This window comes from Sapajus apella, unplaced genomic scaffold (assembly GCF_009761245.1).
Source record: "Sapajus apella isolate SASKATOON/1434 unplaced genomic scaffold, GSC_monkey_1.0 scaffold107, whole genome shotgun sequence".
Taxonomy (NCBI): domain Eukaryota; kingdom Metazoa; phylum Chordata; class Mammalia; order Primates; family Cebidae; genus Sapajus; species Sapajus apella.
Window position 1 is genome coordinate 6,461,741 of NW_022437047.1, and position 67,742 is coordinate 6,529,482.

General features: G+C 40.6%; 1 protein-coding gene and 1 pseudogene across 2 annotated transcripts; both read left to right on the forward strand.

Moving 5' to 3' along the window:
• The first annotated feature begins 28,703 nt into the window (after positions 1–28,703).
• On the forward strand, positions 28,704–31,520 carry LOC116537219 (annotated as a pseudogene).
• Positions 31,521–50,974: 19,454 nt separating this feature from the next.
• GHITM (growth hormone inducible transmembrane protein) lies at positions 50,975–66,185 on the forward strand. Of its 2 annotated transcripts, none has more exons than XM_032259259.1 (9): positions 50,975–51,191; positions 53,373–53,552; positions 54,546–54,645; positions 55,889–56,000; positions 56,428–56,569; positions 61,569–61,677; positions 62,925–63,113; positions 63,585–63,756; positions 65,119–66,185. In XM_032259259.1, the coding sequence occupies exons 2-9, from the start codon at positions 53,409–53,411 to the stop codon at positions 65,201–65,203; spliced, it is 1,053 nt and encodes a 350-aa protein (XP_032115150.1). In that variant the 5' UTR covers positions 50,975–51,191; positions 53,373–53,408; the 3' UTR covers positions 65,204–66,185. The 2 variants fall into 2 exon arrangements, with proteins under 2 accessions (XP_032115150.1, XP_032115151.1); XM_032259260.1 differs by lacking the exon at positions 50,975–51,191 and adding an exon at positions 52,389–52,412 and having other exon boundaries at positions 65,119–65,428.
• Positions 66,186–67,742: the final 1,557 nt, after the last annotated feature.

Below are 67,742 nucleotides of genomic sequence, written 5' to 3' on the forward strand. Positions count from 1 at the left end.
GAGACTAGGCAATTTACAAAAAAAAAAAAAAATGGACTCACAGTTCCACATGGCTAGGGAGGCCTCACAATCATGGTGGTAGGTGAAAGGCACATCTCACATGGCAGCAGACAAGAGAAGAGAGCTTGTGCAGGGAAACTCCCCTTTATAAAACCATTCGATCTGGTGAGACTTATTCACTATCATGAGGAACAGCATGGGAAAGACCCGTCCCTGTGATTTCGATTACCTCACACTGGTCCCACCCACAACACGTGGGAATTGTGGGACTTACAATTCAAAATGAGATTTGGGTGGCAACACAGCCAAACCATATCACATAGGCACATTTAATTTACCCCAAAGTCCTCTTCTAGGCTTGCCTTAAAACCAGAAGATGGACCCAGTTTCCTGCAGCAACTGGAAAGGAGCTAATTTTACTCTTATTCTCCTCAAAATGATTTTGGGTCCAGAAATAAAGACGCTCATCCAGGCCAAACTTGGGTATTCCACCAAGTAGGGTTCTGGTTTCAGACTCCCAGCCCAGCACTCAAGGCCATGCACAAATCAGCCCTAGTGCCCCATCCCCACCCAAGCTCCCTCCACAGGCCCCCGGTGGAGCAGTAAGAGCTAAAGTTAAGTAGGGAGCATTCTAAGCACTGTATACCTATTGGCTAACTTCACACACAGGACAACCCTGTGAGAAAACAGTATGGTCACCACCATTTTACAGATAGAGAAACATTGAAACAGAGAATAAGCAACTTGCCTAAAATCACAGGGATTCTCAGCAGTGGAGCTGATATGTAAACCTAGGCAGCCTGCCTCCCGTACCAGCCTGCTCACTCTCAGCCTGCCTCCCGTACCACCTGCTGAGCTCTTGACCTGCTTTAACTAATTGTAGCACAAAACATGAGCAAGATCCAACGGCAAAGAACTGTGACTCGGTTCTGGTAAAATCCCTCCTCCCACCCAGGAAAGGCAGACCAGAGAGTCACAGCCAGGAAGAGGATTTATGTAAGACCAAGAGAAACACAGTTAAGTGTGTGGGATAGCCTGTGAGCACTGGCCTCAATGGGATTCCTCAGGCAGGAGGGACACCTTCCTGCACCTGCTTATGGCCCACTGAGGCTGCCTGTCTGGTGGAACTGAGACCAACTTGAAGTGTCCATCTCTACTAGAGTATTTCAAATAGAAAGATCCCGTGTGACAATGACTGTTTCCCTGTATAGTATGTATTACTAACTCTGAATCTTTTTTTCTCATAGGATTTGCCAATAAAATCTGAAATGTCTTATTTTCTGATGGAGACAGTTTTCTCTCTCTCTCTGTCTCCCTCTCACACACACCAGTTAAACTGGGTAATTCCTAGTGCCTACCCACACCTTCCTGCAAGTGCTTCCTCCACCTAGAACTGCACTTAAACTACTGTAGCTGTGTTTTAGGGTCCTCTCTAGTGTTGAAAGTCCTGCTCAAATGCTACCTACCCAGCCAGACACAGTGGCTCACGCCTGAAATCTCAGTACTTTGGGAGGCCAAGGCAGGACCAGTACTTGAGGCCAGGAGTTGGAGACCAGCCTAGCCAACATGGCGAAAGTCCATCTCTACTAAAAACACAAAAAATTAGCCGGGAGTGGTGGCACATGCCTGTAATCCCAGACACTTGGGAGGCTGAGACGTGAGAATTGCTTGAACCAGGAGGCGGAGGCTGCAGTGAGCTGAGATCGTGCCACTGCGCTCCAGCCTGGCAAACAGAGTGAGACTGTCTCAAAAAAAAAAAAAAAAAAGTGTCACCTACCCTAGAAAGCTTTCTTAACCTCTCCAGCAAAAGTAATCATAATCTTTCCTTTCTGTAAACTAAGAGCTTCCTACTTTATCTCCTTTCTGATTCCTTTATCTTGCATCTCACCTTCTATTCCCCTTGAAGATGGAGTACCTTTCATTACCTTCCACTTCCATAGTGGATAGAGCAATAATCAATACTAATCAAAAAATATTTGTTAAATTTACGCTGACACATGTCATCCCCAGTGATGGCTGATGTGATTATCATTCATGATGTCTGCTGACCGGAGGAAGATTAAAAAGAATCAAGACAATAGAAAGTGCAAATGGTGATGAATATTTGATTCAAAACAAGAAAGCAAAAAAATTATGCATACCACTTCTTATATAAGGAAACACTGTAAGTTTACATTAAACATGGATTGTACCAGATAGAACCAAGATCCTGAGGTTATCATCTTCTTACTGCTGGGAATTCTGTAGTCCACAACATTTTCTTCTGGTATAATATACAGACATTCATTGCTCAAATTTTAGAAGTATCTCAGCAGGGCAAATTATTATTTTAATAGTCTTTCTCTAACCCTACCACCCTCAAGTGATATTGGTGAATGCTTTAAAATATGTAAAGATATTCAATGTCTCGAATATCCTCTGGGAATTTTAACTGTTGTTTTCATGTACATTAATAATTTTTCAGTGTAATTTTTCCCAAGAGAATATATCAAAAGAGGCCGGGCGCGGTGGCTCACGCCTGTAATCCCAGCACTTTGGGAGGCCGAGGCGGGTGGATCACAAGGTCAAGAGATCAAGACCATCCTGGTTAACATGGTGAAACCCCGTCTCTACTAAAAATACAAAAAATTAGCTGGGCTTGGTGGCGCGTGCCTGTAATCCCAGCTACTCAGGAGGCTGAGGCAGGAGAATTGCCTGAACCCAGGAGGTGGAGGTTGCGGTGAGCCGAGATGGCGCCATTGCACTCCAGCCTGGGTAACAAGAGCGAAACTCCGCCTCAAAAAAAAAAAAAGAGAGAATATATCAAAAGAAAGTATGCATAGATTTACATATGCCATTGCTAATAAACCTCCCAAGAAGAAAACAGACTTCCATCCAGGTGGAAACAGCATCATTTTAAATCAAAGCTTAACAATTATCAAAGTATTTTGCAAAGTTATAGAAGAATGCTAGGCTATAAATCCAAAGCAATCAGAAAATATCCATGGCAATTTTGACAAGTGGCTACTCATTTGACAGTTAGGTGAGCACACTGAAATCTCTATTATGCCTCATATGTCATTTTGTGTGCCCAGAATGTGTACACCCTTCTTATTTGAAAGTAATCCCAGGAGAGTTGGGTGATATAGCCCTGTGTCCCATCGTGAATGCCAAAGGAGTAGACATGTCCTCTCCCTGTTCCCTGGGTACTCGGGTGTAGGTATATGATGATGAAACTTGGGGAAGTAATAAAGAGGCCTGGAGACAGACAAAAATTATTAGGATTCACTAATGTCTAGAGTCTCACAAAAATGTATAGGAAAGACAGCATCTCAATTGAGGTAACAGTACCATGTGTATGTTTTTTCAAGTCCCTATCTGATAGAAAAAATACAGGCTGTGTGCAGTGGCTCACAACACTTTGGGAGGCCAAGGTAGAAGGATCATTGAGGTTAGGAATTCGAGACCAGCTTACACAACACAGGGAGACCCTGTCTCCATTTTTAAAAATAAATGTAAAAAATAATAATAAATGTATATATATATATATATATAAAATATCTATAAGCAACCTAATGTGATGTCTGGGATTGCTTCAAAATAACTCTAACAAGAAAAAAAAGTTTCAGTGGGGGATAAATGAAATAAGATTGGCAGAATTCTAACAGGGAATCTGGAAATAAATACGATCTGGCTTAGATGTTTGTCCCTCCAAATCTCATGTTGAAATGTGAGCCCCATTGTTGCAGGAGGGGGCTTAACAGGAGGGGGTTTGGGTTATGTGGATGGATCCCTCATGAATAGTTTGCTGCTCTCCCTTTAATAGTTAGTGAGTTCTCACTCTATTGGTTACCTCGAGACCTGATTGTTAAAAAGAGCCTGGTATTCCTCCTCACTCTTTTGCTCCCTTTCTTGCCATGTGACACTCCAGCTTCACTTCCCCTCCACCAAGACTAAAAGCTTCCTGAGGCCTCACCAGAAGCTGAGCTGATGTGGGTGCCATGCTTGTACAGCCTGTAGAACCATTAGTCAAACAAACATCTTTTCTTTATAAATTAACCAGTCTTGGGTATTCTTTTATAGCAATGCAAAATGGACTAACATGGGATACATGGAGTTTCATTTTATTCTGCTCTTGTAAATGTTTAAACATTTTCAGAAGAAGCTGAAACTCTTAGAAGACCAAGAGGGCCGAGGCGCAGTGGCTCATGCCTGTAATATCCGCACTTTGTGAGGCCGAGGTGCACGGATCACTTGAAGTCAGAAGTTCGAGACCAGCCTGGGTAATATGGCGAAACCCTGTCTCTACTAAAAACACAAAAATTAGTGGGGGCGTAGTGGTGCACACCTGTAATTCCCATTACTCGGGAGGCTGAGGCAGGAGGATGGCTTGAGCCCAGGAGGCGGAGGTTGTAGTGAGCCAATAGTGTGCTACTGCACTACAGCCTGGGTGATAGAAGTGAAACCCTGTCTCCAAAAAAGAAACCCAAGAGCAAAGCAGCAGGGAGCATCCCAGGGCAGTGGCATGCTGGAGGCAGCGGTGCTCCTGGAAAAGGAAGCAACTTCTGCCTGCATCTGCCTATGGCTGTACCCAGCTTCCCCTAAGTTGCTGCCCATTTTCTGAGCTGGATTTTCTAGTCTTCGTAGAGATTTAGTGAAGTACCCACTATCCTTACATTTTTGTTTTCTGACTAAGTTTCTATAGTTTGCAACCAAGAATCTGAACGGCAAAACCTAAGCAAAATTAAATCTCTGGAAGACTTTCAGGTTGTCTCCTCTGGCGAGTATAACTAGTTAACATAAAACTAGGCCAAATACTACCAAAAGCAATCTACAGATTCAAAGCAATCCCTATCAAAATACCAATGTCATTGTTCACAGAAAATGTTTTTTATATTCTAAAATTTGTACGGAACCAAAAAGAGCCCAAATAGCCAAGGTAATCCTAGGCAAAAGGAACAAAACCAGGGGCATCACACTACCTGACTTCAAAATACATTATAAGAGTAGAGTAACTAGAACAACATGGTATTGGCATAAAAATAGACACATAGACCAATGGAACAGAATAGAGAACTCTGAAATACATCCATATATTTACAGCCAAATGATCTTCAACAAAGCTGTCAAAAGCATCTGTCAAGAGTGTGTCAGTGAGGAAATGACACACTCTTCAATAAATGGTGCTAGGGAAACTGAATAACCATAAGCAGCATAAAACTGGGCCTGTATCTCTCACCATATACAAAAATTAACTCAGGACAGATTAAAGACTTCAACATTTGACCGAAACTGCTAGAAGAAAGCACAGGGAAACTCTTCAGGGCATTGGTCTATGTAACTATTTTATGGCTAAGAACTCAAAAGCATGGCAACAAAGACAAAAGTCAACAAATGCGACTATATTAAACTAAAAGCTCCTGCTCAGCAAATGAAACAGAGTGAAAAGACAACTTATTGAACAGGGAAAAAATATTTGCAAACAACTCATCTGAGAGGAAACTAATAGCCAAAATACACAAGAAACTCAGACAACAGTAATTTTTTTAAATCCCAACAAAAATGGGAGGAGGACATAAATAGACATTTCTCAAAAGAAGACATACAAATGGCCAAGAGGTATATGAAAAAATGCTCAACCTAACTAATCATCAGGGAACTGCAAATCAGAACCACATTGATATCATCTTATCCCAGTGAGAATGACCAGTATTAAAAGTAATAGATGTTGACAAAGATGCGGGGAAAGGGAGGGAGAATGTAGATTAGTGCGACCTCCATAGAAAACAATAAGGAGATTTCTCAGAAAACTAAAAATAGAACTATCATATAATCCTGCCATCCTACGACTGGTATTTATCCAAAGGAAAAGAATATACCAAAAAGATACCTGCAGCCCCATGTCTACCGCAGCACTATTCACAATAGCAAAGGTAGGGAAGCAACCTAAGTGTCCATCAACAGATGAATGGATAAAGAAAATGTGGTATATATACACAATGGAATGCTATTCATCCATAAAAAAGAATGAAATAACATCATTTGGCTGGCAGTCATTATGTTAAGTGAAATAAAACAGGCACAGAAAGACAAATACCCCATGTTCTCACTCATATGTGAAAGCTAAAAACGTTGATCTCACAGAGGTAGATAGTGGAACTACAGATACCAAAGGCTGGGAAGGGTGCACGGATGGGAGGAGGGGATGACGAGAGGTTGGTTAATGGTGTAAGAATACAGTTAGATAGATGGAATGCGTTCTAATGTTTGACAATAGAGTTAGGTGACCACAGTCAACAACAATGTATTGTATGTTTCAAAACAGCTAGAGAAAAGGTTTTGAAATGTGCCCAGCACAGAAATGATATTCAAGTCATGTATATCACCTGAATATCCTGACTTGATCATTACACATTCTATGCATGTAACAAAATATCACATGTGCCTCATAAATATGTTCAAATAAAATGTATCAAAGAATAAAAATAAAAAATACTTTTAAATTTAAAATACTGGGACAGGCTTGGCAAATAAGTTTTAGAAGTACAGCTGTTCTCCCCTCCTAAACCACTGACTGACTTTGGTAATTAATCTCATACTAATTACCTTCTTGTTATTCCTGTGTATGGAATAAGAATTTCTCAACACAGCTCTCCAGGCAGTGACTGCCTAACATAGCTGACCAGAAAATTAAAAGATATTTGCTATTTGCCATTCCCAGCCTAGACAAAGCAAAACAAATGGAAAAATCCACTATCACCTCTAAAAGATAATTTTTTTTTTTTTTTTTTGAGACAGAGTATCATTCTGTCACCTAGGCTGGAGTGCAATGGCACAATCTCAGCTCACTACAATCTCTGCCTCCCAGGTTCAAGCAATTCCCCTGCCTCAGCCTCCTGCTACCACACCCAGCTAATTTTTGTATTTTCAGTAGAGATGAGGTTTCACCATGTTGGTCAGGCTGGTCTCAAATTTCTGACCTCAAGTGATCCGCCTGTCTTAGCCTCCCAGAAGCGCTGGGATTACAGATGTGAGCCACCACGCCCAGCCTATGTAATGTAATTTTTAAGCTGATTATTAACAAGTTCATAATTACCATGTCTGCTCTCTCCTCTCTATGTTCTCTTTCCCCGTTGTAAAGGTATAAATGACATATACATTGTATTTGGTATGAGTTAATATCAGGAACTCCACTGTAAAAGAATATCCCTTTACAGGGAAAACTTCACTGTAAGGGAATATCCCTGGATCTGAAGGCTTTAGAACCCCTTTTTTTCCACTCTTATCTCTATCAGCTAAGTTGTCTGCCACAACCACAAACCACCACACACACACACATGCACACACACACACTCATTTCATAGTGGGGTTTTTTTTAAGTGCTCCCAGGAAATGAAGGGCACATAAACTGCCATTTCCCAGCACTAGAGGAGCTGCTAAACCCTATGCTACAAAGAATCACTTCTAAAACTTCCTCATTGTAGGTGCAGAGGAAGGTAAATAGGATCAAGGCCTACTTCCCCCACCAGATCACCTACACAGATGGTAGAGTTCAGAGAAGCTGCCACAGCAGAAAATTCCTCATGATTTCTTTCAAATTGATCAAAATGTTACATCCTATCTTATAAAACTCATATTTGTATACATGCAAAAACAATTACATTTCCTCAAGAATTGATATTTCAAGAAGGAACATTAGCTTCACCTCCGCCCCACTTGGCCCTGGGATCTCCATACCCGGGTTGGAGAACAAAGGGGAGAGAAACCAGGCTCACGGTTCAGGTGTGCTAGTAGAGCCATTGACCTTGACAGTAACCTTGGATCTGTCAGTCGTGCTTGCTCCGCCTCACCAGGATGTAACAGGATGGAATGAGGGGCTTTGGGGGACGTTGTTTTCCTGGGACTGGCAACCAAAGCCCACAGCTAAGATCCAAAGAGAACAAGAGCCCTTGTTCAAAACTTGCCCACAGTAACCAATTCAGGGTTTGCTGAGAGGAGTCATTTCGGTTAGAACTTACTTCCACAGTCACCAACACTCCTCTCACATGCCTAGGAGAAGGAGGGAGAACAAGGTCGCAGAGTGGGGAAAGGAGCAAAAGAATGCTTATGGTGAGAGGCATACTTTTCCTTAGCCAACCTGGAAGACAGTCCCCCATAAAGCCCACGAGGTGAAGGAGGCCGCAAGGAGGAGATTTACGTCACTGACCTTGGTATTTTCCTGAACACTGGGACTGCTGGTAGGATAACAAGGCAGAAGGTGGTGCTGGGAATGGCCTCTACAGTTTCTGAGCCCCAAGAGATACAGAGAATAGGCTTGGCTGTGTCCACAGACCCCAGGTTTAGGCCATGGAGAGTGGTTGAGCTTGGAGCTCTCAGGGATGTTGGATAAAACTGGAAGCCACAGACTTGAGGTCAGCTCAAGGGGCAGGAAAGTCAGACAAGCGCCCTCCCAGAGGCACTGAGAGACATCAGTGCCCTGCTGGACACTGCCCATCCCCTCTGAGTCAGAGAACAACAGGCAAAACCAATGGCGGTGACCAGTGTCAAGAAGAGAAGCAAGCTCCGGTTGTTAGGGAAACAAGCAGAGGAACGGGGTGGGAGAAAGACAAGTGAAAGCTGTCTCTTCCCCATTTGATCCTCCAGACCCCCTGAGCAGGGTTCTCAATCTTGGATCACATTAGAATCACCTGGAGGCTTAAACCCCAGAATCTCTGGTAGGCAAGCCCAAGTGTCAGGACTTGTAGAGCTCTGCAGATGTTACCGATATGCAGCCAAGACGAAGAGGAGGAAACTGGAACTGATCAGGAGGCTGGAGTTTTAAAATGTGTGAGAGTGAGTCACAAAACTGCAATGAGATTGTTTCATCACTAAAAGTGGCTGGAAACGTAACATTGGGAAGAAATCTGAAGACACTCTTATCCACAGAGAAAATGTAGCAGTGTTTGGAAAAATAAAACTTTTATGTTTATAATCCCAAAGAGACAGAAATCTTCAATCGCATTAGTTATACATGAAATGGGGGTAAAAACATCTAACTCCTATGGTTATTTTGAGATATAAGAGGTATGTGGAAGGTTCATTAGGGCAGGGATTCTGTCTGTTTTGTTCAGTCCTAAAGTTCTTGCCTAGCACATGGAGCTCTCAAAGGTACTGCTTGAATAATAAATAGTCATGGGCAAGTACTAACAAAAGGTAAGTTTATGTTAGAGATGCCTGTATAGCCCTGCAAATTAATCAGCTCTTCTCATTTAAGTTCTCCAATAGTGGAACCTGAGTCGAGGACATGATGTTATGACAGACTCCTGTTAACTCCACTAGGGACAGCATCAGGTTCGAGAGGCTGAGGAGATGATCCGAAGCCCGCAAAGGAGACACAGGATTTACGGAGGGGAACATACAAACAGGGCCGCCCAGTGGCTGCAGGCTGGACAGGAGAATGGCTACTGCCTGTGCCAAGTGAGAAGTTTATATAAAATCTTCACCTAACACTCTTCCTCTAACAACCTCCACCTGGCAACATTCATTTAACCCAAAACAAAGGGCCTCAATCCCCTGTATGGCCCCCATTCCTCAGGCTGGGATGGGCTAGCAGCTCAGATGTTCCTCATAGATAATGAATGAATGGCTGGGTTGGCCGCACTTGGAACTCCCAACACACGTTCTGGTGTGTCTGCCATTCTCAGGGCATACTTCAGTTATCCCTCTCAGGTGCATCTACCACACACATGTGTCTCCCATACATGTGGGTCCAGTGGCTTATTTGAGATGTGATCCAGGAAGCCAGACAGAGAAAAGAGAGAGGAGGGAGATAGGGAAGGAGGGAGAACCGATGGAAGGTGCTTGATTGAGCCGGTGACTGTTGTGAGAGATTAGGCTCAGTCCTGCTAGGGGAGCCAGGCAGAAATGCAGCTTAGAATCACTGGTCCAGGGGCCGGGTGTGGTGGCTGACTTCTATATTCCCAGTGCTTTTAGAGGCTGAGGCGGACAGATTGCTTGAGCCCGGGAATTGAAGACCAGCCTGGGCAACATGAACATGAAGAAATCCTGTCTCTACAGAAATTAGCCAGGTGCGGTGGCACACACCCATAGTCCCAGCTACTCAGGAGGTTGAGGTGGGAGGATCAGTTGAGCTTGCGAGGCGGAGACTGCAGTGAGCTGAAGTTACACCACAGCACTCCAGCCTGGGTGACACTACAAGACCCTATTTCAAAAAAATAAAAATAAAAATCATTGGTCCAAGACTGAGAGGGTGAGGGGTGGGGTAGGGCCTTTATCCATGGACACCTGTCCCAGTGGGTGTTGGTTATGACGGACGCCTCAGCTCCTTGACACTTCCAGGCTACAGCATGTGGGCTGAATGAGCTCCTTGCACACTGGATAAATACATAAGGCAGAAAGAGCTGAGATCCACGAGTGCTTGTGGTGGGAGGTGGTCTGCCTGAAAGCTGCCACACACTTCAGCCAAAAGCAGAGGAGGACTGAGGGTGAGTAGCAGGGGACACCAACAGCATCTGCTCTCTGAATACTCAGGCATTAACAGGTGTTAACTATTTATGAAGTTCCGTACATGCCTCAAGAGACAGACGTGATATCTAATCACAGAACAATTTTATAATTTAAAAAGGGATTTGATTCTCTTCTCTGTCTAGACAGACAATAAGCTGGGAAAATGACTCAAACCCTGGATGTTTAAACAGAACATTTTGTGTGCACCTCAAGATATGTAGTCTCTAGTGTGGAAAGTCAGATTAATGCACATTACTTTGCTTGGAAACTAATTAAATTTTTCTATCTGCCTCCTTGGCCTCTATCAATTAACTGTAATTTAAACTTTACCTGGGTCTTTCCATAGAGGAAATAAAGTACACAACCAAAGTTCTGGAAAGCAAACACAGCGTTCTTCTGGGGAAACTTGTAAAGTATGAGATAAAAGCTGAGAATCTAGTAGTTTGGATTTCAACTGATTTCAGACTATATTATTCAAGGAGGATAAGGCCTGGAAGGCACAAAGAGCAACAAATATGCTGTCCCACATTATCTACTTCAAGGGGATGTTAAGGCCACTCATTTCCCAAAATATGGAACGTCAAGCAGAGAAACAAATCACGGGGCAAAGGAAGCTCCCCTACATAACATTGCTCCCTAGGCTTTTTCTTGTGTGGGTTCTAAATGCTTCTGCAGGCTAAATAAAGAGCTAGTAGAAGGAATGATACGAATGAGAGAGGCACAAAACTACCTTTGAAAGTGATTAGGGCTTTGTCCAGCCCATCATAGTCTACGGGAGCTCATGTGGTGAGATTAGCAGAAATGACTCATTTTTCATTGGTTCATGCCCCTACAGGGCCCTTTAAGTGTTTTTTGGAGTCCCCAGGTATATCTCAGGTATATTTATGAACATGTCAGTTTCATCTGAGTGCTGCTATTGTCTTTCTGTTCCCTGCCAGACGTGTCCAGGATGTGGCCCTCCAACTACAACTGAAACCTGGAACCCCCAAGATATCAGCACTGCACAGCTGTCTCCCTCACTTCATCTTATGTTCTGTTGCAGAAGTGTCAAAACAGTATGATTGATGCCTTCATGTCTTAGAGAAACAGCCTTGCCAGGTTTCATCTACTGCACACCTCTTCTCCAAAGGACGCTCAGTTATTGTATGAAATCCAAGAAGTAAAGAACTGGGCACAGTCAAGGCTCATGCCTGTGTCCCAACACTTTGGGAGGCCAAGGAAGAAGGATTGCTTGAGGCCGAGAGTTCAAGATTAGCCTAGGCAACATAGTGAGACCCTGTTTCTACAGAAAAATTACCCAAGTGTGGTGGCACACACCCGTAGTCCCAGCTACTCAGGAGGCTGAGGCAGGGGGCTCACTTGAACCCATGAATTTGAGGCTGCAGTAAGCTATGATCACACCATTGCACTCCAGCCTAGGTGACAGAGTGAGACTCTGCTCTAAAATAATAATAATAATAAAATTTTTAGAAATAAAATAATTTTTTACAAGACTCATACACAATGGAGTAATAAACACTTCAAAGCCTCCCAATCCCTCTTGGCTCTGGCTGGTTGAAGATTTCTTCGTTGTCATCTTTTAGAAGGAAATTTCCTTTGGCTATCTTTTTCAGGAGGCATCTTAAACCCTCCAGCTACGCCCCAGTGGTCCTAAACCCCAGTCCAGAGCCTCCTTTATGACAATAAAAGTTGTTGTTTTATTTTCTTTACTCAATTTTCAATGCTTTTTCTTCTTAATGAGCATTTTCACTACCTGATTGCTTAATTAGATTACAGTAAACTTACTCAGAGGATCATGTTAAAATGAAGATTCTGCATAAGTAGATCTGGGATGGGCCCACCATTCTGCCTTCTTTCTAAGCCCACAGGAGATACAGATGCTTCTCATCTTGAGCCGACCCTTGGGAAGCAAAGTTTAAGGTATTTTTCAGATAAATATGACATGATTCCAGTTTGACTAGGAAAATAAATGCATCCCTGCATAATGAGCAGTAGCAGGGAGCATATGTTTGAGAATGAATACCTATTCTTGAAAATGCCCAGAATGTCGTCCATGACCACACTCACATAAGCACACTCTGCAGCAGAGGTCCTCACACCTGAGGGTGCATCAGAATCACCGAGAAGGCTTATTAAACACAGATTGTGGGCCCCACCCCCAGAGCTTCCACTTTAGTAGGCCTGGGTTGGAGCCCAAGAATCTGCATTTCTAAGTTCCCAGGTGATGCAAATGCTGCTGGCCCTTGGACCATCTTGAAAGCCACTACTGTAGCAACACTGAAACCAGTAAAATCCCCACTATAAGAAATGACAGTGTCCAGTCATCCGTGTAAGAAAAAATTACCCTCTGGATTCCTCCCCTGCTTCACAAAAATGTGAAATCCTCTAAGCTGGACTTACCTGCCTTCTGACATATGTCCCCACAGCTTTTGCAAAGGTTCACAAAGACCTTTCAATATTAATCTCCATATGTTTACTTTGACTTGTAACCTGGGTCTTTGTATTTAAAATAGATTATCTGTAGACAACATACACTTGGGTCTTATTTTTTCAATTCACTCTCTACTCTGAAAATTGGTCCCATATAGGCCAAGCGTGGTGGCTCACGCCTGTAATCCCAGCACTTTGGGAGGCCGAGGTGGGTGGATCACTTGAGGTCAGGAGTTCGAAACCAGCCAGCCTGTCCAACATGATGAAACCCCTGTCTCTACTAAAAATACAAAATTAGCTGGGCATGGTGGTGCATGACTGTAATCCCAGCTACTAGGGAAGCTGAGGCAGGAAAATCGCTTGACCCTGGGAGGCGGAGGTTGTAGTGAGCCAAGATCGTGCCACTGCATTCCAGCCTGGGCAACAAGAGTAAAACTCCATCTCAGAGAAAAAAAAAAAAAAGAAACTACCTATATTTAAAATGATTATTGATACAGTTAGATTAATATCTACCTTGTTTATCACTGTTATCTATTGGTTGCATTTGTTCTTTCTTTTTCTTAAAAAAAAAAAAAAAGTGATGGTGTCTCACTGTGTTACCCAGGCTAGTCTCAAACTCCTGGGCTGCAATGATCCTCCCACCTCAGCCACTCAAGTAGCTGGAACTACAAGGTCATGCCACCACACCCAGCTGTTCTTTTCTTTTTTGCCCTCTTTCTTTTCCTTCCTTTCTTCTCTGGTTTTAACTGAGTATTTAATATGATTAAATTTTATCTTCCTAGTGTATCCATTATACTTCTTTAAAAATTTTCTAGTGGTTGCACTAAAATATATCATATATACATTCTTAACTAATCTACATCTATTCTCAAAAAACATTATAACTCTTCAAATGTAGGACAAGCACCTGATAACAAGCTCCTGGTCCCAATTTCTTTTTTTTTTTTTAAGATATATATATATATATATATAATTGCACTTTAGGTTCAGGGGTTCATGTGCAGAACATGCAGGATTGTTGCATAGGTACCTACATGACAATGTGGTTTGCTGCCTCCATCCCCCCATCACCTATATCTGGCATTTCTCCCCATGTTATCCCTCCCAACCTCCCTACCCCCACTGTCCCTCCCCATTCCCCCCAACAGACACCAGTGTGTGATGCTCCCCTCCCTGTGTCCATGTGTTCTCATTGTTCAACACCCACTTATGAGTCAGAACATGCGGTGTTTTATTTTCTGTTCTTGTGTCAGTTTGCTGAGAATGATGGTTTCCAGATTCATCCATATCCCTACAAAGAACACAAACTCATGGTTTTTTATGGCTGCATAGTATTCCATGGTGTATATGTGCCATATTTTCTTTGTCCAGTCTATCATTGATGGGCATTTGGGTTGGTTCCAGGTCTTTGCTATTGTAAACAGTGTCCCAATGAACATATGTGTGCATGTGTCTTTATAATAGAATGATTTGTATCTTTTTGATGTATACCCAGTAATGGGATTGCTGGGTCAAATGGAATTTCTATTTCTAGGTCCTTGAGGAATCGCCACACCGTCTTCCACAATGGTTGAACTAATTTACATTCCCATCAACAGTGTAAAAGTGTTCCTATTTCTCCACATCCTCTCCAGCATCTGTTGTCTCCAGATTTTTTTAATGATAGTCATTCTAACTGGCGTGAGATGGTATCTCAATGTGGCTTTGATTTGCACTTCTCTAATGACCAGTGATGATGAGCGTTTTTTCATGTTTCTTGGCCTCATAAATGTCTTCTTTTGAAAAATGTCTTTTCATATCCTTTGCCTACTTTTGAAAGGGTTTGTTTGTTTTTTGCTTGTAAATCTGTTTTAGTTCTTTGCAGATTCTGGATATTAGCCCTTTGTCAGACGGGTAGCTTGCAAATTTTTTTCCCATTCTGTTAGTTGCCAGTTCACTCTAATGATTGTTTCTTTTGCTGTACAGGAGCTCTGGAGTTTAATTAGATCCCATTTCTCTATTTTGGCTTTTGTTGCCAATGTTTTTGGTGTTTTAGTCATGAAGTCCTTTCCTATGCCTATGTCCTGGATGGTTTTGCCTAGGTTTTCTTCTAGGGTTTTTATGGTGTTAGGTCTTATGTTTAAGTCTTTAATCCATCTGGAGTTAATTTTAGTGTAAGGTGTCAGGAAGAGTTCCAGTTTCTGCTTTCTGCTCATGGCTAACCAGTTTTCCCAACATCATTTATTAAACAGGGAATTCTTTCCCCATTGCTTGTTTTTGTGAGGTTTGCCAAAGATCAGATGGTTGTAGATTTGTTGTGTTGCCTCCAAGGCCTCTGTCCTGTTCCATTGGTCTATATCTCTGTTTTGGTACTAGTACCATGCTATTTTGATTAGTGTAGCCTTGTAGTATAGTTTGAAGTCAGGTAACATGACGCCTCCAGCTTTGTTCTTTTTGCTTAGAATTGTCTTGGCTATGCGGGGTCTCTTTTGGTTCCATATGAAGTTTAAGGTGGATTTTTCCAGTTCTGTGAAGAGGGTCAAAGGTAGCTTGATGGGGATAGTGTTGAATCTATAAATTACTCTGGGAAGTATGGCCATTTTCACAATATTGATTCTTCCTAACCATGAGCATGGAATGTTTTTCCATCTGTTTGTGTCCTCTCTTATTTCATTGAGCAGTGGTTTGTAGTTTTCCTTGAAGAGGTACTTTACATCCTTTGTTAGTTGTATTCCCAGGTATTTTATTCTCTTTGTAGCAATTGTGAATGGCAGTTCATTTTTGATTTGGCTCTCTTTAAGTCTGTTATTGCTGTATAAGAATGCTTGTGATTTTTGCACATTGATTTTGTATCCTGAGACTTTGCTGAAGTTGCTTATCAGTTTCAGGAGATTTTGGGCTGAGACAATGGGGTCTTCTAAATATACCATCATGTCATCTGCAAATAGAGACAATTTGACTTCCTCCTTTCCTAATCGAATACCCTTTATTTCTTTTTCTTGCCTGATTGCTCTGGCTAGAACTTCCAATGCTGTATTGAATAGGAGTGGTGAGAGAGGGCATCCTTGTCTAGTGTGAGACTTCAAGGGGAATGCTTCCACTTTTTGCCCATTCAGTATGATATTGGCTGTGGGTTTGTTGTAAATAGCTTTTATTATTTTGAGGTACATTCCATCAATACCTAGTTTATGGAGAGTTTTTAGCATAAAGCGCTGTTGAATTTTGTCGAAGGCCTTCTCTGCATCTATTGAGATAATCATGTGGTTTTTGTCTTTGGTTCTGTTTGTGCGGTGAATTACGTTTATAGACTTGCATATGTTGAACAGCCTCGCATCCCCGTGATGAAGCCTACTTGATCGTGATGGATAAGCTTTTTGATGTGCTGTTACAACCGGTTTGCCAGTATTTTACGGAAGATTTTTGCATCTATGTTCATCATGGATATTGGCCTCAAGTTTTCTTTTTTTATTGAATTTCTGCCAGGTTTTGGTATCAGGATGATGTTGGTCTCATAAAATGATTTGGGAAGGATTCCCTCTTTTTGGATTGTTTGGAATAGTTTCAGAAAGAGTGGTACTAGCTCCTCTTTGTATGCCTGGTAGAATTCGGTTGTGAACTCATCTGGACGTGGGCTTTTTTTGGTTGGTAGGCTATTAATTGCTGCCTCAGCTTCAGGCCTTGTTATTGGTCTATTTAGGGTTTCAACTTCTTCCCGGTTTAGGCTTGGGAGGGTGCAAGTGTCCAGGAATTAATCTATTTCTTCAGGTTTACTGGTTTATGTTCATAGAGTTGTTTGTAGTAATCTCTAATAGTAGTTTGTATATCTGTGGAATCGGTAGTGATAACCTCTTTATTGTTTTTTATTACATCTATTTGATTCTTCTCTCTTTTCTTTTTTGTTAATCAGTACTAATAAAGAATATGTTCACTCCCTTGTCCATGGGTACATTTTTCAAATGTGTAAATGATCCTATTATCCATGTCCCAAACTTATGTCAAAAGTGTCTTACTCAAATATTAAACAAGACTAGAAACCAGAGAAATACAAATGAAAAGAAGAATGAAGTATTTTTTACCCACACTACATTCACAAAGTAAGAAACTCCAGCAAAGCAGAGAGCACAGTGGAGCAGAAGTCAGGTGCCAGATGGCCTGGATTTGAATCAGCTCCACAGCTGACCACTGTGTCACCTTAGGAAAGTCACTTGGCTACTCATCTCTAAGCATTGGCGTTCTGATTTGAAAATGGAAATAATAATAGCACCTGTGAATGTTGTAAACATTCAATGAAAGAATCTATGAGAAGCTTAAGACAGCATCCAACAGAGGGTGAAAACTAAATAAGTTTTAATTCTTGCCAACTCCAGTGTTATTGTCCATGTCTGAAATACCCCACTGTGTCAGTTCCATACACGCCCAGTCTATAACCAATTCACACATCAAAACTTTTGGCTGAAATTGCCTAGTATTTCACACCCCTTTTGGCTTCTCCATCCCCATTGTCTCTTTAATCTTTTAAGAGTCGATAAGACTTTTGACCCTTTTTATGACTTTCAATCTCCACTTGTTCCTCCACATGGAATTCTACCCCTGGCTTGGATTTCACTACAGAATTTCATCTTTACTAAGTTTTGTTTTCAGCAATTCCATGGAAAGAACTCAGTGCCCATCCACCTCTTCCCACATGAGTAGACCTGTCACACTTGACCCTATTCTGGCTTCTTGGATTCCCATCTGTCAACAGGGCACACCAAAAAACTGGGGTTCAGCCTAGGAGGCCCCAGGGATTCTTGGCTTCATGCAGGAAGGAATTCATGAATCAGCCAATAGAGCAAAAGCAAGTTTACTAGGAAAGTAAAGAAATATGAGAGAATGAAAGAGTGGCTACTTCACAGGCAGAGCAGCCTAAGGGCTGCTGGTTGGCTATTTTTATTGTTATTTCTTGATCATGTGCTAAATGAGGAGTGGATTATTCATGAGTCTTCTAGGAAAGAGGTTGGGAATTCCCAGAACCGATGCTTCATCTCCATTTCAAACCATATAGGTCACTTCTGGATATTGCCATGGCACTTATAAATCGTCATGGTGCTGGTGAGAATTTCCTTTAGTATGCTAATATATCGTAATTCATGTAAAATGAGCAGTGAGGACAGTAAGAGGTGCTTTTGTTGCCATCTTGGTTATCTTGCTCTTGGCTGGCTTCTTTTTTTTTTTTTTTTTTGAGACAAGGTTTTACTCTGTTTCCCAGGCTGGAGTGCAGTGGTGAGATCTTGGTTCACTTCAACCTCTGCCTCCTGGGTTCAAGCAATTCTCCCACCTCAGCCTCCCAAGTAGCTTGGACTACAGGTGCATGCCACCACACCTGGCTAATTTTTGTATTTTTTGGTAGAGACAGGCTTTCACCATGTTGGCCAGGCTGTCTTGAACTCCTGACCTCAAGCCATCCACCCTCCTTGGCCTCCCAAAGTGCTGGGATTATGGGCATGAGCCACCGCACCCAGTCTTGGCTGGATTCTTCACCACATCCTGTTTTATCAGTGGGCTATTTGTGACCTGTACCTGGTGAAACCATTTCTGCCAAACTCCTATCTCATGTTCACTAAGCAAACTTTAATTGGTGACATAATCAGTAAAGTCTTTAAAAGGCAATGTAAAAAAATATAGAAGGAGCTTAAGTGTTCATCCGCTATGACTCAGTAAACTTGCTTTTGAAATATATCTTAAGAGAATAATGCAAAATACAGGTGAAAAAATACAGCAGACATTTTTCGACATGGCTTTGTTTATGATAGTAATGAATTAGAAGCAAACTAAATGTTCTACAGTGGAGGAGTGCTTAATTAACTGATGACACATCCATTCCATGGAATATTATACAGTCATAAAAAGAATAATTATGAAGACTACATTGCAACTCAGAGTAATGCTCATGAGTCAGTGAAAACCCAAGGATGCAACTGTATATTTTATACAATTGTAATTATGTAAAAATATGAATGCATATAGAAAGAAACAGGGGAATAAAAAGGATACTAACTGTGTTAATGGGATTTGGAGTGCTTTTCTTACCTGCTTTTTAACATTCTATAATATTACATTGTTTTCACGGTAAAAAGATGTCCATTATAAGTGTAAATAAACAGTTACAAGCCCAAATTCAGCCTCCAGAATCTCTTGTACTTTTAGCTCAAATGAATTATACTCCAGCCTTAATTTGCTCAAAGGATGTTCTAGAGGCAAATATTTTTTCTTTCCAGACAGAATAAAAGAAGTAGTTTTGCCGGGTGCGGTGGCTCAAGCCTGTAATCCCAGCACTTTGGGAGGCTGAGGCGGGTGGATCACGAGGTCAAGAGATCGAGACCATCCTGGTCAACATGGTGAAACCCCGTCTCTACTAAAAATACGAAAACATTAGCTGGGCATGGTGGTGCGTGCCTGTAATCCCAGCTACTCAGGAGGCTGAGGCAGGAGAATTGCCTGAACCCAGGAGGCAGAGGTTGCGGTGAGCCGAGATCGCGCCATTGCACTCCAGCCTGGGTAACATGAGTGAAACTCCCTCTCAAAAAAAAAAAAAAAAAAAAAGGAAGTCGTTTTTTTACTAAGGAAAATGTGACCTCCATGTTGAGTAATGTTATACAAAGATAACACTCTTGCTCCCGTATGAGCAGGGCATGTGTTTTGAATTGTTTTCCCCTCATGGAGATAGATTGGAGCTGAGCTATCTTCTCGCCTTTCACCTTGCTCTCTGTTCAGCTGATAATGAGGTATTTGTAAGGCTGAGGTCTAGGGAGCACTTGGGAGCCTGATTAGGCAAAGCAAATTGACCCATCTACTGAGCACTCTGAGACCTTCACCAAATGCTCAATCCAAACAAGCTAAATTGAGATATAACAGTATTGAGATAAAATGCTTGTAGGTGATTCTGTGCCAAGCAGGTGAAGCACATTCTTTGACAATGTAATGACAAATTACCTAGAATACCACCAGATAATATCGTGCTTGTTTTAATATGAAGCACTTGGAGAAATAAGGGGAATTATCTAGGTTAATGATAAAGAATAAATACTATACTTACTGCTATGGTTTGAATGTCCAAAACTCATGTTGAAATTTAATTGCCATTGTGATGGTATAAAGAAGTGGGACCATTAAGAGGTGATTAGGCAACGTGGGTGGAGCCTTCATGAATGGATCACTGGAGTGTGTTTATCTAGAGTGTTGATATAAAAACCAGTTGGGCTCTTTCTTGCTCTCTTGCCCTTTTACCTTCCACCGTGGGATGGCAGCACAAAGACCCTCTCCAGATGCAGCCCTTTGTCCTTGGATTTCCCAACCTCCAGAACTGTAAGAAATAATTTTTTTGATATAAATTACCCTGTCTGTGGTGTTCTGTTATAGCAGCATAAAACACATTAAGACACGTACTTACCAAATAACATACTTACAACCATAGTTTATGAGCATGACGAGGAGAGAGTATGTAACAAGGACCTCCTAACTTGGGCCTTCTTCCCTCCTACCATCTTACCTCTTTCTCGGTTCCTTCAAACCGACTGATAGTATCGTCTATACACACAGTCTCTTCTTTATTTCCCATAGGAATCTATAGGACTTGGCCTCACCAGTACACTGAAATTGCTCTAAGTTCACAGACAAACACACTGTTGCCACAGCATCTGTCTTGTCTTTACTTGACTCATCTGTAACACTGGATGCTGATGAACATTCTCTCTTGATGAGATTGTTTCTTACTTGACTTATTTACATTATCTCAACATGTTAGTTTTCTTTCTACTGTTCTAGGTACATATTATCATTCTATCTGTTTGAGCTCCTTTTCCTCTTCCTGCCTTTGGATCTTGGTGTTTCTTTGCTTGCTATGACTTCTCTGTCTCTACATATTTTTCCTGGACAACTTCATGCATTTCCATGATCCCAACTTCTGCCTACCCACTGATAATTTACATGTCTATGATTCTAAGTCAGACCTTTCTTCCAAGCTCTAGCCCTGTATGACCAGCTTCTTAAACAATCCCCCCTGTTCTGTGGGGGTACCTTGACTCTCCATTGTCCATAGCTGAATTCATCTTAGCTGTCTTCTCCCAAAACCAGTTTTTCCTCTAATATTTCTTATCTCCAAGACAGAAACCTGGGTGCTATCTTTAATGTCTGCTTTCCTTCCTCATATATAATGAATCATTATGTTCTTTTGATTCTACCTCTTAAATATTTCTCATACCAACCACCTATCCCCATTGCCCCTGTCTAAGTTCAAGTGCTTCTTATCTCACTTAAATTATTTCAACAGTCTCCTAATTTGTAGTCTTTCTAATTCCAGTCTTGCTTTCTTCTAATCTACCATCCATGTTACCATTGGAGTAATTCTGTCATTCCTCAAAATAATTCAGTGGCTCTGCCTTACAGGAGAACCCCAATTAATAAACATAGAAGGAATGATGGATATAGAAAATCATCACTGAAACAGGACAGTAATAACGGCTGCAGGCTAGGCCAGGCGCGGTGGCTAACACCTGTAATCCCAGCACTTTGGGAGGCCGAGGCGGGTGGATCACGAGGTCAAGAGATCGAGACTATCCTGGTCAACATGGTGAAACCCCATCTCTACTAAAAATACAAAAAAACATTAGCTGGGCATGGTGGCGTGTGCCTGTAATCCCAGCTACTCAGGAGGCTGAGGCAGGAGAATTGCCTGAACCCAGGAGGTGGAGGTTGCGATGAGCCAAGATCGCGCCATTGCACTCCAGCCTGGGTAGCAAGAGTGAAACTCCATCTCAAAAAAATAAAATAAAAATAAATAAAATAACGGCTGCAGGCAAGATCCATGGGTAAATGCTAAAACTAGTGGGCAAAAAATTAAGAAGAAAAAGAAAATGTATATAGTGTCAAAGGATGTCCCCTCAAAAATATTTAGCAATAACAAAGGGGAAAAAATCATTTCGCAGTGGATACAGCTGACATACACCACGTTAGCCAAGTGATCTAGGTTAATATCACCAATTATAAGCATATCAACTTGGCTGGGAGCAATGGCTCATGTCTGTAATCCCAACTCTTTGGGAATCCAAGGTGGGCGAATGGCTTGAACTCACAAGTTCGAGACCAGCCTGGGCAACATGACGAAACTTCGTCTCTACAAACAATACAAAAATTAGCCAGCCATGGTGGCACATTCCTGTAGTCCCAGCTACTCAGGAGGCTGAGGTGAGAGGATGGTTAGCGTCCAGGAGGCAGAGGTTTGCAGTGAGCCAGGCTTGTATCACTGCACTGCAGCCTAGGAGATAGAGCCAGGTCTCATCTCGAAAATAAAAAGAATAAAATAAAAAATAAGCATATCAATGTTAAGTACCTTGATATGATGCACTGAGTAGGGCAAATCACCTATGTCATATTCTTGCCAAAAAAATCATGACGTAGTTTGGATACATGTCCTTGCCCAAATCTCATGTTGAATTGTAATCCCCAACACTGGAGGTGGGGCCTGATGGAACACAGATCCCTTATGGCTTGGTTCTGTTTGCATGATAGCAAGTTCTCACACAATCTGGCCATTTAAAAGTGTGTCGCACCTCCCCCCTCAGTCTTTCTCTCTTGCTCCTGCTTTGCCATGTGACATGCAAGCTCCCGCTTCACCTTCTGTCATGAGTAAAAGCTTCCTGAGGCCTCACCAAAATACATGCTTCCTGTATAGCCTGCAGAACTGTGTGCCAATTTAACCTCTTTTCATTATAAATTACCCAGTGTCAGGTATTCCTTTATGGTAACACAAGTACAGACTAACATAAATCATAACTTCAATCTAATCATCAGAAAACTTCAGACAAACCCAAATTGAAGGACATGCTACAACACAACTGACCCGTACTTTTCAAACATTTGAAGGTGAAGAAAGCCATGAAAAGGCTGAAAAACTGTCACAGATTAGAGAATAGAAGGAGATCTGACAATTAATTCAATCCGATATCCTGGATTGGATCCTGGAAGAGAAAAAGAACTGCTGAGACTCTGAATAAAGTCTGTAGTTTAGTTATTAGGTATTCAGGTATTATACCAAGGTTAATTTCTTTGTTTTGTTTATTATAATGTGATTATATATAATGTTGAAATTAGAGAAAGCTGGGTAAATAGTATACTAATACAGATTCTACACTATTTTTGAATCTCTTATGTAAGTTAGACTTATATAAGTCTAAGTTAGTCTAAAGTTATTTCAAACTAAGACTTTTTAAAATTAGTGTCCCTAGTACCTATAGAATCAAATCCAATTTCCTCAGCATGACATTTAATATCCTTCATGATCTGACCTACTCGTCCAATGCTATCTTCTATCCCCTGTTCACAACATTTGCAATGTTTCAGCTATGTTAAACTTCTTACCTTGTGTCTTAGTCTGTTCCTGCTGTTGTAACAAAATATATTATACTGGATAATTTATGAACAACAGGAATTTAGTAGTCATGATTCTGGAGGCTGGAAAATCTGAGATCAAAGCACCAGCAGATCCAGTGTCTGGTGAGGGCCAGATCTCTGCCTCAAAAATGGCACCTTGTTGCTGTGTCCTCACGGGGTAAAAGGTTCAAGGCAGCTCCCTTCATCCTCTTTTGTAAGCGCACTAATCCCTTTCATAAAGGCTGAGCCCTCATGACTTAATCACCTCCCAAAATGTGCCAGCTCTCAATACTATCACATTGGGTATTAGGCTCCAACATATGAACCTGGGGGGACACCAACATTCAGACTGTAGAACCTTATACCACTTTTTAAATAAACACGCATGCGTGCACACACACACACACACACACACACACACACACAGCCCAAACACAGTTGCCCAATTTTGTTACTAATAGATATATGATGATATGCTAATTGCCCTGATTTGATCATAACCCTTAGTATCACATATTGGAATATCATGTTGTCCCCCCTAAGTATGTACAATTACTATGTGACAATTAATAATAAAAGCAAAAAAAAAAAAAAAAAGAATAAAGGGGCCAGGTGCGGTGGTTCATACCTGTAATCTCAGCACTTTGGAAGGCTGAGGCTGGTGGATTATCTGAGGTCAGGAGTTTGAGACCAGCCTGGCCAGCATGGTGAAACCTCATCTCTACTAAAAATACAAAAATTAGCTGAGAGTGGTGGCAGGGGCCTGTAATCCCAACTACTCAGGAAGCAGAGGCATGAGGACGCTTGAACACTGGAAGTGGAGGATGCAGTGAGCTGAGATAATGCCACTGCACTCCATCCTGGGGGATAGAGTAAGACTCTGTCTCCAACAAATAAAAAAATAAAGGAAAGATTACCCACCCCCTTAAAAAAAATTTAAAAAATAAACATAGGACTAAAATCCAAGTTTCCTGGTTCCCAAACTACTGGTCTTAATAGAATCAATATAATTCTAATTCACTCATTGGGCTCCCAAGTTATGACATTTGACATGTCATAGCTAAGTCAAGGCTTGAGTCAACTCAATTTTACCATCAACTTAATTGACACTTATAACAGAAAATAACACCCTATAATGGTATGTGTCACAAATGGAATGAAGGACTCTGAACTCATTCATCTCAAATGCAAATACTACAATCAATTCTAATAAAGCCAAAGATGGGCACATTTATGCACACTTACAAAGTACGTACTTCTACTTGCATTGGTCTCGTTACAATCCTGTCTAAATCCTGACGTGAAAATGAATACCACAGTGAAGAAATTACTGGTGCATATGAAAGAGGCTAGTCCAACTCCTTAATCCCCAACAGGGATTTGATTCTTTTGCTAGTAGTTCAGAAAGGTTGCATTAATATTCAGTAGTTAAAATGTGCCATTCTAAATTTTTCATAATTTCCCATGAGAGAATAAATTTTTTCAAAAATATTCCCAGTAGGTGAATAACTTTAATAACATGGTATCTGTGAAGATGGCAAATAAAATGACTCATAGACTTATAATTTGGCAAACAGTTAAAATAGCTTTTCTTTATAGACAAGTGTTAGTCCTGTTCATTTGAGGTTGATTGAGATTGGTTTTTGTACGTAAGTATGTTGACAATTCTTTGAGCTTTATTGACTTTTGGGTTCCCAAGTTCTTTACTGAAACCTGTATAAGCTAATACTTTAGAAGAGACAGCAGAAAGAAAGAGTATGGACAGATGGACCCAGAGGTGACAGAGATTTCTGAAATAAAATGAATGAATGTTAAGGGAAATTCTCTATTTCTCAATCTCCTGAGCTCTCTCTCCTCTATTTCTTGTTTGTAGAAGAGTGACCTCTATTTATTTATATATTTATTTATTTATATTTTTTTAAAGACAATCATGTTGGTCAGGGTGGTCTTGAACTCCCGACCTCAGGTGATCCGCCCACCTTGGCCTCCAAAGTGCTTGGATTACAGACGTGAGCCACCACACCCCGCCTATTTATTTATTTTTTAAAAAAAGTAGCAAGTTGAAGTAGCAAAAGAGGAAACCTCTTACTCCAGAAAGTAAAAGAGCTACTAGAAGCCACAGAAGCAGACAAGCAATCATAGCAGAGCAGAACGAACTGCAATCCCATGGAAGGCTTTTCTTCAAGGGGTGCTGGAGAGCACCATGGCGCACTCTGCAATTTACGGACAGGGCCAGATTAGAAAGCGCCAGGACAGACAGAGACACAGCAAACTACACACAGGCTAGTGATGAACTCTCTTCCAGAAATTGTTATCACTCAGGTAAACAACACTTTTCCTTGAAAGTGCCATGTCTGAGGATTTTAACCTTTTGAAGTAGGAGCTACTTTTCCGTCTCCCAAAGTCTAGAGGAAGATTTGTAGATTTGGATGGGTGCAGCTGGTAGTTCTCAGGCAGGCAAACATTCAGAGAAAAAGAAAATTAAAAAACAGAAATGGTGGGGGATGGATCAGGAGAAGGTTTAGTCCTAAGCCCCTCTCTCAGGAAGAGCACAGAAGAGTACCTTAAAAAGAACCACACTGAAGGTGGTAAAATGACTTTATGGATACCTACGTGTTGGGGGAACATACAGATAGATAAATGAAAGAGAGATAAACAGGAATTAACCTACCTTAGTAGAATAAGTTCTAGAAGTATATATCCATAGTATTAACAATGCTTATCTCTGACCACTGAAATTAAGGGTTGTGTTGTTTTGTTTTTGCTTCTGTAGCACATTTTTAATTCTTATAAGTCTCTAGAATAATCCTGGTCACTCACTGGGAGCCCCAGCTATGGGCAGCATCCTTTCTAGGAAAGTGATTAAACCAAATGGTGAAGTGCTGCTTCTGGCCTTACAATTTTGTAACAAAAAACCGAAGAGGGAACAAAAAAAAAAAAAGCCAACAGGATCTGGGTACTGTCCTAAGTGTTTTTACTAAAAAGAAGAATAAACTTCTAGTGCATACTTTTATAGAAATATCCATTTTATTTGTCAATTATCACCCAAATATTTTCATATCATCTTTCTTTATTATTTTTAATTTTTTAAATGTTTTTTTACTTTTTTTACAGACAGCATCTCACTCTGTTACACAGGTCTCACTCTTGCCCACTACTGTTGCTGCGGTAGTGCGGTCTTTGCTCACTGTAACCTCAAACTCTTGGGCTCAAGAGATCCTCCCGTGTCAGCCCCAAGTGGCTAGGAATACAGGCATGTGCCACCATGCTCAGCTATTTTAAACTCTTTTACGAGACTATAAAAACAGCAAATGAATTGCTTTACCATAAGGACAGCATTATACCTTACATTAATGGAACTCCAAATAAGGATGAAAATATTAACCCATAAATTCTCACCACTATCCCCACACATCTACAAAGGAACACACTGGTTTTTCTCCCAGTTTTTATGTTACACATGTTTGCTATGTTACATCTGAAATTAACTGAAGTCTACCCTTCAGTTGATTAAGTTCAATCCTAAACTGTTATAAAACAATGATTGTATTCACAGTGCTTTACTGACCTCAAACTATATAAAATGTATAATTATATATCATGATCTCCTGCAAAAACGGCAAGATAAAGAATTGATTTCTGGTTAAACCAAGCAGAGATCTGATTCATCTTATATTAGTTCATTCTCACACTGCTATGAAGAAACACGTGAGACTGGGTAATTTATAAAGGAAAGAGGCTTAATTGACTCACAGTTCCATGTGGCTGGGGAGGCCTCCGGAAACTTACAATCATGGCAGAAGGGGAAGCAAACATGTCCTTCTTCACATGGTGCAGGAGCGAGAAGTGCCAAGCAAAGGGGAAAAAGCCCCTTATAAACTATCAGATCAGCAGATCACAAAGTCAGGAGTTCAAGACCAGCCTGGCCAATATGGTTTCTAATAAAAATACAAAAATTAGCCAGGCATGGTGGCAGGCACCTATATTCCCAGCTACTTGGGAGGCTGAGGCAGGAGAATCGCTTGAACCGGGGCAGCAGAGGTTGCATTGAGCCGAGATCGAACCACTGCACTCCAGCCTGGGTGACAGAGAAAGACCTGGTCTCAAAAAAAAAAAAAAAAAAATCAGATCCCATGAGAACTCACTCACTATCAGGAGAACAGCATGGGGGTAACTGCCCCTGTGATTCAATTACCTCCCACTGGGTCCCTCCCATGACATGTGGGGATGGGAACTAAAATTCAAGATGAGATTTGGGTGGCAACACAGCCAAACCATATCACATCCCAAACAGCCTTTGTCATTAGCCCTTCAGAGCAAAAGCCCAGCTCTACTTTTCGGAGGCCCTGGCTCATGAGTACTCACAACCTGGCAGGAGGAAGTAAGTGTTGCTTCCACACTATCTTAGTAATTCAAATGTTGTGGTTCCTGTGTAAGCTGTATGACTCCCATCTACTGTAAGCTTGGTAGATCTGAAATATATGCTGACTTCTTTCCTAGTTATTTCAAGTGGATACTAATTAATCTGTTAACTCTGAACAAACTCCTTCCTTTTTCTGGAAGGGCCACACAAGAGAATGTTAAGATTTCCTTTAGCTCCAACTATCGCTGACCTCAACCTTAGAGCTTTTGCCCAGTATAAATTGTCCAGCTTCAAATTTATATTCATTCCTAAAGCAAGAAACAAGAATAAGCAGTAAATGGATAATGAATGAATGAACATAAGTGCCTCTACATAAAGGGATTTGGATCTAAATATTATTCTAGTTTCTTTCAAGGACAAGGCTCAAGAATCCCAACATGCTAAATATTTAAGTGTTCTCAGAAAATCTGCTGAGCCAAGTTCATGGAGCTATGAATGCTGTCTCCATGTGTTGCTGTTAAAATGCTTATTATAAATGCTGTAACCGAGATATTTTTCTTATTAAATAAGTAAAATAATATAAATAGATGCAATAGATAAGCCCCTCAAATCCTGTACAACACACCAAGAGAGGCATCTAGAATGTATAGCAGGAGGCAAGGCCATAATGGGAGGCTCAGATTTCTTCCCCAGATCTAATTTTAAAAACTTCAGTGCAAGCTCACTCCAAGGAGAACTTGTATTAAGCACAGACTCATTTAGTTTCTGCTGATGAACACAGCCTTGTGAACAGCTGATAAAGTCATCTCTCTTTCTGCAGAAGGGTGCCAAGAATGCAGTTATGAGTTTCGGCTCCAAATTTTAAAACCACTCTATTTACTAATGCAATTATAGGTTTGTTGCCATTGCACTAGGCTAAATATATAGGTGACTTGATTCTATCTTTGCTAATTGTCTTACTTAGCAGGCCTGGTAAGGAAATGCACTCCATCTATCAGAAAATACGTTCTGTGTAACATCCACACAGGAAATGAATGCGATGGGAGGTGATATGAGTATTTCTGGAAAAGTGTCAAAAATCCTTAACAAAAAAGTTGTCAGCATGAGCATGCTGACTGTGCGTTTTGAAATCTGGGTGAGCAAATGCTGGCAGCAGAGTTTTCAGCTGCCTTCCGCTGAGGCTTTACAGGGAAGCTGCCCCATGACCCACTGACAATGCACTGGGGCCACTTCCAAGGAATTTCTTATTGAATCTCTGTTTCACTCAATCTCAAAGCCTTCAAGATAGTCACATAGGATAATTCTATTACAATTCTTTACTCTAGACAATTCTTTACACTAGACAAATTCTTGATATTTTTATAATAATTCTATTATTATAATGGAACATAATTCTTTAGCCCGGCAGCTTGTTTTTAGAGCTGTTAAACCTATAAATAGGACAAATTACATGATTTGAAGGGCTCAGTACAAAATGAAAATGTTTTTAAAAATTATAAATTTCAAGACAGCAAAAACAGAGCATTAAATCAAGCACAGAGTTCTTCTAGGCAGAGGACCTTAGGTGACTGCACAGGTTGCACTCCCAAGAGGACATGCCCCGCCTCGAGAAATGTTATTCACCTTTCCTCACAGTCAGAGCCATGCTGTGTGTATAGCCTGCACTTCTCTCCATGTATCCACTGCAATTTCTCTGATCAACTTCTTACACATAGACAATGTGTGCCTGTTCGTGTGTGTGTGTGTGTGTGTGTGTGTGTGTGTGTGTCAAGAACCCTGGGGAATACATTTTGAAAAAAGAAGCAGAGGCTGGGTGCAGAGGCTCACGCCTGTAATCCTAGTACTTTGGGAGGTCTAGGTGGGCAGATCACTTGAGGTCAGGAGTTTGAGACTAGCCTGGCCAACATAATGAAACGCCATCTCTACCAAAAATACAAAAATTAGCTAGGCATGGTGGCATGTGCCTGTAATCCCAGCTATTCATGAAGCTGAGGCAGGAGAATTGTGTGAACTCGGGAGGCGGAGGTTGCAGTGAGCCAAGATTGTGCCATTTGCACTCCAGCCTGCGGACAAGAGCGAAATTCCATCAAAAAAAAACCCAAAAAACCGTAAAGAGAAACAGAGAACACTGCCTCTGATTTACTCTGTCTCATTGAGCTCACGACCAGGTGTGTTTAGGCCTTGGATTCATGAGCCAAAGCACAAGATCCTCACCTTTTGTCTCCTCTGTAAATTATTTTCCAAACATAAAACATTGCCTTAAACCTAGTAATATTAAATGATCACATTCATAATACAAAAAATAATAATATTGAAAGGAGAAATTGTCAGCATTTTACTTAGAGGTATAATAAGGCTACAGGGAGGTTAAGCATGAAATATAAAGTATGAACGGCTAGAATAGGCATACTTCCATTGATATTAATAATTAGCATCTGGCATTTAATCAGGAATGATCGAGACGTAATTTGTTTAAATTAATCCTACAGCATAACAGATTCAAAATCACTATAAATAATTTAAGGTTTTTCATTATTAATATTTTCTTTTCTTTAAAGCCTGAATTATCCAAAGATATTAAAAATGTTCTCATGTTAATGGACCTGGTTTTAGTGACCTATTCGAGTGCCACATCTGCAGAACATTGCTTAGGGAAATTTTCGAAGAGTTAATAAATACAAAGAAGAAAAAGGCTTAAGAGAAAGAATGAAAAGCAAATGGACATTCAATTATTTCTAGGCAAGGTTCATTTTTAGCCTGATTTGCGACTTTAACATGCACAGCTAGCGCCACCTATAGAAACAATAAAAATTCTGCTGCTAGTGAATAGGCTCTTTTGCAACAATTGAACTCAATCAAATGTCATGAAGCAATGAGTCAACATTATAGTTAAAAAAAAAAAACCCTCTGGTCTTTTTTCAATAAACAAACAAACAAACAAAAACAAAAAACAAACAAACAAAGAAAATGTACTCTAATGAGCCCCAGCACTGAGCCACAAAAGATTTATTGAAAATGGAAAACCTGGTTTATTATTAAGGCCGCTTCTAAGTCTTAACCCAGAATATTGTAAGAGAAAAACAAGAGAAATCAGCATAATAGCAATTTTACCATGGAGAGAAAGACCACTGAGCCTTTTATTTTAACTAAGATACAACATTGCGATTCCCGGTCTGGTCTGACCAGCAGCTTCGGATTGGCAGAGGGTAGGCGGCTCAGACTCTGTGAGGAGGCAAGGTTCTCAGGGGACAGGCCAACCAGGAGGACAGGATTCCCTGGAGGTCCCAGAAGAGCACCAAGGAGAAGATCTGTTTGTGGGTCTCCATTGCCCAGCTCCTGCCCACACTCCCGCCTGCTGCCCTGACCAGAGTCATCGTGTCTCTTGAGCAGAAGAATCAGCACTGCAAGCCTGAGGAAGGTCTTGAGGACCAAGAAGAAGCCCTGGGCCTGGTGGGTGCACAGACTCCCGCTACTGAGGAGCAGGAGGCTACTGCCTCCTCCTCTTCTACTCTGATCCCAGGCACGCTGGAGGAGGTGCTTGCTGCTGGGTCAACAGGTCCTCCCCAGAGTCCTCAGGGAGACTCTGCCTTCCCGACTACTGTGAACTTCACTGAAAAATGACATGGCTAAAATCTACTGACAGATGTATTACAGTTTTCTTTTGAGTTATACTTTATTACAATTACTCCTCATTTTTACTAGAGATATTTATAAGACGAATTTAGTTGTAAAACAAGTTGTAGTCTTATTCTCCTTGGCCCAATTATTTGCATAAAGTGGAGCAAGAGTAGTAAACAGCCATACAGGGTCTTTTGAAATCTGCTTTGCTGAAGCTTATCGTAAGGAATCTGGGATGAGACCTTTAAAAGCCTCTCCAAGCTACAAAGCCAAGCCATGAATTCACCATTTGATTTTACGTATAGTATCTGGTTAATTTTTTTGAGGTCCCCAAAATATTCTGGGGTTCCTTGGCCTGTCAGAAAGTGACATTTTTACTTACCTGAAGGCTAGAAACCTGGAAAGGGAATTGTGGAAACAAGGTATCAGAACAGTTCTTCTAAGGGCTTGAATGGCTCTTTAAAGTTAGCGTTAATTCCTTAAAGCAGTCTGGTTATACTTGAAAATATGGCCTCCCAGTCAAAACCTTGGTAATATAACCTGTGTTTCCAATTGTTCTGCAGCGAAGAAAGCAAATATTTATTGAACTTGTGCTAATAGCTATATTGTCATAAAATAAAAAAATACAGATAGTTTCTAAATTCTGGAGAGATTAGGTAGAGAGAAAGGTAAATATTCTAAGTTTGTTCAAAAAGTACAATTTACCCAGATTTATAGCTTTTTTAAATGACTATAAATAACTTCAAAAAATAAAAATAAGTTTTCTTGACTTTGGAAAACAAACCGTAAAAGAAATCAACAACGATCTAAGCCAAAAAGAAGTCATTAAAAAAATCATTTTGGTCTTTCATTGGTTAAGTCTCATGTAATTAACTTGTTTTGCTCCACGTTGGGTCAGTAATCTTTATGAACACATTAGTTTCTTTGTGAAAGCTTTTACTTACTCTAATGATGTAATTTCTAAGTTTATTGAAAACTATCTATTGAAAACTATCTTCAAGGGTACTTGCCATGATCCTTTCCTATGAATATCCTTGAAGAAGAAGCAAACTTTAGAATACCTTTTCAGGAGAATAGAAGTAAAACAATAATTGCCTGAAGATGAAAAAAGACTTAGAGTAGCTATAAAAATGCAACTGACAAGGAAATTTGGTTAATTCTGTGGCATATAATTTAACTTAATCAGAATTATAGCCAATAACATATACCAAGACATATCAGAATTTTTTTGTCTTAGGAAACTCATGTGTTTTGGAATATATAGTAATAACACATTTATGCAAATATAACTCAAAGAAAGTTAAATATTATTTGTATTTGACAATGTCTCCTGCACAGTTTAACATACTAGGATAATTTAACAAATAATCCTAGTATGTGTCTTTTGACTTCAAAGGGCTCTTTTTTTGAATGTTCAAAAGTTAGTTTGAGGTCAAAAAGACCTAATTTAGAATTGGAAATTTGATTTTAGGAAGCCAGTCAAATATATCAGAAGTTTAAAACACTTGATCAAAATAGGATTACAGGTTGCTGGGAAATAATAACCATTCATTTAACCAAAGTGATAATTAAAATATTTCAGAAAGTGAAAACCTTTACTCTTTGATAGAGAGGAGACTCAATTTTTTTAAATAAAAGATCTAATACAGACAGCATGAGCTAAACACTTCCCTTTTCTGTTTTTGCAGTTTACTCAAAAGGTGAACCTAAGTTTTTTATTATCTTTTATTAATATTATATGCAAATCTTGTTAAAAAGAAAAACCTAAGTTGTTTTTTAGCAGTTACATTATTAATACTAAACCTAATTTTAATAAAACCTTACAAACAAGTTTACCTAGTCTTTTTGTTTTGTTTTTTGGTTTTTGTTTTTTTTGAGACAGGGTCTCACCCTGTCACCCAGGCTGGAATGCAGTGGCACAATAAGGGCTCACTGCAGCCTTAACCTCCTCTCAAGAGATCCTCTCACCTCAGCCTCCCGAGTAGCTGGGACTACAGGCCTGCACCACTATGCCTGGCTTGGTTTTTTATTTTTGATAGAGACAGGGTTTTGCCATGTTGCCCAGGCTGGTCTCAAAATCCTACGCTCAGTCTGCCCATCTTGGCCTCCCAAAGTGCTGGGATTACAGGCATGAGCCACCACACCCAACCTATCCAATTTTAATCAACATTGACCAAAAAATATAAGATGTCTATAAACTTTTTATAACCTCTTATAAATTTTTGATTCTCTTTCTTTCTTTAACTTTTTATATCCATGTAGTTTATCTCATTTATATCTATTTTATTTATTTAACAATTATGTTTGGAAATTATTTTGAAACATTACACAAATCTAGCTGTCATCTCAAGTTAAATTTTTCATTAATCACTTGTATATGACTGTATGTTAGGCAACTATTATAAAAACAAGAACTTTAGAAGTTAAATACTTGTATGTTTTCCTGATAACTCAGAAGACATAATTATTCTTATTAAACCAAGAATACTAATCTAATCTTACTTACCAAATGATTTACCTAAGTCACTTCAACTTAAAAAATATTTGGGTTTTTTTTTTTTTTGTTTTTTTTTTTGTTTTTTTTTTTGTTTTTTTGAGACGGAGTCTCGCTCTTGTTACCCAGGCTGGAGTGCAATGGCGCCATCTCGGCTCACCGCAACCTCCGTCTCCTGGATTCAGGCAATTCTCCTGCCTCAGCCTCCTGAGTAGCTGGGATTACAGGCACGTGCCACCATGCCCAGCTAATTTTTTGTATTTTTAGTAGAGACGGGTTTTCACCATGTTGACCGGGATGGTCTCGATCTCTTGACCTCGTGATCCACACGCCTCAGCCTCCCAAAGTGCTGGGATTACAGGCTTGAGCCACCACGCCCGGCTGGGGTTTTTTTTTTTTAAGAAATGGAGGCTTGCTCTTTAGCCCAGCCTGCCAGGCTGGAGTGCAGTGGCACAATCTCAGCTCACTGCAACCTCTGACTCCCAGGTTCAAGTGATTCTCGTGTCTCAGCCTCCCAAACAGCTGGGACTAGGCACGCACCACCACACCTGGCTAATTTTTGTATTTTTCATAGAGACGGGGTTTTACCATGTTGGCCAGACTGGTCTCAAACTCCTAACCTCGTGATCTGCCCACTTCGGCCTCCCGAAGTGCTGGGATTACAGGTGTGAGCCACTGCACCTGGCCAAACTTAAAAAATATCCAGGTTTATTTATTTAATTTATAATACTCATTGTATTAGTCAAGGTTCTCTAGAGATACAGAACAAACAGGAGACTTCATATACATTATGTATGTATATTTATGTCTACATGTATGTATATGTCTAAACATATATTTGTATATTGTCTATATGGTACCAAATTAAGTTAAAATAAATGAGTGCTTATCAAATAAATAAGCTCAGGTATTTTTTAAGTTTGGCCGGGCATGGTGGCTCACGCCTGTAATCCCAGCACTTTGGGAGGCCAAGGCGGGCAGATCACTTGAGATCAGGAGTTTTATAAAAGGGAGTGTTTATTAAGGAGAATTGACTGACATGATCACAAGGTAGTCCCACGACAGGCTGTCTGCAAGTTGAGGAGCAAGGAATCCAGTATTGGATCAGTCCAAGTTCTAAAACCTCAAAAGTAGGGAAGCTGACAGTACAGCCTTCAATCTCTGGCCAAAGGCCCTAAGCCCCTGGCAAACCACTGGTGTAAGTCCAAGAGTCTAAAAGCTGAAGAACTTGGACTTTGATCTTCGAGGGCAGGAAGCATCCAGCACTGGAGAAAGATGAAGGCTGGAAAACTCAGCAAGTCTAGTCTTTCCACGTTCTTCTGCCTGCTTTATCCTAGTCATGCTGCCAGCTGACTAGATGGTGCCCACTCAGATGGAGAGTGGGTCTGCCTCTCCCAGTCCACTGACTCAAATGTTAATCTCCTTTGGCAACATCCTTACAGACACACCAAGAACAATACTTTGCATCCTTCAATCCAATCCAGTTGACACTCAATATTAACCATCACACATACGTGTATACCTAAAAGCCAACGAGCTGGAGGAGTTCAATGTAAAAGACAGTGGAGCTTTAGACCTGAGAGGAACCTGACCACTCACAAACCCTGGGATTCTATGAGGAAAAACTGAAGTTATCTTCAAAAAGAAAATTCTGTGGAGCTCTTTCTGTTTTCTCAAGGGGTACCAGAGCTTTTAGAAATCTTCTTTAGGTCACCTCATGTGGCATTGAGGGTGGCAAGAGGAAAGAAGGACAGACAGAAGTAAATGGAAGAACAAGTCTTTGAGGCAAAAATTATGTTAGGAAGAAGAGAAACAGACAGAGGAAGCACATATGGTTGGCAAGGATTTAAGAAGACAGGAATTTAGTCTACTGAGAAGCTTTTCCAGAGAGAGAAAGAGGCCTTAAGAATATATATGTATGCATAGATGTCTAAGCGTCAGCTTTTAATTAAGTCAACTTTTGACTATAGAATTCTTTAAAAGGTATTTTTATCAGATTTTAGCTGGAAAAAGAGCAAACATTCCTGTTTCTTGGCTTTTCCTTTCTTAAATTAACTCTTGTTTTAAATCAGATCTCAGAAGGAATGCTGCTTAGCTAATTCCCTGGATGTTAACATTTCAAAGACATGGTAAGATTTACATCTCCAAGGAACTGAGGGGGCTTTCTTCAAAAAAGAAAAAGAAAAATACTTTTAGATACAAAAGCCTAAATTCCCAAAGGTATACCTACTTTAATTGTGACTTAAAACCAGTAGGCTTTTTATGGCTTATAACCAGACACAAGAATTATGTCCCCAAAGAGGGTGGAAAAATGCAATCTCTTTTGAGATCTGAAGTTCTTCCAAAGATGGCCTAAGAAAGTAAAGACCCTCATTATTAGCAAGGCGATGCAGGTTGAGGCAATTAAGACAAATTCCCAAGAGCCAGCACATTTGGACAGACATCTCAGTCCCTCAGCTGGACTCTCAGCTGGCTGCCTGACAGAAGCCCAGGAACGTATGCCCACAGGGTGGCAGAGACTAGAGAATAAATTTGCTGGTTACAAAGCCACAGGTCTCCAGAAACAAAGAAGAATTGTATTATGATGTTCCTCCTTATGACAAACCACACAAAGAGACAGGGCTAGAAAACAAAGACCATAGTTAGAAAACTAAAGATCCCAATAACCAAGTAGGTACCTACAAATCCACACGGGTCACAGATTTGAAGAACTAATTACATACATAATATATATTTGGGGTGGGGGGCATCAATCTGAACCTGGAAAGAAAAGGACAAGGAAGAAATCTTACCTTTTTCTGCTGGCATTTGCCAGTCCTTCCAGGAGTGTATCCATGGGTCCTAGAGTGAGTGGAGTTGTTCCTGGAGGAATGCGATTTGGCTGCTTGTTCTCGAGATCTAATAACAAGATGCAGACAGACTGGGTAAGAAGGGAGGTTATTTCTGCAACTGGTTATAAGGAGAGGATCAGGGAAACTCACGAGGCCAACTCAAAGTTACAGGTTTTGCTCCAGTACTTAGGTACATTTTAAGCTCTATGCCAACGTGTGGGAGTGCACTACTAGCAGGAGTGTTTCATTCAACCAGTATCTAATCTTTAACTAGGGTCTGTGGTCTGGAACGTTTTCTCTAGAGCTTTGGAAAGTTTCTTAGTCTTAAGTGGGCCATGGTACGAGGTATATATGTAAGAATGCTTTTATCGTTCAATCAGATTTTAGGGTCTGAGAAAACCCCGGTGGGGTCTTAATGAGTTTGTTTTTTTTCATTCCGTCCCTTATACTCAGGCCCCAGCTTCTCCAGCTCTTTAATGTTTAACATGCATTCATCAGATTTATAGTAACGGGTTACTGGAAACTGGCTGCTCTGGTTGGTAATGGGAACCCGGCCTGCCACGGAGTGTCTCTGTTTCTCCTGGCTGGATTGCCAAATCGTAGGGGAGAAAACAATTCTCTTTTTAGGTTCTTAGTTGAGACACTCTCCTGAAAACAAAAGTCAGCTTAACAAAAGAAAAACAAACAGAAGTTTATTAACCCGTGCTTGTTAATGAGCTTCTGCTTGTTGATTAACAAGCCTCAGTCCAGAAGTATTTCACTCTCAAGGCAGTGGCTTAGGGACCTCGCTTAAATAGTACATATGTTAACAAAGAGCCATAAATCCTACATTGTGACAAGACAAAAAAGAGAGCAGTTCTAGTCTTTTAAAAGAAAAGAAAATGTGGGAAGATGGTAAAGTCTGTTCCTGATTCCTCTGGTAACTGCTGGTACCTTCTCTGAGCTGATAAGCAAGTGCTGTCCCCAGTAAGGAAAGATCTATGTCCTGCCACGAGGCAGATAGATGCTGATGCAGTGTTTTCCTTTAACTTAACAATTCTCAATATTGGGGGAGGAAATATTTTGCTTTCTTTCAATACCAACTGAGTGTCCTATAATTTAATTCAATTATGATACTATCTCCCCAGAGCAGATACTTCTGACTGACCAGCTGTAAATTGGGTTTCCCACAACCCTCCCACCTTGGGTTTGATAACTTGCTAAGGGACTCACAGAACTCAGGGAAACACTTAACTTCTGTTTACTGGTCTGTTATAAAGGATATTAAGGGAATGCAGATGAACAGCCAGAGGAAGAGATACATAGTGTGTGGTGGGTGGGGACAAAGCTCCCACATCCTCCCTCACCAGCACCTCCAAGTGTTTGGCAACCTCCATGTGTTTGTTCCACAGCCAGGAAGCCCATCAAGTCTTGCTCAAGAGTTTTCATAGAGCTTGATCTCCACCCTCCCCAACTCCCACCCCCATCTCTGCCCTTTCCAGACACTGGTAGGTAGAGCTAAAAGCTCTAACTCTCTAGTCCTCTAATCACTTGGTCTTTACGGTGACTGGCCGGATCCTAACTCATCTCATTAGCATAAACTGAGGAGTCATCACAGGGGCTCACTAAGCGTAACAAAAGATACTCCTGTTACTCAGGAAATTCTAGGTGTTTCAGGAGCTCTATGACAGGAATGAGGGACAAAGATTAAATAGGTATATTTCATATTATCCCACAGAGGCCAAGGACTGGCATGCCTACTTGTATTCTTGCTTGTTGTACAATTCTAGGTTCTCAGTTCTATTCCTTGAAAGTTTTGAAGGTATTGCTACACTGACTTTTAGCATCCTATGCTGTCGATAAGAAATCTGACGCCAGTCTGATTCTTCTTCCATTTTACGTTGCTTGACTTTTCCCTGGCCCATAAAACTACCTGAGAAAAGTGGAAATCCCAAGCTACCTCTTCCAAGCAAGACGTAATTCCCATCAACATCCATTTCTTCTCATCCACCCTCTACCTACCCAACCTGTCACACTGCTTTGCCTCCAGAAGAGAAAGAAGAAGCTTGGAGCACCTCTAATTCATGGGGTTCCCAGAAGGACACACTTGCTTACCTTTTGGCCACTAAACCACTCATTCCCATATCAGAGCTTCCTCAGGGTGGCTGTTTAATAAATATGTCCTGAGTAAATCTACTAGACACCCCCGCCCGATCCTCAGGAGGACATGTTCCAAGACCCCCAGTGGATGCCTAAAACTGTGGGTAGTACCAAAACCTGCATACAGAATGGTTTTACCTATACATACATATCAATGATAAGCTTTTCATAAATTAGGGACAGTAAGAGATTAACAATAATAACTATTAATAAAATAGATCAATTATAACAATGTGCCAGCTTCACTACTCTTGTGCTTTGGGGCCATCATAAAGTAAAATAAGGGTTACTTGAACACAAGCACTGAGGTACTGTGACAGCCAATCTGAAAACCTAGACACTTACTAAGTGACTAATGGGCAGGGGGCATTTATAACACGAATATGCTGAACAAAGAGAAGATTCACATCCCAGGCAAACATAGTAGGACAGCTTGAGATATCATTATGCTACCCAAAATGGCACCCAATTTAAAATTTATGAATTGTTACCAAGTGCAGGCCATGCACCTATAGTCCCTACTTGAGAGGGCTGAGGTGGGAGGATGACTTGAGGCCAAGGGTTTGAGGCTGTAGTGTGCTATGATCGCACCTGTGAATACCCCTGCACTCCAGCCTAAGCAATGTAGCAAGACCCCCATCTCTTAAAAAGAAAAAGAAAAGTATAAATTACTGATTTCTGTAATTTTCCATTTAATATGCTTAGACTGTGGTTGACCTCAGATAACTGTAACCTTGGAAAGTAAATCCACAGATAAACAGGGACTACAGTAAATAAAACTACAGTACTCAGAGCTAAAAGACCCTCAGGGCTTTTACCTCTCTCCCTTGTTTATCCAGATACAACCAGAAACCCAAACTCCCCAGGATCTCTATTACCATAGTTCTATGGCTCTCCTAATCTGACTAATCTTCCACCCTTCTCAAGTCTTCCACCATGACCCCTGGGACTAAACAGGAAAGTTCCTTCCTCCTTCTACAACCCCAGTAACATTTCAGTGCAGGGGTCCGTCACTGCCTCCTTAGTTATGTCACCTACCACCCCATGCCATCCTTGCTACCATCCATCTCCTTCCTGATGATTCTATAATAATACCTGCTATACTGCTGCTGAGACAAATTATGACAAATTTGGTGACTTCAAACAATATAAAGGTATTCTCTTACAGTTCTGGAGTCTAAAATGGTTTCAGCCAGGCCGTGTTTTTTCTGGAGGTACTATCTTCTGGAGGAGGAGAATCATTTCTATGCCCTTCTCACTCCTAGAGGCTGCCCACATTTCTTGGCCCAAGACCCCACATCACTTCAACCTCTGCCTCCATGGTCACATCTCCTTCTCTAACTCTAACCCTATTACCTCATTCTTTTTCTGTTGTTTTGTTTTCTGTTTTTTGTTTTTTTGAGACGATGTCTCACTCTGTCGCCCAGGCTGAAATGCAGTGGCATGATCTTGGCTCACTGCAACCTCTGCCTCTCAGGTTCAAGTGATTCTTCTGCCTCAGCCTCCTGAGTAGCTGGGACTACAGATGTGTGCCACCATGCCCAGCTAATTTTTGTATTTTTAGTAGAGACAGCGTTTCACCATGTTAACCAGGCTGGTCTCAAACTCCTGACCTCAGGCAATCCACCCACCTTAGTCTCCCAAAGTGCTGGGATTACAGGCATGGGCCACCGCACTCCCTTGCCTCATTCTTATTAAGAACCTTGTGATGAAATTCCCTCTCCTCCTTCCAGGTAAAGGCAAGATAAACTCCCCCATCTGAAAATCTTTAACTTAATTATACATGCAAAGTACCTTTTGCTGTGTAAGGTAACATTTACAGGTTCCTAGGATTACAGCATCTTTAGGGGGCCAATATTGTGCTGGCCATGCTCAGCTTTTCCTTCCACCCTCACTGTGTCACCATTCTCTGCTTCAGTGTCCATCTGAAGATCCATCCAACACCTAGACCTCTTAGCTATTTGTCCTCTATAATTACCTCTTCCTCTACTGCACCTCACTCACCTATCCTTTGGTCATACCCAAGATCTTGCCATTACCAACAACTACACTTCTTCCAAAATCTGAATTTCAGACATCGGATTTTTGTTTTTACTACAATCTTATTTCATTGAAATCACCAGCTCAAACAATTATACAAATTTAAAAATGTCCAATCTACTTATCAAACCGGTTTTTACTTTCCCTCATCCTTCTCTCCTCCATTCTGACTGAGCCTAGACATGTGGTCCATATTACAATTCCTCTCTTGAACATCCTTAATTCAGTGGCCCTTTTTGCCCACCAATGCACAAAAAGCCCTGTCCCTGGTTAAATCATTAAAGCTATTTAAATTCTTGTAAAAATGGACAACAGGGGAAATGCAAGCCTCTGAGACCATCTTAGAAGAATGCACAATATAATAAAGGCAAAATGACCAACATACTAGTAACGTCTTCCTATAGTGGAACTCAATCATCTATAGCTAAAATTAAACTACTCTTGGCCTACTTGCTGTATTATTGCTAAAATGGAATAACCTATTAGCTAACAAACTCATCATTATTATCCTTTTTATTTTTTGTAGAGATGGGGTCTCATTATGTTGCCCAGACTGGCCCTGAACTCCTGGCCTCAAGCAATCCTCCTGACCTCAAGCAATCCTCCTGACTCAGCCTCCTGAGTATCTGAGATTTGTAGCATGAGTCACTGCTCCCAGCTACTATTATCCATGTTTTAAAGATCCACACAGGCTAGGGATGTTAGCTCATGCCTATAATTCCAGCACTTTAGGAGGCCGAGGCAGGCAGATCACCTGAGGTCAGGAGTTCAAGACCAGCCTGGCCAACATGGTGAAACCTCATCTGTACTAAAAATACAAAATTAGCCAGTTGTGGTGCTGGGCACCTGTAGTCCCAGCTACTCAGGACACTGAAGGAGGAGAATCACTTGAATCTGGAAGGCAGAGGCTGCAATGAGCCAAGATCACACCACTACACTCCAGCCTGGGCAACAGATCCAGAATCTGTTTCAAAAAAAACAAAAAGATCCAGTTCCCACACTTGTGCATCTCTGATCAGGTGGCTCAGAACTGAAATGTCCAGATGACAGTGCTTTATTACATGCACACTTACCATTCCAATAAATCTCAAGAAGCCTAGTGCTAAAATATGAAAATTTTTTAACTAAAAAGATTCATTTTCTTAAAATTATCAGTGTGCTTGATGCTTAAAACTGACATATAATGTAATATAAAATCAATGCTTTCCACCCATAAGCATTTATGTACTAAGAAGGCAAGCAAGGCAAGGTGTAAATCACAAAAGATAAAAATGAAAATAGTGTTGGGGCTGCTATTTGACAAGAACATTTTCAAACATGGCAGGTAAGCTTCATACTTGATATGTACAATTTTATCCAAGCTTCCTCACAGCTTGGCTAGGTAGGGATTATCCCATTTTACAGGTGAGGTAACAGGCTGAGAGGTTAAGTGAGCTGCCTGAGGCCCCACAGTCAGTGTGGGCAGAGCTGGGACTTGATCCTAATCGGTTGGGTAGTTGCTTCACTGCACAGGAAGGGCAGGAGAGGCCTCCTGGAACCCAGGCCACCTGGCCCTGAAGTTCAGCCTGTGACAGCTCCCACACCAAGTGGGGATGGGCAGTGATAAGCCAGGCCTGGGTGTGGGGACTTTTCATCAGGGACTGATACAAAGGAATTCACTCCAAAAATAAGTATATAATCTATATTTACAGAGTCATGAGCTCAGAACCATCTGTTATAAACTGGTAAGGAAGACATTATAAACTACTAAAGTGAGACGCTAATCCAACATGATACAGAGGCCGGAAAATGTGAGACATTAACAAATGCAGATTACAAATAGATTATAAGAAGGTATCCTATGGCCGGGCGCGGTGGCTCAAGCCTGTAATCCCAGCACTTTGGGAGGCCGAGGCGGGTGGATCACGAGGTCAAGAGATCGAGACCATCCTGATCAACATGGTGAAACCCCGTCTCTACTAAAAATACAAAACATTAGCTGGGCATGGTGGCGCGTGCCTGTATTCTGAGCTACTCAGGAGGTTGAGGCAGGAGAATTGTCTGAACCCAGGAGGCGGAGGTTGCGGTGAGCCGAGATCGCGCCATTGCACTCCAGCCTGGGTAACAAGAGCTAAACTCCGTCTCAAAAAAAAAAAAAGAAGGTATCTTAGAATGCATAGTATCTATAATATATAAAAATCTATATTATTCATCTCAAGAAAGATAATTGAAGCTATTAAAAAAAACAGAGAGAAGGGTTGTTTAACCCTCTGGTTGTTTAACTCTGAATACCAATAATAAAAGTAATAAAAAGTATCAATTATTATGCATCTACTGTGCTTAGAATCCATGTAACTTTATGTAATCATCATACAAATCTCATCAGACACATGTTACAGTCTTTATCTTATAGATGACGCATTAGTCTGCTCAGGCTGCTGTAACAAAATACCACACACTGGATGATTTAAACAATATACATTTATTTTCTCACAGTTTGGGAAGCTAGAAGTCCAAGATCAAGGTGCCAGTGAGGTTGGTTTCTGGTGAAGGGTCTTTTCCTGGCTTATAGAAGGCCAAGTTCTCACTGTGTCTTTACATGGCAGAGACAGAGAGAGATCTCTGGTTTCTCTTCATCTTCTGATAAGGACACCAGTTCTATTGGATCAAACCCCACTCTTACGATCTCATTTAACCTTAATTATATCCTTGGATACCCCATCTCCAAACTCAGTCACATTGGGGGTTAAGGTTTCAATATATGAGTTTTCAGGGGGACACAATTCAGTTCACAGCAGATAAGAAACTTGAGATCTGCTTCTCCACCCTACCCTGGGCCCTGAGAGGCTGACCCTTGGAAACTATTATCCTAGCTCCTTCAGTGGTAGAGTTGGGTTCAGCCATTGGGAGGAAATTAGAGGGTGAGATGTTGGGATATTTACCCCTGTGGTTCCCATCCTGCCAGGCCATGTTTGAATGGTGGCTATGACACATGCTTGGTGATCCTTCTCCTATGCCTGCAGTTCTTGCCAGGATCCACTAACTATTCTCACCCCTTGTTCCTCTAGGACCAACATGGTAACAGCTTCCCATTGCTGCTAATTCCAGGGTGCTTTACTATCCCTTGTTGTTTCTGTTATCCCAATATACACATTTGTCAATAGTGACTTTGTGAGACATTCTTCAATTGTCATCACTTCGTGGCCTTTTGGCTAAGATCAAGTGACATTCTTCAATTGTCTCTTTCTGATGTACCATCTGTTTCCTACCAGATGCTAATAAAATAAGTGGTTTGTCAGGAGGCAAACCCCCAAAATAGGACTCTAAAATAGCTCACATATTTGATTAGAGGACAGATCACCTCTTCCAGACATATGGTGCCATCATAATTACCCAAATTGTTACTGGTAGTGACAAGGGATGAAGTGTAGGTCCAGAGAAATTAATTGGGAGATAATTGTGGTGTCTGGTTGCCCAGGCAAAAAGGTGGTACCTGTTTGGTAAGGCAGCAGTGGTCATGAGTACATGGCCAAGGGAAACCGACTGATTTCAGGACCAGGATCATAAACTGGGTGTTACCTGATCCACCAAATCAATAAGATTGGACATTCTCACCATTATTCCTTTGTTAATGGAGCTAGTATTTACAGGAACAGCCTCAAGCAGATTTTGAGGATACAAATAACTGCTTGTGGAAATGCCTGAGTCTCTCATGGTGCCTTTTGTTGTTGCTTTGCCACCTTTTTCTCAACCTAAATCTATAATTTCATGGGGCGCTTTCTATGACCAGTTAACCTAAGAGCATAAGCATGGGCCTAACCTACAGCTGGGTCTGCATGTTGCTATATTACAGCCGTAACTCAGGGACAGCCTTAAAAGACAGTCATGAAAATAAGTCTTTCCAGTGGGTAGAGCTTAGGGGAAAGGACCATTTGGAAGTTCAATTTCCACTAAAGGAGATATGGACTAAAATACAGGTCTACACTGACTCTGGGACCATGGCTAAAAGATTGGCCAACTGGTAAGATTTTGGAAAAACAAGACTGGTGTTAAGGTGATCTGGGAGAGAAGTGGCTCAGGACATGGACATATTTGAGCACCATGTATATGCCTACTAGAGGACTCTCTCAATAATCAGGTTGATGTGATGTCTTACTATATCAGTGGTTTTCAAGATGGACTCCAGATTTGAAGATTCACTAGAAAGACTCACAGGATTCAGAAGCCATTATACTCAGGGGTATAGTTTATACAGCAAAAAAGATACAAAGCAGGATCGATAAAGAAAAAAATCCCTCCCTACATGATTCAGAGTTAGGGTCGGCTGTAAGAGAGACTTGATAAGATTTAGGAGGCAGAAGGAAGGCTGAGTAGATGATGCTCACTATTGATCATCATTGATCAAGGGCATAAGGGAAAGACTCAGAGGTGCTAGCAGTTTCCAAGTCATCCTTGCCTGTTCTCACTCCACATCCAGCTCACCTTTCTGACTGTCGACCTGGAAAGCACCAGGTCTTGTCAGTGACTTTTCTCTGATGCATTTTGGATCTTTACTTCCTCAGATTCTGCCATAATTACATAAGGTTTTATTTCTCTCATATACTCCATATTCCATAATATTAATCGTCCAAATTCTCTGATTTCCAGTTCTTGAGTATTTATAATACCTGGCTGCATTTCCTACCCTTAAAGTTTAAGGTATTTCCCAGTAATAAATACTTTCCAATCCATTTCAGATTCTGGGCTACAATTTGGTTTCAGTTATGTTAGACAGAGATGTCCTAATGCAGTCAGAAATATGATACTGAAGCACAAAGGATATATTTATGGAATATTTATCAAGAGGTTGTAGGGGCCAAGGGAAGATTCTCCCTTCACCCTGTAAAGTTTTGCTGAAAAATAAGCTGACAAAAGGCAGATTAATAAAAAGAAAAGACGTACAAGCCTATTAAGATGCATGAGGGAAATCACAGAGTGATAACCCCAAACCCACAATGGGGTACAAAAGCTTATATGCCATCTCCAGGTTACAGCAAGAATGGGGGCTCAGAGTATAGCCAAAAATAGATTGGTGCTAAGTCAGGTTAGAGCGGCAAGACAGGTTATGGGAGAGAAAGAAGAGGAGGCTTGGCTAGCAACAGCAATCCTGTTATGTAGATGTAACCTCACTGGTAGTAGCCTTCAGAGAGATAGATGGTAAATGTTTCTTTCAAACCTTTAAAGTGTCAGACTCTCAGTCTTACCTAGATCAGACAAGGGAAGACCCTCAGAAAATGCAGGGCTTTATCAATGTAGACTTTTTCTACAAATGCTAATCTCTCCCACAAAAGACAGCTCTTTAGCTATTATTTTATTTCCAGCCTTTCTGAATAGTCATCTTGAACAATGTCAGGAAAATATATTTTGGGGTGAAATATTTTCATTTCCTTCGAGATCACAAAACCACCTCAAATAACAACTCATTGATAGAACCACAGATGGTAACACCAAAAATTTTTCTGATGTGCCTGCCATCAGAGGGAATCACAGAAGTCCTATATTCTAGGCCAATGTTCCTCAGTCTTTTTTTATGATTGCCTCCCTAAGAATTCATTTCAGATATTTTTGCCTAATTCCCTTCCCCTTGACATCTTAATGTCACAGCTATGCTGGCACATGTGCTGTCTGCATATCCATGCATTATATATTTAAAACGATATTTTTATCCCTCCAGCACCAGTTTTTGCCTCCATTGAGAGAATGCATGTTCTAGACCCAGATCTACCATTTACCTTGCCATGTTTTTGATATAGTTGTATATTTGTCCCCACCCAAATCTCACGTTGAAATGTAATCCCCGTTATTGAAGGAGGGGCCTGGAAAGACGTGAGTGGGTCATGGGAGTGGATTTCTCATGAATGGTTTAGCACCATCCCCTTGGTGCTGTCCATGAGATAGTGAGTTCTCAGGAGATCTGGTCATTTAAAAGTTTGTGGTCCCTCCTGACAACTGTCTCTCTCTTGTTCCTTCTTTTGCTATGTGCTGTACCTGCCCCCTTTGCCTTTTGCCATAATAGGAAGCTTCCTGAGGCCTCCCCAGAAGCTGATGCCACTATGCTTCCTATATAGCCTGCAGAGCCATGAGCCAATTAAACCTCTTTTAAAATACCCAGCCTCGGGTATTTCTTTATAATAACAAAGAAATAACAGTGCAAGAACAGCCTAATACATTTTTCTTAAGAAAAGCTACTGCAATTTCTGAATGTTGGTTTCCTATTGGAAACCTGACCAGAAAGCATGACACTATTCTCAATTTTCTGCCAACGTCTGTCCCTCCACAGATACTACCCCATTAATGACCTTGTCCTTCGGCCCACTTACAGCAAATACTTGTATATATGTGAGGGGTATATATTGGGAAATTGTCAGTTAGGTGAATGCAAAATGGAGCTACATTTTTCTTTAAACTGCCATCCATGTCACTTTCAAGGCCCCAGTCAGTTTAGAGCAGACAGCCTATTTATTCCATTCTGCAAGCTCAGAACAGTCTGACAATTTATCTGTCAGTTTCAGGATTTATCACCATCAGTCACATTGGAGTTCAAAGCTTTTTCTCTGATCCTGGGCCCTACCTAGATTAGAAATATTTACATTAAACAGGAGGGGAGCAGTGTAGGTTTTCTGTCCCTCCACTCTACCTCTTGGTCATTGTCATGCAGCTGCTGTTGAGGAGAATCTAGACATAGCCGTCCCCATGGCTTCACTGCCTTTCTGTGGCTGGCAGGATATAACTGTTGAGGTCGGCACAGTTTGATCTTTCCCCCAAGCAGACAAGCAGAGTCAGATGGCTCTGCCTTGTTGTACACTAAATGGTCTGTTCGTGCCCATCTGGGCATCTCACCCATGCATACTTCTAGTGTCGCCTCACTACTGAGCAGCATCTCAAAGGGTGCAGGCAAGCATATATGTGCCCACGACCACGTTCTTGTGTTTATCTAGGCCTTGGGGATTCCAGGGGAAAACAAGGCAAAGACAGGGAAGATCTTGTCCCTTTCCTATCTGCTCTGCTGTCTGCCACTTAGCAACCACATGAGAAGCAGGTGTCAGTTGGTCCCTACATTCAGAAACATCTGCCATCTTTCAGGAAGAAGCACCTTCCCTTTGTTGGGAGACTTCGTCAGGGAGGGCAGAGGTGAAAGTTCTACTCCCTTTCCAACTCTCTTTCACTCACGCCACATCTTCTGATGGGAAAGCGTAGTGGGGCAGGGTAAGAGCATTTATTTTAACTGAAAGTAAATAAAATATTTTCAGGCAGGGTGCGGTGGCTCACACCTATAATCCCAGCACTTTGGAAGGCCGCGGCAGGTGGACCACGAGGTCAAGAGATCCAGACCATCCTGGTCAACATGGTGAAACCATGTCTCTACTAAAAATACAAAAATTAGCTGGGCATGGTGGTGCATGCCTGTAGTCCCAGCTACTCGCCAGGCTGAAGCAGAAGAATTACTTGAACCCAGGAGGCAGAGGTTGTGGTGAGCTGAGATCGAGCCATTGCACTCTAGCCTGGGTAACAAGAGCGAAACTCTGTCTCAAAAAAAAAAAAATTAAAATAAATAAATAAATAAAATATTTTCTCTTTTTTTCTTGGCTCTGAGTTTTCTTCACTATAATGCAGCACATCTCACTTAGCCAGTAAGTGGAGAATAAGGAACTCAGCAGCAGCCTGCAATAGAAACCTTAACCTGGGCCAGGTGTGGTGGCTCATACCTGTGATCCCAGCACTTTGAGAGGCCGAGGCAGGCGGATCACGAAGTCAGGAGATCGAGACTATGCTGGCTAACACATGAAACCCCATCTCTACTGAAAATACAAAAAATTAGCCGTGCGTGGTAGCATGCACCTGTAGTCCCAGCTACTTAAGACAGGAGAATCGCTTGAACCCGGAAGGCAGAGGTTGCAGTGAGCCGATATTGAGCCACTGCACTCCAGCCTGGGCAACAGAGTGAGACTCCATCTCAAAATAAAAAAAAACTGACATATATATAGTATTGGGATTTACGAATCATGTCTTTTCTTTTTTATTTACTTATTTATTTTTAAAGATAGGGTCATCCTATGTTGCCCAGGCTGGCCTTAAGCTCCTGGGCTGCCTCCCCACTAACTGGGACTACATGCATGTGCCACCATTCCCATCTTGTCCTTTACTCTCTCCTATGCTCTAAGATCTTAGAAGCAGAGAGCTTAACAATTTAACACTTCAAATTAAGTTTTATGTATGTATTTCTCCTCATTTGTATCTCTCCCTGTATCCTATTGATAAAGTAATGATATAATTAACCATCCAAGTCAGAAGGATTACTCAGGGAGCCTCCCTCATTCTTATGAGCTATATTTGATAGATCATTCAATCCTGCAAACTCCACTTCAGCAATATATCTGTCATAAACCCCTCTGTGTCTTTCTACTGGCTTGATTCCAGCCTTTATTGCCTTTTGCTTGAACAACTATAATAAATTCCTAATTGGTCTTCTGGTCCATGGAACCTCTCCCTTCCAACACTCCTGCAAGAGCATATCTTTCCCAACGATGTGACCAGGTTCCTCCCCTGCCTCGAAATATCTGACATCTGTGGAAACAACACAGGCCCTTTACTTGAGAAAGGAAAATATGAAATGAGGAATTTTTCTTTCAATATGGAGAAAATAAGCTTTAATATGAATCTTGAAGAAATCTGGAGTCATTAACGACAAGATTTTTTATTCCATTACTTTGTTGTAAATCCCTTCTCTTTGCTGATAACAGACGCTCCAGAAAAAAAGACTAGCAGGGAAGGAGCCAAACAGAAAACCTGTTTGCTAGCTAATCAAATTGGGCATAGATCAAAAGAAAGATTAAATTGATCATGCTTGATCTGTTCAGTTTCATAAGTGAGATTTCTCTAGTGTTTTCCTGCCATTTTCAGCTTAGAGAGATAAGAATTGTGTTGCTGCCACACTCTTTTATCATCCATACAGAAAGCAAGTCTTTTGTTAAGGTTTACATGATTAGGAATCATAAATCACAATTAACTACTGCTTAGGAGATAAAGGTTCATGAATTTTGCATGTTAATCACCTTATCTAAAATAGCATCCCTCCGGGGTTTTACTCTGCTTTTTCTTAGCAGTATTAATAGTTACCACCTACTGGGCATAGTGGCTTATGCCTGTAACCTCAGCACTTTGGGAGGCCTGTAGTCCCAGCACTTTGGCAGAGGCAGGCAGATCACCTGAAGTCAGCAGTTCGAGACCAGCCTTACCAAAATGGCGAGACCGGGTCTCCACTTAAAAATCTAAAAACTAGCTGGGGGTGGTGGCATGCCCCCGTAATCCCAACTACTCGGGAGGCTGAAGCAGGAGAATCTCTTGAACCCGGGAGGCGGAGGTTGCAGTGAGCCGAGATCGTGCCACTGCATTCCAGCCTGGATGACAGAGCAAGACTCTGTCTCAAAAAAAAAAAAGTTATCACAGCGAAGGTATTTTTTCTATGTTCTGTCTCCACCAAAAAGTAAAACCACAGGGCAAGGACTTTTTTTTGCCAAAATAGTGGTAGCACGTGTTTGATTCATTTGTATGTATTTCCAGAACAGAGCCTGGTACCAAGTTGAGCCTTCAGTATTTGCTGAAACAGAGGGAGAGTGAAAAAAAAAAAAAAAAAAAAAAGTAACTCCCTCGCGCCAGAACTAGCTCTTCACCTATCAAATTACGGACGACGGAAACATCTTGGTCCTCAGAGCAACCCCGGTGCGAAGCAGAGGCGGCTGTTATCAGGCTAATTACAAATGTGCACGGCAAAGTCACAAAGCAATGAAAAGACAGTCTAGAAAAAAAATCTTTTCTGGATTTCACCATCTAACCTTTAACGTGAGACCCAAACCGGTAGACTCCGGTCGGAAGCAGCCGCATTTGGAACGATATTTATCTCACAATACATTAAGGCACAAAAAGGCCTTCGAAAAGAAAAAAATGGGGCAACTAAATAATTTTCAAATCAAACACTACTTTCTTTCAATTTTTACATAATTCTCATATCTGCGGTGAGTGAAAAGGCTAAAAGAAAAGCAAAACAGAGCTCCGCTGTCCAAAACAAATATGGCGGAGACGACTCCCTTGCCCACACTTAAAATGGACGCTGACTATGACGTTCCCAAGAACAATCCTTAACTGACCCGCACCACCAACTCGGAACCCCGCCTCTGCAAACCGGAACCCCGCCTCTCCCACTGTGCCCGCCTTTCCGACCAAGGCCTGCCGGTGATTGGCTGCTCGTACTATTTACCTCACGCAGTACGCCGGAGGAACTGTGCGCGTTCGGGGCGTAAGGAGCGTGCAGAGGACCGGGGAGGCGGAGGACTGCGGGTTTCGCCGGCCCGCGAGGGAAACTGCGCGGCAGAGGTGACGGGGGACCAAGGTACTGCTCCCGCTGGCCGTCGGGCGCCCGGGATGCCGGGTGCTCCTTACAGCTGGCTTTACGGGACCGTTGGGTGCGGCTGGGTAGGGCTGGAAGCGGCGATGCTGCTAGCTGCGTCAGGGCTGGCCTGCGCGCCTGTGTCGCGGTCCTGTGGGTGACCCGGTGGAGAGGGCGGCGGCCATAAGTCCGAGTCGGGCGGGCAAGGGCTCGCTGTTCCTGTGCTTCTCTCCCCGGGCAACAAGGTGCTGAGTCATTCTTGCGGCCAGGCCGTAGCTGCGCTGATAGCGGCCCCTGGGGCAGGGGCAGGGGCAGAGGGGTTTTGCGTTGAGGTGGATTGTTGCTGCCGGGTTCTCACCGAGTCTAGCGGTCTGGGTGAACTTTCTCGGGGACCAGGCACCCAAACTCATCAATGCTCACAGAGGCCTAAGCCCTTAAGGTTAAGGTCGGTAGCATTTTCCCCATTTGGTATCTGAGTCTTAGAGATCTGTCTACCTCACAAGGTCATTTCTAACGTGTCCGAAGCGGGAATTCCCACTCTGGGCTGTTATGCCACATAGGGGTCACTCTGAGCTGGACCTCTTCGATCCCAACCAGTGAGTTGAGTACCAAGGAAGTTACAGGACAGCTGTAGGTTGAGATGATGTAATGGCATGAAAGTTCCAGTAGGGCTGAGTGTTTTCCCATAGGCCGGGTGCCGAGCATTAAGACTCTTCATAGTTCGGTTGTAGAGCTAGGAGGATACTCAGGTATCTTAAAGCAATAGTTCTTAGCTTTTGGAGTGTTCGTCAAAACATATATTTTTGGTCCTATTATTCCTAGAGGTAGAATCATTAGGAGCAAAGTAAGACCCAGGAGCCTACATTTTAAGATGCATCGGGCACTTTCAAGCAGGTAATCCAAAGGTCAACACTGGAGTGAACACTGAGAACCATTATCTTAAGTTACAGATGGGGAAATGGACCCGGAAGGATAGTCACTTGTCTGAAATTCACTACGTATCATTGGCAGAGGTGGGCTGGTAGCCCCAGTTGGCTTACACCTGTCATGTCATTCTGGCCTATCGTAGTCACCTGACATTAATTTAGCATTACAGAAACACGGTCAGCTGACTTCTGGTTAGCCACCCATCTAGTATAAAGTGCCCTGGAGCTAAGAGAATCCAGTTTTTAACATGCTTTTTTTTGAAGACACCATTAAAGGAGTCTAAGGGAAACCTGATTGGTAAGTGAGTTTACTTTGAAAGACTAAATGTCGTTTACGCATTATAGTAGGGCATATAGAATAGGTTAACTTAGAATTTTTTTTTTTTTTTTGAGGCGGAGTTTCACTTATGTTACCCAGGCTGGAGTGCAATGGCGCGATCTCGGCTCACCGCAACCTCCGCCTCCTGAGTTCAGGCAATTCTCCTGCCTCAGCCTCCTGAGTAGCTGGGATTACAGGCACGCGCCACCATGCCCATCTGATTTTTTGTATTTTTAGTAGAGACGGGGTTTCACCATGTTGACCAGGATGGTCTCGATCTCTTGACCTCGTGATCCACCCGCCTCGGCCTCCCAAAGTGCTGGGATTACAGGCTTGAGCCACCGCGCCCGGCCTAATTTAGAATATTTTTATATTTTATGTTGAAGGAGAATAATATTTGGTATGATTAGCTGAAATTCATATAGTTGGGCTTCTTTCATATCTTTTAGCCTTATAATGCAGTATAACCTTGAGGAGCTATTCATGCTTTCTTTGGATGACATTATTCCTCTGCCCAAAAGTTATGTAGATTCTTTAAAGTGACAGAGATTCTTTTAAATAATTTTTTCACTGAATGCTGGTATAAATCTTAAGCCAGAACTACATTTGTAGAAGCTGCCTGAGACCCTGTAATTACGTTCAGTTATTAATAGCCATTCTGTGTTACACGTAGTTTTTGCAGTCATCTATCCTGTTATTGGTCAAACTGGGACTTAATTTGTTGCTCCATCCTCAGCTGAGTTCTCTGGGATGGGTTTCTTGAATAACAAGGAATGGGCAAAGAATTTATTACTGAAAATTAAAAAGTTTGCTTTATTTCCTCTTCTACTAAAATGTAATTTTTTCCTTCTTGACTCTGACTCTTGTATGTCGATTTCTTAATTGGTTAATGGGTTGTTTTGGTTTTCTTTTTTTGGTTGTTTTTGCCTTTCTTACTAGCATTTCAGATCTGCTTGGTAGACCTGGTGCAACACCATGCTGGCTGCAAGGCTTGTGTGTCTCCGGACACTACCTTCTAGGGTTTTGCATTCAGCTTTCACCAAGGCCTCCCCTGTTGCGAAGAATTCCATCATAAAGAATTCCATCACAAAGAATCAATGGCTGTTAACACCCAGCAGGGTAAAGATAATCTGAATGTTTATTATATTGCTGCTTTTTCTATTTCTGCCCTTTCTTTTTAGCAAAGGATGGCTGTTCTGCCTTTAGTGAGTTATGTGTCAATTAGCCCTGATTATGCCCCCAATCAGCTCTTTCTCCCCATTAGTTTTTATCATTCTGTTCCCTTCTTAATCCCATATGAAATAGAAAATGAGTTTCTATAACTCTGCCTTTGCTTACAGCTTCTGGAGTTTCTCATTTAGAAAATTTAGAGTACATTGTGAGGGATTGAGAGTCATGATGTAATGGAGATCCTGGAACACATAGAGGTTTAAGAACCCAGGGATATTACCACTTGGCCAAAAGCTTATTAATAAGTTATTAAAGATATTATTTCAGCTCTCACTTCGAGATTGATAATATCTGTCAGGTTAGAAAGAAACCCATCTTTTTTACAATAGATTTCTCCACTAGCATTTAAATTATAAGGTTTGAAGTGTAAGGTAATGAGGACAATATACAGAAGCTAGAAGGAGACTTTTTTAAATTAACTGTTCCACTGTTGAAAAAGAGCCAAAAATGGAAGTAGTAGTCTTCCGTCTTCTTAGCTTCATGTTCAGGAAGGATGCCTTTATTGAGTCCATGCCTCAGATGACAAAATATAGCTAATAATGCTTATAGAATGCATTTCTTGAAAATGCAAATAGATTCTCATCTTGATATTTGATTGGGATTTAAAGTGTAACAGTTCTAGGTATGTAAATCTCTACTTTGTAAAAGAAACATTTTTTCTGAAGTTGAAGCTAAGAAGAATATAATGAATTACTTCCAAAGGTGGAACACAGGTAAGATCTACATTTATTTATTTAATTTTTACATTTAATTTTTTAGGTTGGCTAATAAATTTCCATAGTGAAGTTTCGTATATAGAACGCACCAAAGAGTTTGCATTTTATTTTACTAACTTTCTGTTTTCATGTGGGTCGTATGTGTCTTTGTTTGCATGTATGTCAGGAATATGCCACCAAAACAAGAATTGGGATCCGGCGTGGAAGAACTGGCCAAGAACTCAAAGAGGCAGCATTGGAACCATCAATGGAAAAAATATTTAAAAGTAGGTGGCTGTCTGTAGTTTTTAACCTGGAATCTATGGATATGTTTTAAGAGGTCCATGCACAACTTCCTAAAAATATGTGTAGTCGTGCATTTTCTGAGAAGACCACATTATTATTCTCAGAGATCTGATGACCCAGAGAAGATTGGTACTTTGCACTGGATTCAGTGGTTATCAGTCTTATTTCTTCCAGTGGAAATTTTACTTCCCCCCCCCTTTTTTTTCTTTTTTTTTTTAAGAGAAAAGGATTAGTTAATATGCCATGGTCCGAAAGGTATAGTCTGTTGAGAAATTTCATTGTAAGTGTATAGAATCCTCATTCAAGCATATATTTGTATATGTTTCAGATTAAGACTAAATCACCAACATACGGTTGTTAATAAAAGCCTAGCTGTCCAAGAAGAGTCCTTTAACTGACTGCTCACATAGGGCCTCAGGAGGCCAGTACTTAAATATATTGCCAGTTTGGATGTCAACTTTTGCAAGTTCAGAAACTGGATTGTTAATCATCCTAAAGCCAATCAAAGAATACCACTGCTCCTTAGCAGTCTTGCAAAATGTCTCTACAGTGGGAGAGAGCCCTAATCAGTATCCTTCAGGTCATTTCTTTCTGAATTGACCCTAGAGACCAAATCATGCAAATTATGTAGTGACAGCCTAATAATATTCTTAGTAAACAAATTTAGACAAAGAATAAGATGCTCTTTATGAATACCTTTATTGAGTTAGAATTGATAAGTTGTGTCTCAGTACCCTAAAACGGAGGCATCCTCTCGCTTGATTCTGCTGCATAAACACAGATTATATTTTTTTCTCTTTTTTCTTGATTTCTGTGTAAAGCATCATCTGTGTTAATACCATGCAGTGTGGTTATGACTATTAACATTTTCTTCTCTTTTTTTACTTTGTAAGAATGTTATGTGAATATACTTCAACCTCTTATTAATAAAATACTATGTATCACAGAAGTAATTCCTCATCTATAGATATATTGCCCACTCAAATATTGTTGGAGTGAGTTTGAAGATTCACCAAGTCTGATCCTTTCCTTTTTGTACTGATTATTACACCTTTGTTTCAGGGGTGTTTTTTTCTACTGGTTACCTAACATTGAGGCCACCCCATGTGCACTGATTGTGGCTGTTACTGAATATGGTACCTGATGTGATTCCCTTCATAAATATTTTAAAGGCTTTGTCCAGACATGCCAGTATTAACCTGCATTTCCTTCTGTGTTCTGCAGTTGATCAGATGGGAAGATGGTTTGTTGCTGGAGGAGCTGCTGTTGGTCTTGGAGCATTGTGCTATTATGGCTTGGGAATGTCTAATGAGATTGGAGCTCTTGAAAAGGCTGTGTAAGTAAATTGTTCCTAAACAACTCCAGCCTTAAAACAAAAATTCCAGTTTTCTTCTCATTCCTATCTTTAGTCACTTTGGAATGCTTTGTGTCTAGTCTTTATCTCTGTATACACATAAATAGAGATTCTCTTCTTGCTTTCTTGACATTTATTCAAATCTTAAAAAAAAATCATTTAGCAAGGTTATGTGTGTTTAAGCAAGGAGAAAATATGTTGCTTTTTGTATGCGCCAAGTGCTGGTATGTTTTATCTCATTTAATCTTTGCAGTAACTCCCAAGTGTGCATAATTATTTCCATAAGAAATGAAGTGAATAACATTTTAAAGTATAAAGTGACTTATCTCAAGGTCACCCAGCTAGTATATAACTCAACCAGATACCGAATCTGTAATTTCATAAATTAACCATGTCATGTTTCTTACAGAATTTGGCCTCAGTATGTGAAGGAAAGAATTCATTCCACCTATATGTACTTAGCAGGAAGTATTGGTTTAACAGCTTTGTCTGCCATGGCAATAAGCAGAACGCCTGTTCTCATGAACTTTATGATGAAAGGCTCTTGGGTGGTAAGTCAGCTGTTTTTGTTTTTCTTCTAAAGACCTCAAGATTAGATGAAATATATTGGCGGGAAGGGGTATTAAATGGGAAAGAACACTGTATTGAACAAGTTTTTGTCCAAATAATGTATGAATTACAGTTTGATCATCCCTAATTTGAAATCCAGAAATGCTCCAAAATCCAAAACATTTGTGGTGTCAACATGATGCTCAAAGAAAATTGTAGCATTTCAGATTTTGGGTTTTTGGATTAGGGATCCTGAACCCTAGTAACATTGAAGTGTAATGTAAATAGTCCGAAATTTGAAATCTGAAACACTTCTAGTCCCAAGCATTTCTGATAACAGATACTCCACGTGTATTAGCGCAGCTGAGGTAAGTAGGAAGTGCATTCCAGGTAGGTCAGCTATTATTCTTTATTAAACGTGTTCGAATAATACCAGGAGTTAGAAATCAAACTTAGAAGAACAACGTTCTTGTCTAGCAGCAGATACCAGTCTCTATTTTTTTAAGCAGATTACTAAAAAAAAAGGCAAATGCAAAAATCATCTTAGAAGTCAGAGGGAAATGCCCATCACAAAGACCTAATTATTTTATGCAGTTAAGAGTAGAATAGTGCTGCTACTATTATTCATAAGATCTTGACCTTATAGAAAAATTTTTTTTTAAATTCAATGAGTTTCTCTTGAGCACTTGTTATTTTGCTAGATACCGGAATATGAATATGTGTCCCCTATTCTCCTACTATTTGGTAGAAGAGATGAACTAGAATAAGTGGCACAGATACACAATAAGAAATAGTGCAAAGTCAGTTAAGAGTTTCTGTCTTTGCATTATTCAACAAGGTCCATGAAGGAGACGTTTATTTCATCAGGGTTGTTGAAGGCTAACATATTTTATTTATTTTAGAAGTAGACAAGAGGGCCTGGCGCCGTAGCTCACATCTGGAATCCCAGCATTTTGGGAGGCCAAGGCAGAAGGATTACTTGAGCCCAGGAAATTTTTTTTTTTTTAAATAGAGACGAGGTTTCACCATATTGGTCAGACTGGCCTTGAACTCCTGACCTCAGGTTATCCACCCGCCTCAGCCTCCCAAAGTGCTGGGATTATAGGCGTGAGCCACCGTGCCCGGTTGACACTAATTTTTAAACAAATGCAAAATATTAAAAATTTTATAAAACTGGACAAGGACAATCCAGTGTTACGAAACAGTTTAAGCAAAGAGGAGGTAGGAAACCCCAATTTTAGAGGTGACTTACATCCCCTTGGAAGAAAGTTCAAGTGTTTCAGGTCTGGAGTGTGAAGAAGACATGATTAGAAAGGATATATTGTCAAGGCCAGGCATGATGGTTCATGCCTGTAATCCCAACACTTTGGGAGGCCGAGGTGGGTGGATCACTTGAGGTCAGGAGTTTGAGACCAGCCTGGCCAACATGGTGAAACCCTATCTTTAAAAAAAAAAAGAAAGCATATGATTGTCAAGCTGTGGAGAGAACCTGCTAAGCAGTCGCAGGCCATTCACAGGCCATTGAAGATAGTGGAACAGCAAAAGTGTGATTTATATTTCAGTTTTAAGAACTAATGTGGAAGAGACATGGAGCAGATACACCAGCTGTGCCTTTGTAGGATCTGAAATGATGGATGATAAGAACCTGAACTAGAGCAGAATGTGAGACTGGAGGGGAAGGAGAGTTCATGTAACAGGGCAGCCGGAGTACCTACTAGAATACTGACTACCCACATAGGGAACTGAAATCCATAATATTTCCACTGTATTGTACTTTACTAAAGGATAACCATTTACAGTAGCATAGCCATTTGGACGTTTATGTAGTTTTAGGATCATGCTTTTCACATAGATATCATGAATCTCCCAACACAGAGGTTCACGAAGACACAGAATGTTCTCACTGGAAATGTCAATTTTAATCAAAAGCAAATTATTTAAAACAATACTTTTTAATAAATATGACAATATTTACCTAAAATTTTAGGCCCTAAAATGAGGCTTCAAAGAAGTTTTGTGTTTGGGTCATATCCTCAGTCTGAGCAAAAGATTACCCTCTTCCACTGTTAGTAATACAGAAAATACTTGAGAAAGCCAAAGACAAGTGCTACAGAGATGAAGATATGACCTTTTAGGGGTGACAGACATACATGTACAAACACACACATAGACGCACTGATAATGTCAGTTTGTCCCAAGAGCTTCTGAGGAGAGGTATCTCACCCTGCTCCTGGGCAGCCAGGGTACCTACTAGAAAAAGCTTTTGAGGGCCGGGCGTGGTGGCTCACGCCTGTAATCCAGGCCCTTTGGAGGCCAAGGTGGGTGGATCACCTGAGGTTGGGAGTTCAAGACCAGCCTGACCAACCTGGTGAAGCCCCATCTTGATTTAAAAAAAAAAAAAAAAAAAGAAGAAAAAGTTTTTGAGATGAGGAGGCAGTACCTCAGTAACTCCATCAGATGTGGAAGGGGGAGGTATTCTTTGGCACGATGGTCTGAATCTGGGGCATGTTGGCAACCGTGCCAGTCAGTATGGTTGGAATGCAGAGTTTGAAGTGAGACTGGATCATAAAAGAGCTTAAAATTTAATTGCAGTAAATATCCCAAAAGTGTGAAATAGTTTATAGTAATTATTTCTCATTAGAAAATGGTGGAGTGGCGCTTGATATGCTTTCTTTTTAATATTTTTTAAAAATAATAGACTTGATCTCTATGTTTACTGAGACTGCACTTCAATTCCTGGGCTCAAGTTATCCTCCCCCCTCAGCCTCCCAAGTAACTGACACTACAGGCGCATACCACTACACAGACAGCTCACTATGCTTTTGTGTATTAAGGTTTTCCCATTCTTGGCAAAACCAGCTGTTTTTTTTTTTTTTTTTTTACCTGTACTTTATATCAGAAGTTGAATATTTTGATGTTCGTGGGAGGGACAGATAATACAGATGAGAAGGCCTGGTGTGTCACACAGGAGATTATTGACATCTAGAGGTTACTGACATGCAGAGTAGCCTTCTCAACTAAAAGCAGTCACCATGTTCTATTTTTTTGTTTTGTTTGGCGATCTATGAAAAAAAAAATCTGCTGCCTCATTTTGTCCAAGGGCTACAAGTCTACAGTGTCTGCTTTAAATTTCTCGAAGATTATCACTGTCTTTTTTCCATTATATATTACATTTCTTCTTGTCATACGAAAGGGATATTTAAATATTATAACATTGGAAATCTAAGATATGCAAAGAAAAGGAATGAGGGGGCCGGGCGCGGTGGCTCACGCCTATAATCCCAGCACTTTGGGAGGCCGAGGCGGGTGGTTCACGAGGTCAAGAGATCGAGACCATCCTGGTCAACATGGTGAAACCCAGTCTCTACTAAAAATACAAAAATTAGGACCGGGCACGGTGGCTCACGCCTGTAATCCCAGCACTTTGGGAGGCCGAGGCGGGTGGATCACGAGGTCAAGAGATCAAGACCATCCTGGTCAACATGGTGAAACCCCGTCTCTACTAAAAATACAAAAAATTAGTTGGGCATGGTGGTGCACGCTTGTAGTCCAAGCTACTTGAGAGGCTGAGGCAGGAGGATTGCTTGAACCCAGGAGGCCAAGGTTGCGGTGAGCCGAGATCGCGCCATTACACTCCAGTTTGAGTAACAAGAGTGAAACTCCGTCTCAATAAAAAACAAAAAAAAATTAGCTGGGCATGGTGGTGCGTGCCTGTAGTCCCAGCTACTCAGGAGGCTGAGGCAGGAGAATTGCTTGAACCCAGGAGGCGGAGGTTGCGGTGAGCCGAGATTGCGCCATTACACTCCAGCCTGGGTAACGAGCGAAACTCTGTCTCAAAAAAGAAAAAAGGAAAGGAATGAGGGGCTAGGCATGGTGGCTCATGCCTGTAATCCCAGCACTTTGGGAGGCCGAGGCTAGCGGATCACTAGGTCAAGAGTTTGAGACCAGCCTGACCAATATGGTGAAACCCTGTCTGTACTTAAAATACAAAAATCAGTCGGGCGTGGTGGCATGTGCCTGTAGTCCCAGCTACTCAGGAGGCTGAGGTGGAAGAATCGCCTGAACCCAGGAAGTGGAAGTTTCAGTGAGCCAAGATCATGCCACTGCACTCCAGCCTGGGCGACAGAGGGAGATTCTGTCTACAAAAAAAAAAAAAAAAAAGGAATGAGGACCAAATTATCCATAACCCTGGAAGGGTAGAAGTATAGAATCTTATATATCATGTGCTCTGATACCTACTTTGTATTTTTCAGTCTTCATTTAGCAAATACGGAGTTCAAAGCAATGTGCTATATACTTTTTTCTTTTTAAAATAATTTGTAAGCATGACTGATTTTAAAGAAAATGCTATTTGTGTTATACAAAAATATATTTTTTAATTAAGAGTTAATTATCTTGGGATCCCTAAAGGGTTTTTGTTTCACCCTTGTCCAGCAAAAGTAAAATTGTTAAAAGATGTGTCAGGCCAAGCTTAAGTTTTGAAGCTGTCTGCAAAACCTCATATATGGCAGTAGGGGGCACTCATGCTAACTTAGCATGAGTAATCTGAAATAAACTTAGGGCCTTTAATGTGCCAGAAAAATGTAAGCTTTGATTTTTTTTCTTTTTTTTTTCTTTTTTTTTTTTTTTTTTTGAGATGGAGCCTAGATCTGTCGCCCAGGCTGGAGCTCAATGGCACGATCTTGGCTCACACCAAATTCCACCTTCTGGGTTCAAGCAGTTCTCCTGCTTCAGTCTTCCAAATAGCTGGGAATACAGGCGCGTACAACTCCACTTGGCTGATTTTTGTGTTTTTAGTGGAGATGGGGTTTTTGTTGGTCAGGCTGGTCTCAAACTCCTGACCTGAGGTGAGCCACCACGCCTGGCCCAAAGCTTTGATTTATTATCTTTAATGTTTTTACAACTTGTTTATTAGAAGTAACTAATTGTACTTCAAACCCATGGGTTTCTGCTTTGTTTTCATATAAGGATCAGTTTTTCTTAATAGTATTTGTCTTTCAGACAATTGGTGCGACCTTTGCAGCCATGATTGGAGCTGGAATGCTGGTACAGTCAATACCATATGACCGGAGCCCAGGCCCAAAGCATCTTGCTTGGTTGCTACATTCTGGTATGTTCTGTTTTAAATTGGTAGGAGACAGCCTTGACTAATAGCTGTTTTGGGTGGCTCTTCTCGTTGTAAATGACCTACATGTAATTTAAACCTCATGTTTGGAAAACACAATTTTCTTCATTCATTACTGACTGCATTATTGTCAAGACCTTTGCTTTGAAAAGTTGATTTTGCTACTAAGGCCATGAACATCTTCAATACAAAACCTGTCTCTTCTGACAGCCTAGTATATGCAGAGATTTAATTTACATTTGTATATTTTGTTCAATACCAGAAGGGTTTCATATCTAGTACACATCATTTGAGAGTTGTTTTTTGTCTGGTATATTTAGAAAAATTAAAAACTGAGCATAGAGAAAGTTGTGCTAAAAATGTTGCTGCAAAATACAAAACCGAGAGGAGTCCTAGTAGAAGTGTCTTGTGTAGAAATTTCACCCAGTGTTTTGCTTAGAGCAAAAAGTATTTTTATATTATTCATCACCATGAAATGGTACACCTTATTAACCATATACCTTGATCTAGAAATGTTAGTCTTTAGACTAGTATTGGAAATTCAGTATCTTTATACTTTGTGCCTAGTCTGAGGTAAACTACATTTAAGAAAAGGGTAACTTATTCTGCTTAGCACTGAAATAATGCATTATCTAAGATTTTTTTCATTTGAGTTCCATTTATCTTTGTTAAATTATTGGTAAATTTTTTACTATAATTTTTATAAAGATCTTTATAAATATCTGACAACTAAAATTACTTATATATAAGCTGTTAGCAATCCTTATTATGTAAAGTAACAGCAACGTCTGTCTTAGAAGTTCCCACGGTTTAAGATTATCATCCTAGGCTTTTTCTCTCCTTTTACTTTATTCCCTTTTAGCAGCAGTAGGTTTGACCTTGAGTTATTTGTTTTAAGCTTGTTTATCTCAATTCTTATATGAATGCTGTAGAAACTAGTGGTAAGCTAAGATTCAAATAGGTATGTGGAATTTAATGGTTACTAAAAATGTTGATTAGTGTTTGCTTGTGAGTTGCGATTGTTTAGGAATAGTGTTAATGTTGTGATATAGAATTTGAATAGTCGCCAGTTTTTGTTGTAGAATTTGGTGGAGTATTATTATCTAAAGGCAGAACTTTTTGTAATCATAGTGCTTAAACAGTAAGGTAAAATATAAAGTAGCAGTTAGAAGTGACATTTTCCTTTTGCTTTTTGTTAGGAAATACTTAATGAGCACTTGCTCTCTCTCCAGGTGTGATGGGTGCAGTGGTTGCTCCTCTGACGATATTAGGGGGTCCTCTTCTCATCAGAGCTGCATGGTACACAGCTGGTATTGTGGGAGGCCTCTCCACTGTGGCCATGTGCGCACCCAGTGAAAAGTTTCTGAACATGGGTGCACCCTTGGGAGTGGGCCTGGGTCTCGTTTTTGTGTCCTCACTTGGTAAGTGGCTGTGTTTTCATGCTTAACTCTTGGTGCATAGTTTCCTGTAATCTGAAATACTCCAATATCCTAATCCATTTAGTCATTTATTTTAAAAGTTCTTTTAAAGATTTATGCTATTTTAACTGGATTTTACTACCTGGCATCATATAAAGATCACGGCAACATGGTTAACCATTATTACTGGTTTTACCAAATGCATCTAAAATGGGAAAGTTGGTCTGAAAAATGTGAATATTGCTGTGATGCAAGAACCTTCTTGTGAAATGGGCAAGTGACTCATTAGAGGAACGAGTATCATGGGTTTTGAACTAATGTAAATAAGATTGGACAGTGCATATACCCAGGTGTCTTCTTACCTACACGGTATACCAAGGAGATTTTTTTTTAAGTAATAAAAATCTTAAACTCAGTTATCAGAAATCCTTTATTAAAAAAAAAATCTTAAATGTTTTCCCATTTTGATTTCAGGATCTATGTTTCTTCCACCTACCACTGTGGCTGGTGCCACTCTGTACTCAGTGGCAATGTATGGTGGATTAGTTCTTTTCAGCATGTTCCTTCTGTATGATACCCAGAAAGTAATCAAGCGTGCAGAAGTATCACCAATGTACGGAGTTCAGAAATATGATCCCATTAACTCGTGAGTAATGCTTTTTATTTCACACTGTTACCCTGTCACCTAAGGATGCCTTTGTTAACCTGTTTTGCTTTATGGCTGTATTAGTTTTTCTAGGGCTACTGTTTGTAACAAAATATCGCAGACTGGGTGGCTAAAAACAAAACTTGATTCTCTTGCAGTTCTGGAAGTCAGAAATCTAAAATCAAGGTGTTAGCAGAGATGTATTTCTGAGGGCTCTGAGGGAAAACCTGTTCCCTGCCTCTCAGCTTCTTGCTACTGCTGGCAGTCCTTGACATTTGTTGGCTTGTAGATGAATTATTCCAGTCTCTCCTCCCTGTTTCACATGGTGCTCTTCCCGTGTGCCAGGGCTTAGGATTTCAACATATTTTGGTGGATGTGAGGAGGGGCAGTCACAACTTAATCCACACCAATGGCTTTGTCAGATTTTCTGTTTTATTTCTGTTGCAGTTTAGTCTGTTCTCTCTTTAATAAACTATCCAAAAAACCTCTGATTATATTGCAGTTTAGTGTAATGCTTCGGTATTCATTACATTTTGGGAGTATTTTTGTCTATTTTTATGAGCTAGCCTCAGGGTTCAATAAATAATGTGCTCTTACTGGTCAGTTAATTTTTTTGGTAGTGTATTTTTGCAGACTTTCAAACTGAAGAAATGAAATGTATTAAGTATTATTTATTGGAAAATGTATATAATTGACTTGGAATTTTTAATGAAAGCCTTTTTTATACTTCTAGAAATTAGAAACTCTTCAGTGTAAAGATTCTAGTTTCAGAGATAACCAACTTTAGTTGGCATTGTTATAATTTTTTTTTTGTCGTGGCGTCTACCAAAGTAGGTTATTTTAATTTAAACAATTTTCTTGAGTTTCATGGTGTCTGTCACATTTTTTTTAAAGTAATTTGTTTTTCCTTATCTGAAAATAAAACAATGTAATGGCTTTGGAGGAAAAAAGTTGCTGTAAAGCTTACAGATTTGTAGAAGTTTTCTTTAGAGGGGTAAAGTGGGTATATTAAATGCCAGACTGTATCTAACAGGTTTTAATAAGGGTGTTTCTTTGGTGTTGTTTTGATTATTTTATTGTCTGCCACCCAGTTTTTTTTGCAAGTTGATACATGCAGAGTGTCAGAAAATAAAATAATATTTTTTTAAACTACTCTTTAACACTTAAAAGATGAGTCTGCCAGAAAAAAGACCTTAACTATTTTCTAGTCTAAGACTTCTTTAGTTGGCAGTTAATACATTTTTAATTTTCATGTTATATCACCAGGACAAATAGTATTGCTTTTTCTTCGATTCTATATTAAGAATTCGTCATTGCTATTAGAATTGCATCATATGTAATGGGCATAATTTTCTTTTGTAGGATGCTGGGAATCTACATGGATACGTTAAATATATTTATGCGAGTTGCAACTATGCTGGCAACTGGAGGCAACAGAAAGAAATGAAGTGACTGAGCTTCTGGCTTCTCTACTACATCAGACATCTTGCTCGTTTAGTAGGCAGATATGCATTAAATAGTTTGTACAAGCAACTTTCATTGACGTTTAGAAGATAAGAACATGTCATTGTGTTTAAATGTTCCAGTAATGTGATGCCTCAGGCCTGCTTTTTCGTCTGGAAAATAAATGCAGTAGTCCTCTCCCAATAAGCACACACATTTCCAGTTCTCACGTTTGCGTGATTTTAAAGTGTTTTAATGAATGTGAAAACTAAAGTTTGTGTTAGGAGAATGTAAGTGTTTTATCTATTTTAAAATTTGGTAGGTTTGCTAAGTAAAATTTAGCAAACCTGTGTTTGCATATTTTTTGGAGTGCAGAATATTGTTATTAACATTATAAGTGATTTAGGGCTTTGGTAAAGGGACCAAAGAGAAGGAAAAAGTCACCTGCAGTCTTTTGATTTTTAAATACTTAAGACTTAGCACTTGTGTGATTGATGAGTGAAGAGCCAGTGAGAAACATCTGGGTATTTAGAAACAAGTGAATATTGTTGTTACATTGATCTGCTAAACTTAACAAAACTGCTAATCCTGAAACAGACACAGGTGATGCATTCTCCTGCTATTGCTTCTCAGTGCTCTTTCCAATATAGATGTGGTCATGTTTGACCTATTTTTAGGAAAGCACAGAATATTAATCATACAGAGTATCCTTGATGGAATCATGTATGTGTGTTTTACTTTTGAAAGTTACAAAAGGAAATATTCTTAAAACTATTCTCAAGATAAAATATTCAAAGCATGAAATTTGTTGCTTTTTCAAGAAATACAAACAATATATTCATGACTGCTAGGTGTTTATTTTTGTATATTTATTGAATTGTCTAATTGAATACAGCTTGCTTTTGTTATTTCTTCAAGCTTTCAGGCCTTTATAGAAAAGCCTGTTTGTAGCTTACACTTAAATATGAAAGCAGTTTTTCTCCTAAGACTTGGTTTGTTGCATTCCCTCGCAGACTAAGCACTAAAAGCGAAGCAACACAAAACTAGCTCTGTCTTAATAATGTATTAAGATGTATCAACCCAAAAGTGTAATGGGGAAAATGCTTCATTAATTTCCCCCGCGGAATTTTACTTCTGTACGTTGCTACATCATTACTTTCTTGGGACATTAGTTAAGTTTTTTGATACAGAAGTGTTATTTTTGGAAGTCTTTAGTGAAGGGAAGGAAGTCTATATATTACTGAGATGGTTGCTATTTTTGACAAATATTTATTACAGTAAACCAGAAATACTATTAATCATCTCAGAGTACATAGGATGCTTATTTCTGAAACAAAGATTTCACCTAGATGGTGATTGGTCTAATTTTTTTCAAGTGAATCATGTGCATGCCATTTGAATAGGGATTCATTCTAGACAACGGCTTGATTCCTTGCCAGTGTAGTATAATGCAGTGTGATAAGTCCATAGTACTTGTAACTAGACTACCTCTACTTGAATCCCAACTCTACTTATTTCTTACGTGACCTTCTTGGACAAATTACTTAACCTCTCTGTGCCCAGTTTCCTCTGCTGTAAAATGAAGATACTGAAACCTGTCTTACAGGGTTATGGTTAAACGTGCAGGCACTTAGTAAGCATTACGTAAGTCTTAGCTGTTGATGTTGTTTTTTCTAAGTAAAAATATAAATTCCAATTTTCTATTTTTCTCCACACCATCCTGATACCCGTATCAGTGTGATCTTAAAGTGCCTGTTTTCTTTAGTCACCTTTTAGAACCCAAAGTTTGTATCTTTTTAAAATTGGTGTCACTTACACACGAAATGATACAATTTCAACAATGGTGTCAGGCAGTTTATCTAGAAAACCAAGGGTTTTTCTACTTTTTTTTTTTTTTAATAGAGATGGGGTCCATATTGCCCAGGTTGGTCTCGAATTGGGCTCAACCCCCTCACCTTGGCCTTCCTAAGTGTTGGCATTACTGGCGTGAGCCACCGCCCCTGTCCTGGGTTGTTTTTGTTGTTTTTGTTTTTAATTTAACAACATTATTTTATCGGACAACTTCTGACTTTGCTAAGACAAGACTATGTAAAATATATAAAAGATAAGCTAATATATAAAATGTGTTCATTTGTGAAATACAGTTGTAAGCCAGGCATGGTGGCTCATGCCTGTAATCCCAGTACTTTGGGAGGCCAACGCAGTGGATCATGAGGTCAGGAGATTGAGACCATCCTGGCTAACATGGTGAAACCCCATGTCTACTAAAAATACAAAAAAATTAGCTGGGTGTGGTGGCACATGACTGTAGTCCCAGCTACTCAGGCTGAGTCAGGAGAATTGCTTGAACTCGGAAGGCAGAGGTTGCAGTGAGCCGATAACACACCACTGCACTCCAGCCTGGGCAACAGAGCGAGACTCCATCTAAAAAAAAAAATATATATATATATATACACACACACACACACACACACATACAGTTGTAAAACAGTAGTGGAAAAGAAATTACTGGTCTCTTGGCTCTTGTTAAAATACTACAGGGT

Coding starts and splice junctions, on each gene's coding strand:
- GHITM (XM_032259259.1), top strand. CDS start 53,409: ATGCTGGCTGCAAGGCTTGTGTGTCTCCGGACACTACCTTCTAGGGTT. Junction 54,646..55,888: donor AATGGAAAAAATATTTAAAA/GTAGGTGGCTGT, acceptor TGTGTTCTGCAG/TTGATCAGATGGGAAGATGG. Junction 63,114..63,584: donor CGTTTTTGTGTCCTCACTTG/GTAAGTGGCTGT, acceptor TTTTGATTTCAG/GATCTATGTTTCTTCCACCT.